Raw genomic sequence first — 72,089 nt, 5'->3', positions numbered from 1 at the left:
GTGCAGTGGCGCGATCTCAGCTCACTGCAGGTTCCACCTCCCGGGTTCACGCCATTATCCTGCATCAGTCTCCTGAGTAGCTGGGACTACAGGCGCCCACCACGCCCAGCTAATTTTTTTGATTTTAGTAGAGACAGGGTTTCACTATGTTAGCCAGGATGGTCTCGATCTCCTGACCTCGTGATCTGCCCACCTCGGCCTCCCAAAGTGCTGGAATTACAGGCATGAACCACCGTGCCCAGCCTAAAATTTATTTTTGAATCCACTATGAGGTTGAGTCAAACTTCACTTTATACCTACAGATGTTCAATTTTCCGGCATCATTTGTTGAGATATCTTTCCTCTATTGAATTGATTTGCACCTTTCCTAGAAATTCGTTGGGCCTATTGCACTGGTCTGTTTCCAGGTTCTCCATTCTGTTCCACTGACCTATGTTCTGTCCCTCTTCTGCTTCCATGCTGTTTGTTTTTTTTTTTTTTTTTTGAAACAGAGTCTTGCTCTGTTGCCCTGGCTGGAGTACAGTGGCTCACCATCTCGGCTCATGCAACCTCCATCCCCTGGGTTCAAGCGATTCTCCTGCCTCAGCCTCCTAAGTAGCTGGGACTATAGGTACATGCCACCATGCCTGGCTAATTTTTGTATTTTTAGTAGAGTTGGGGTTTCACCATGTTGGCCAGGCTGGTCTTAAACTCCTGACTCAAGTGATCCACCCGCCTCGGCCTCCCAAAGTGCTGGGATCACAGGTGTGAGCAACCGCGCCCGGCCATGCTGTCTTCATTACTATAGCTATATTAGAAGTCTTAATATCAGGTAGTATTTCTTCTCATTTAATTCTTCTTTCTCAAAATTATTTTAGCTATTCTAGTTCCTTTGCCTTTCTATATAAATTTTAGAATGTCTGTATCTACAAAAAATCTTGCCGGGATTTTGATAGGAACTGTGTTGGATCTATAGATCAATTTGAGAAAAACTGGCATCATGACTATATGGAGTCTTCCAATTCATGAGCACAGAAGATGTCTCCATTTATTCAGATCTTTGATTTATTTCATCGGTTTGTTGTGCTTTTCAGCATACAGAGCCTGTAGTGTCTTGGGTTGCACAAGATCCTGATAAGAGGATGAAAAGACACGCTACCAGCTGAGAAAGTATTTGCAGATCATGTATCTGACAATGACTTTATGTCTCTAATATATAAAGAATTTTCAAAACCTGACACTAAAACATAAAAACAAAGACAAAAAAACTAGCAATTCAAATGTAAAATGGGCAAAAGATATGAACAGATACCTCACCAAACAGGAGACACAGAGGGCACATTTGCATATGAAAAGATGTTCGACATCATTAATCACCCCGGCAATGAAGTTAAAACCACAATATTACTACACAATTACTAGAACAGCTAAAATAAAAACCAATGATGACACCAAATGCTGGTGAGGATGCCGAGAAACCGGATCTTTCATACTTTGCTGTTGGGAGCATGAAATAGCCCACCTGCTTGGAAACAATTTGATAGTTCGTAACACAGCAAAACGTGCACTTCTCATGCACCCTGGCCACCACATTATTGAGCATGTTTTTTTCTAGAGAAGGAAAGACTTAGGTTTACTAAAAATCCTGTACATGGGTGGTGACATCAGCCTCACTCATTATAGCCAACAACTCAAGTGTCCTTCTGTGGATGAGTGGTTAAACCAACTCTGTTACATCCCCACCACAGAACACTAGAGGATGAACCAGCAGCAACCTGGATAGACTTGAGGACATTATGCTTCCTGAAAAAAGTCAGTTTCAAAAGGTTACTAACTGTATGATTTTATTTCTACAACATTCTTGAAATGACAATACTATATATATATATAAATTTTTTTGGGGGGGTGGTGGATAGAGTCTCTGTCACCCACGCTAGAGTGCAGTGGCGCCATCTTGACTTGCCGCAGCCTCCGCCTCCCGGGTTTAAGCGATTCTTGCACCTTAGCCTCCCACCTAGCTGGGACTAAAGGCACGCGCCAACACATCGGCTAATTTTTGTATTTTTAGTAGAGATGGGGTTTTGCCACGTTGGCCAGGCTGGTCTCGAACTCGTGACCTCAAGTGATCCACCCACCTTGGCCTCCCAAAGTTCTGGGATTACAGGTGTGAGCCACCATACCCGGGCAAATTAAAATACTATAGAGATGAAAAACAGATTACTGGTTGCCAGGGGTTATGGGGCTGAGCAGAGACTAGTGTGAATACAAAGAAGGGGCCCAAGGGAGTTCCTCTGTGCTGATGGAATGTTCAGAATGGATTATGGTTGTAGTTAAGCCACAACCTACGCATGTACAAAAATTGCATAGCCTACACACACAAATGAAGATTATTTTTGAAGAAGGTGAAGACTGAATAAGGTCTAGTTACTAGCAATGCACCCATGTCAATTTCTAGGTTTTGATATTGTCCTGTAGATACGTAAGGCATCACCATCGCGAGCAGCTGGGTGAAAGCTGCCTGTATTGGAAAATGCCCCCATCTAGGGGCAAGTGTGCACAGCAATGAGGAGGATAAGGTACAGCCAACTGGCTGGAAAGGACAGGGTGAGAAACCCCTACAGGTGGTCTAGGGCTGCTGACATGGGGAGAACCATGAGGATGAGCTCCTGGGGGCAAGAAGGGAACCAAGGGCTTTGGGACAAAGAGGACAAGAGAAGGTGGTTAAAGGCTGGTGTGCATGAGAATTTCACTGAACCCACCAGAAGAAGGGAATTCAGTTAGAGGGACTTCTCAGGTTTGGTTTTGTTTTGTTTTGTTTTTGAGACAGAGTCTCGCCTCTATAGCCCAGGCTGGAGTGCAGTGTTGCAATCTCGGCTCATTTCAGCCTCTGCCTCCCAGGTTCAGGCGATCCTCCAGCCTCAGCCTTCAGAGTAGCTGGGACTACAGGTGCCCACCACCACACCCAGCTAATTTTTTTTCCTATTTTTAGTAGAGATGGGGTTTCACCATGTTGGCCTGACTGGTCTTCAACTCCTTAGCTCAAGTGATCTGCCCACCTCAGCCTCCCAAAGTACTGGGATTATAGGTGGGAGCCACTGTGCCCAGCCCAGAGGTAACCACTTTATTTTATTATTATTATTATTTTTGAGATGGAGTCTCGCTCTTGTCACCCAGGCTGGAGTGCAATGGTGTGATCTCGGCTCGCTGCCACCTCCATCTCCTGGGTTCAAGCAATTCTCTGCCTCAGCCTCCTGAGAAGCTGGGATTACAGCCTCCCACCACCATGCCCAGCTAATTTTTGTATTCTTAGTAGAGACGGGGTTTCACCATCTTGGCCAGGCTGGTCTTGAACTCCTGACCTTGTGATCCACACACCTTGGCCTCCCAAAGTGCTGGGATTACAGGTGTGAGTCACCACACCTAGCCCGGAGGTAACCACTTTAAACAAATTACTTTGAATTTTGTTTAGGTAGAATAAGGCACTCAAAAATAGCACTGTCCAATAGAACTATAATGTTAGGGTTATGTGTGGTGGCTCATGCCTATAATCCCAATACTTTGGGAGGCCGAGGTGGGCAGATCACTTGAGGTCAGGATTTTGAGACCAGCTGGCCAACATGGTGAAACCCTGTTTCTACTAAAATTACAAAAATTAGCTGTGCGTGTTGGTATATGCTTGTAATCCCAGCTACTTGGGAGGCTGAGGTAGAAGGATCACTTGAACCTGGGAGGTGGAGGTTGCAGTGAGCTGAGATCACATCACTGCACTCCAACCTGGGCAACAGAGTGAGATTCCATCTCAAAAAAAAAAAAAAAGAAAGAAATATAATGTTAGCCATGTGTGTAATTAAAAACGTTCTGGTAGCCACACTTAAAAAGGTAAGGAGAAAGGCATAAAATTAATTTTAACAATATATTTTGTTGAATTGAATATATTCAAAATAGTATCATTTCAACATGGAATCTATATATTCCATTATTACTGAGATTCCTTTTTTCCCATGCTCTGTCTCCTGCAGTCAGGTATGTATTTCACACCTGCAGCACATCCCATCCAAAGTGCTGGCCACGTCTCAAGCTCAAGGCCAAATATGCTGGTGGCTGCCGGGTTGGACAGCTCAGCTCTAGAACCTCACCTTCACGTCAGAAACCTTTCAAGGGGCTCCCCTCTTTGAAGAGAGAGAAGCTAACCATCGTCTCTCAATTTGTTAGCTTTCCCCTCTGCGTGGAGGTCGTTTTTCACTCACTCTGTAAATATTAAAATACCAAGCTTGCCACAGTTTCTCAGCTACTGACTCTATCTCAAAGAGAAAAACCATCAGGTCTTTTGAATCTCCCTACCCATGACTTCTCTTTGTCCAGCTGGAAACAGAAACACCTGCCCTGACGTTACTGTTCTGTCCAGCTCCTACGCCAGTTCAGCTCTTGGAGCACACCACGTGGTCCCACTGCCAGGCCTCTGCCTGTGCGGTTCCTTCCACCCGCAGCACCCTCCCCACCTGCCTTAGTCCATTCTGGCTGCTGTATCAAAACTACTATAAGCCAGGCGTGGTGGCTCACGCCTGCAATCCAAGCACTTTGGAAGGCCAAGGCAGGCAAATCACTTGAGGTCAGGACTTCGAGACCAGCCTGGGCAACACGGTGAAACCCTGTCTCTACTAAAATACAAAAATTAGCTGGGCATGGTGGTGGGCGCCTGTAATCCCAGCTACTCGGGAGGATGAGGTGGGAGAATCACTTCAACCTGCAAGGCAGAGGTTGTAGTGAGCAGAGATGCGCCACTGCACTCCAGCCTGGGTGACAGAGCAAGGCTCTGTCTCAAAACAATAACAACAACAACAAACCTACCATAGACTGACTGTTGACAAATCAACAACAGAAATTTAGTTCTCATAGTTCTGGATGCTGAGAGGTCCAAAGGTCCAAAACCAAGGCACTGGTGGACTCAGTGTTTGGAGAGGGCCTGCTTCCTGCTTCCTAGAACTGTTTTCTTGCTGGCAGGTGGGTGAGGGAGCTCCCTTACAAGCTCTCTTTTATAAGGGCACGAATTCCATCTATGAGGGTTCTGTCCTCATGACGTAGTCACCTCCCGAAGGCCACACCTCCAATACCATCATGGTTGAGATTAGGTTTCAACATGAATTTTTGGGAGACATAAACAGCCAGCCTATAGCACAACCTCAGGCCTAGATGTAGGTCTTTTTTCTTTTTTTTTTTTTTTTTTGAGACAGAGCCTCATTCTGTCGCCCAGGCTGGAGTGCAGTGGCATGATCTCAGCTCACTACAACCTCCACGTCCCAGGTTCAAGCAATTCTCCTGCCTCAGTCGCCTAAGTAGCTGGGATTACAGGCATGTGCCACCATGCCCAGCTAATTTTTGTACTTTTAATAGAGACAGGGTCTTGCTACGTTGCCCAGGCTGGTCTTGAAATCCTGGCCTCAAACGATCCAACCCCCTCAGCCTCCCAAAGTGCTGGGATTACAGGCGTGAGCCACTGTGCCTAGCCACAGTTAGGTTTTCAGACGGAACTTGGGTTCTACCAATCTGATGCCTTCACACTGGGTTTGAACTGAGAGTGGAAGAGAGTGGGGTGAGAGGCAGCAGCAGGCCAGGTCCACACTTTGTTGGGGCAGAATCTGAATGCAGAACAAATCTGGAGAGAGCAGCCAGGCTCTCAATATTGCCTTAAGGCTGGGTGCGGTGGCTCATGCCGATAATTCTAGCACTTTGCGGGGCTGAGGTGGGAGCATTGCTTGAGGCCAGGAGTTTGAGACCAATCTGGGCAACACAGCGAGATTCCATCTCTACAAAAAATGAAAAAATTATCTGGGTGTGGTGCTACACACCTGTAATCCTCGCTACTAGGAGGCTGAGGTGGAAGGATGGCTTGAACCCAGGAGTTTGAGGCTGCAGTGAGCTATAATTGCACCAATCCAGCCTTGGGTGACAGAGTGAGATCCTATCTCTTAAAACAAACAAACAAACAAAAAAACAGTCCGGGTGTGGTGGCTCACAGCCACAATCCCAGCACTTTGGGAGACCAAAGTAGGCAGATCACTTGAGTCCAGGAGTTCGAGACCAGCCCAGGTAACATAGTGAGAAACCCTGTCTCTATAGAAAGTACAAAAAATTAGCAGGGCATGGTGGTGCACCTGTAGTCTCAGCTATCTGGGAGGCTGAGGTGGGAAGATTACCTGGGCCTGGGAAGTGGAGGCTGCAATAAGCTGTGTTCACGCTACTGCACACCAGCCTGGGTGATAGAGTGAAACCCTGTCTCAGAAGAAAAAAAAGACATTTAAACAATAACACTAGATAATCAAATAGCAATTAATTATTTGTCTTATATTAATGATGGTGTTTATCCGGCACTGAATGTATAGAAAGGGTTTCTAAAATATCTCCCAATTAAAAATACTTTCAGGCCAGGTGTGGTGGCTCATGCCTGTAATTCCATCACTTTGGGAGGCTGAGGTGGGTGTATCGCTTGAGCCCAGGAGTTCAAGACCAGCCTTAGCAACATACTGAGACCCCCGTCTCTACAAAAAAATAAAATTAGACCGGTGCTGTGGCCATGCCTGTAGTCCCAGCTACTTGGGAAGCTGAGGTGGGAGGACAGCTTGAGCCCAGGTTGTAGAGGCTGCAGTGAGCAGAGGTCATGCCACTGCACTCCAGCCTGGGTGACAGTGAGACCCTGTTTCAAAAAAACAACAAAAATTTCAAAATAACTTTAATTAAATAATAGCTCTGACCTCAAGCCTTACCAATTTCATGTTGTTAGTGAGACTATTTTCCCCAACAAGGGAGGGGGATCAGAAGAGACGGTACAAACACGCTAATAATTAACCCAGGACTGCTTCTGGGAGACACACTAATAACCCAGAATAGCTCTGTTAGAGAATCACTTGTACCTTTCTTGCCCTTAGGGTTCCATTGTCCGTGATGAGCTGCATTCGTGCCTGTCTGTCCTCTGAATTCAGGTGAGCATGGAAAGATGAAGGCAGGGCCCTGACCAGCAGCTGAAATGGCAGCCGTGCAGTACACCTGAAGAGAAGTCCTCAGCTTTGACGTATTTCTCATGTAATTGGTATATTCTTTAGAAATGCTTCTACATAAGCATTTTTGCCTCAAATGGTGAAGCTCCAGAAGCCGTCGTTCTCTAACTTTTTAAAGCAGTAAGTGATGCTCCTCTGCTGCCCCCTCAAGGTTCTCAGTTTTCTCCAGAGAGAAGCTTATTTATTTATTTATTTATTTATTTATTTATTTTTGAGACAGAGTCTCGCTCTGTTGCCCAGGCTGGAATGCAGTGGTACCATCTCAGCTCACTGCAACCTCCAGTTCCCAGGGTTCAAGCAATTCACCTGCCTCAGCCTCCTGAGTAGCTGGGATTACAGGCGGATGGCACCACGCCCAGCTAATTTTTGTAGTTTTAGTAGAGATGGGGTTTCACCATGTTGGCCAGGCTGCTCTCAAACTTCTGGGCTCAAGTGATCTGCCCGCCTCAGCCTCCCGAAGTGCTGGGATTACAGGCATGAGCCACTGCGCCTGGCCAGAGAGACACATTTTTAAATAACCAAAAAGGCCATCCAAAACGCAATATGAAAACCATACATAAGCTGCTCAGAATGCAAACTATTGATAGTCTAAATTATGAAAATAACCCAGTAATAAGACTATCCACATACTGATTTTGTGGGGTGGCAATTTCCTGTCCTATGGCATAATTCAGGGATGATGAATCCTTAAAATATATAACAAAAAACACATTTTGCATGCATTTTCTGATAAAAAAGCAAAACTTTTAAAATATAATGTTATTAGGCTTTAAGATAATCACAGTATAAATCAGTCACCACAAATTCCATTTCATTACTTTACTGTGTACACCATCAACCTTTGTTAAATTTCTGTTCCAAGATAAAATAATTTCGTAGACACCGTAGACGTTAATTTTTAGAAATGGTGAAACTCTCCTTTTCTTAAGGGAATGGAGATGTGAGGTGCAAGGGCCAGGCAGGCCCGCTGCTGGCACAGCATGGCACAGGGCACCTGCCCGTGGTCCCCAGGCCTTCTGCACTCCTGCCCGCACTCAATTCCCTCAGCAACCACACCAAGGAGGTGTTCCCCCACTTCCCAATGAGCAAACTGAGGCAGAAAATGATGTTAAGTTCACTTTCCAAATCCAGAGATTTGAAAATATAGAGAATCTACATGCAATTCAAATTCAGGCTGGGGCCAGGCGCGGTGGCTCACGCCTATAATCTATAATCCTAGCACTCTGGGAGGCCGAGGTGGGCAGATAGCCTGAGCTCAGAAGTTCAAGACCAGCCTGGGCAACATGGTGAAACCCCGTCTCTACTAAAATATAAAAAATAAGCTGGGCGTGACGGCATGTGCTTGTAGTTCCAGCTACTCGGAAGGCTGAGGCAGGAGAATCACTTGAACCTGGAAGGCAGAGGTTGCAGTGAGCCAAGATTGTGTCACTGCACTCCAGCCTGGGTGACAGAGCAAGACTCCCTCTCAAAAATAAAAAAAAAGGAACAACAACAAAAGAAATGACTTTTAAGCGAGGCTGGGGTGAAGGAGAATAGTGGGGCAAATTTACCAAAAATCAATTTGCCAAAAGCCATGTTACTAAAAGATCGATTTGCCCACTATCCATGATCTGAATTTACCAAATGAACTGATTAACTAAAACTTGTTATAATGAATGCATTTCTTGAAAATATTAAATGAACATTTCCTTCTTGAATACATTGACTGTTTTCTTCTTACCAGTATGTTAAGGAATGTTTAACTTGTCAAAACCGAGGATCACAGAGTAAAAAATGTATTTTTCTTATTAATTTATTCATAAAAATATACACATCGCATACACTAAATAAATTGTTGTGTACATTTAGTATCTGTCAAGATTTAATCAGAAAAACAGAAACCATACTAGGTATTTCAAACAGGGATTTAATAGAGCAAACTGGTCATATAGATGTTAGAAGGAGGAGAGAGAGAGAGAGAAAAAAAAAAAAGAGACAACATATTCAGCCTTAAAAAGGAAGTTCTGACCCATCCTGTAACAGGATGAACCTTGAGGACATAATGCTGTGCGAAATAAGGCAGACACAAGGAGACAAATACTGTATGCTTCCACTTAACGTGAGGTATCTGGAGTAGGCAAACTCACAGAGACAAAGTAGAATGGGGGCTGCCAGGGGCCTGGGTGGAGCGGGGAGGTTACTGTTTAATGGGGAGAGTTGGCTGAGCCAGATCCTGCTTGCTGACTGAGCCTTGTTCATCCAATCCCACAGAATCATTGTATTTCTTTAAACTAAGTAGAACAAAACTTCTCAAAGATATATTTACATGGCTACCCTCTGCAAGAAAAAGGATTTCCTGAGCTTCCATCATCAGTACCATCTGCATGATTTTTGCCACAGCCTCAGAACAACTGTAACTGTTTACCTTAACATTAAAAATAAATCAACTCACTGACTTCTAGTTTTTGAAGTGTTTGAAAAGAAAATTTTAAATCATTACTACAAATGAAAAACTGGTATTTGCTTTGTTTTTGTTTTGGAGACAGTCTCACTCCGTCACCTAGGCTGGAGTGCAGTGGTACAATCATAGCTTACTATAGCCTGGAACTCCTGGGCTCAAGCAATCCTTCCACCTCAGCCTCCCAAAATGCTGGGACTACAGGGATGAGCCACCGAGCCTGACCCATTTGTCATAAATAGAAGGTGACCATAAAATAAATGTTAAAAACAGAACGTTATTAAATTTAAAAAAATATGATCGTTATAATTTACAAAAATGCACACTTGAAAATATGCTCCCCAATGAGAATAGAACTTCATAGGCTGAATTGTAGTAAACGAGACTTAGTCCAATGCCACTTAGTTTAAGATGAAATGAGGTTCTAATTCAGTATGGTGATGCTGTTTTTAACATTTTGATGATAACCAGCACCCGGCATACTAATTTATAGGTTGTCATTTATTGAAAAGGGCAAAGGGTATTTAACTTTCTTTTTTTTTTTTTGGTATTTTTTTTTTAGTAGAGACGGGGTTTCACCGTGTTAGCCAGGATGGTCTCGATCTCCTGACCTTGTGATCCACCCCCCTGGGCCTCCCAAAGTGCTGGGATTACAGGCGTGAGCCACCGCGCCCGGCCAACTTTCATCTTTAACAGGGTTAAATTTTGAGAATTCCCAGCAAAAATGATTTAACTTTTATTCTGAAAAGTCTCCTGAATATTTATAATCCTGGAGCGATAGATAAGAATTGATCATCTTTCCTTCTGGGTTTTTTTTTTTTTAAACCCTTTTCAGATAATATAGCTATGAGTGTTATAAATTTACTTACAGTAAGTTTCAAAAACTTCTTTTATTGTAGAGATATTTTAGAGGCAAAAAATACATGTAGTTAATCATTGTTGACTTTTTTTTTTTTGAGACGGAGTCTCGCTCTGTCGCCCAGGCTGGAGTGCAGCGGCGCGATCTCGGCTCACTGCAAGCTCCGCCTCTCGGGTTCATGCCATTCTCCTGCCTCAGTCTCCAGAGTAGCTGGGATTACAAGTGCCCGCCACCACGCCCGGCTAATTTTTTTGTATTTTTAGTAGAGATGAGGTTTCACTGTGTTAGCCAGGATGGTCCCGATCTCCTGACCTTGTGATCCGCCCACCTTGGCCTCCCAAAGTGCTGGGATTACAGGCGTGAGCCACCGCGCCCGGCCTCACTGTTGACTTATATAATGTTTGGTTAAAGAATTCAGGTTGGGTTACCAGGTGGGCAGGTGGTTTCTTAGAATAGTTCCTACCCATCAGAAAGACATGTAGGCATTTCATTCATTTGCTTCCAGAAGGAGGTTATGAATTACATTAAGCAAAAAGGTTCTGTCAGGATCAAGTTTCTGGACTTTTCCTTTATAAGAGGAAGAAGCTGGGTGGGGATGGCTGAGGAGTAAGAGAAGAGACTTTTCACTGAATAATAATGTTTTAAAAGTCTTGAATTTTGAACTATGTACAGGTGGCCTATTGGGTAAAAAAGTAAAACAATTGGAAAAAAAAAAAAAACCCACAAACCGGCAGGGTACAGTGGCTCACGCCTGTAATCCCAGCACTTTGGGAGGCCGAGGTGGGTGGATTGCCTGAGCTCAGGAGTTTGAAACCAGTCTTGGCAACATGACAAAACTCCATCCTTACTAAAAATACAAAAAATTAGCCAGGCGTGGTGGCGGGCGCCTGTAATCCCAGCTACTCAGGAGGCTGAGGCAGGAGAATCGCTTGAACCCGGGAGGCGGAGGTTGCAGTGAGCCGAGATGGTGCCACTGGTGCCACTGTACTCTAGCCCGGGCAACAAAGAAGACTCTGTCTCAAACAAAACAAAACAAAACAAAAACAAAAACAAAACCCACAAACCAACCAATTACCGCTCTCTAGAATTTGTCTTAAAATACTGATGTATAGGCTGGTACAGTGGCTCATGCCTGTAGTCCCAGGACTTCGGGAGGCTGAGGTGGGAGGATCTCTTGAGGCTAGCAGTTTGAAACCTGCCTGGGCAACAAAGTAACACACTGTCTCTACCAAAGTGTGTGTGTGTGTGTGTGTGTGTGTGTGTGTGTGTGTGTGTGTGTGTGTGACAGAGAGACAGAGAAAGAAAGAGAATACCCCTACAGTTTATAACATGAAAACAAAAGGAAGATGCATTCCTTCTCTAGACACCCCTACCAGTGGATTTGAGAAATCTTTTCTCATCTGTTCTCAAGTGATTACAATATTTCCTGCAAAATTTTCAGATGAGTTTAGACGTGGAAAGCTCAGATTTCCAGCAGGTTCTCAATCTTGGTTGGCTTTGAGAATGTTCGAATATTGGGGGCTGGTCCCTGGGATCTAAGCATAGCTGTCACTGTAGCCACTGCCAGTGCTGAGCAGGCACTGCCCTGAGCACGTCAGTTACATCCTTCCATTTAATTCTCACCAGCACCCTCCACCACACATGTAGCAGAGGAAACCAGAGGGACGCCCAGAAGACACTATTTACAAAGAATGCATTCTCTTCTGTATCACTCCCTCGCTGAAGGCAGTGCTGCTAGGACAGCATGTTTTCAAGGGAAACAGGCCTGAGGAAGGGGAAATGTTTTCCTGGTGCCATAAAGCGTAAGCAAGGATCAGGAAAACAGCACCTTACCTGAAGGCCGAGGCAGCAGCTCTGGAAGCAGCAGAAACCTGCGGGTGCAGTCTCCATCGGGCGGCAGTCTGTTGGGGAGTTTGGGCGGGAGAGGCTTCAAGTAATGAGTTGGATGACGGGGGATGGAATCAGCCCTGCTTCTGGGAATAGCCTCTTGGTGTTTCCCACTGCATGGGCGGATTGCTGGGGAAAGACAGCAGCTTTGGGCGAGTGGCCGTTCTGAAGGACAGCGAGGGCCCCTCACACACTGTGCCACTAAAGTAACTGGACAGATGATTGCAGCCCCAACAACACGGTCCCAAGACTCTTGAGGATCATATCCCTGGAGCAAAGGGCAATCCATTCTATGAAACAGACAGCTTTGGAGTATCCTCAGATCCTCCACAAGGCCTGTCTTGGGATCCTTTGTCATTGCCGCTCGGGCCAGTCATTGCACTAAAGACCTGACTGCAGTCATCGTCTCTGCCCATCACCAGTCTCCACATTAGTGTTGCTGTTTCGTATTTTCACTCTGCTTGAAATATCAGCTACAATGTGAGCCTCTGTCTTCTGGGTACTGACCATTTGTAGTAATGGCAGGCTTTTCCCGTGAGAACCAATTGAAGAACACTCAAGATAGTGACGGGCTATATTTTTCTTCAAACACAACTATCTTCTTTGACCCTTCAGCAATCAACTGTAGATTCTTTTTTAAATTAGAAAATGCAATAGGGTCCTAACTGCTTAAATATTTTCACTTTCAGCCGGGCACGGTGGCTCACGCCTGTAATCCCAGCACTTTGGGAGGCCGAGGCGGGCGGATCACGAGGTCAGCAGATCGAGACCATCCTGGCTAACACAGTGAAACCCGTCTCTACTAAAAAATGCAAAAAATTAGCTGGGCGTGGTGGCGGGCGCCTGTAGTCCCAGCTACTCGGGAGGCTAAGGCAGGAGAATGGCGTGAACCCGGGAGGCAGAGCTTGCAGTGAGCTGGTATCACGCCACTGCACTCCAGCCTGGGAGACAGAGCGAGACTCCGTCTCAAAAAAAAAAGAAAAAAAAAATTTTCACTTTCAATATTTCCTAATCAGAAGGGACTTTATTTTATTGGCTTTTTTTTTTTTTTTTTTTTTTTGAGACAGGGTCTCACTCTGTTACCCAAGCTGGAATGCAGTGATGCAATCATGGCTCACTGCAGCTTCAGCCTCCTAGGCTGAAGCTATCCTCCCACCTTAGCCTCCCAAGTAGCTGGGACTACACACCTGAACCACCATGCCTATTTTTTTGCATTTTTAGTAGAGATGGGGTTTCTCCATGTTGCCTAGGCTGGTCTTGAACTCCTGGGCTCAAACGATTCACCTACCTCAGCTTCCCAAAATGTTGCGATTACAGGTGTGAGCCCAGCCTCAATGGCTAAATTCTTTTTTTTTGTTTTGAGATGGGGTCTCGCTCTGTTGTCCAGGCTGGAGTGCAGTGGTGTGATCTTGGCTCACTGCAACCTCCGCCTCCCAGGTTCAAGAAATTCTCCTGCCTTGGCCTCCCGAGTAGCGGGACTACAGGTGCCTGCCACTGCACCTGGCTAATTTTTTTATTTTTAGTAGAGATGGGGTTTCACCATATTGGCCAGGCTGGTCTCAAACTCTTGACCTTGTGATCCACCCACCTTGGTCTCCCAATGTGCTGGGATTATAGGTGTTAGCCACTGTGCCGGCTGGCTAAATTCTTAAAACTAGATAAAACATGCCAGTTAATCCCTAAATCATAGAAGGTTTGAGAAAATTCAGGAGTGTGATTAAGCAGCAACAGCACACTTGGGACAGAAACAGACACACCAAAAAAGATCACACACCCCATTAGGAGAGTTCTAGGAAGGATGAAACAAGACAGTAACTGCTTTGGGGTTTGGGGCCAACTTTCTAAATGGCTACCGATAATCTGGCAGGTTCTTTCTTCATTGCCAACCCAATTGTCAGTTGACTGAAAGGGGACTATCTCACAGCAATACTGCCCCTAGGAAGGATCTGGGGTTGGGTGTAAGGCAGTTTGGGAGATCAAAACTTCCTTGTTTGCCTGTCTGGCTCCCTCACCGTCCAAAGTAGCACATACGGTGACCTGTCTGGTCACAAATGCCACACTCTGGGTCACCTCTGCAGCAGCCCAAGAACAACCAACTGCGAGTAGCAAGGCTGGAAAATGCATCACCTAGGGAGGGATTTCTCAATGACCAGGAGCATGTGTATTTTTATCTTTGGTGCAGTTTGCTATAATGCTGAAATTGAAGCAGCTCAACGCACATCCTATTTGCAATATTAAGTGAATTTACTTTGATTTCTTCATCAAAGGGTACACCCAGTGCACCCTTTACTTCTCCTTAATGATGTGCCCCCTGTAGCAGAGACCATGTGTTTTACTCAGCCCTTTATCATGCAAGCCTAACACAGTTTTGGTCACATAGCTTAACAAAAGTCAATCAAATTCTTGGTTAGCAAGTACTTCCATTTTCCATGGTTTGCATGTTTTATGACATAGGTAACTAATTTGAAAACTGTCAGAATCAAAATGGAGTCACTAGGCCAGACTCGGTGGCTCACCCTGTACTCCTAGCACTTTGGGAGGCCGAGGTGGGTGGATCACCTGAGGTTGGAAGTTCAAGATCAGCCTGGCCATCAGAGTGAAGCCCCATCTCTACTAAAAATACAAAAATCAGCCAGGCATGGCGGTACATGCCTGTAATCCCAGCTACTCAGGAGGCTGGGGCAGGAGAATCGCTTGAACCTGGGAGGTGGGGGTTGCAGTGAGCCAAGATCGTGCCATTGCACTCCGGGCTGGGTGACAGAGCAAGACTCCTCAAAAAAAAAAAAAAAAAAAAAAAAAAAAAGAAATCACTAATGTTAAGAACACCCAGACAAACAGCTGGAGAAGGTCATAAAGAGAGGGTTCTCATATTTGTATGCATGACAAATATCACAAAAATCATGACTTTGCACAAAGGCCATTGCAATCTCACAAAAAATACTTCTGCAAGCACACACATCCAGCTGTTTGTCAACCTTGGACTGACATCACCCTTGTTACTGACCTGTGCAGTCAGGGATAATTATCTCAAAACAATGATGTAATCCTCATTTCTTCCTTTATAAACCTTTCTCTTCTCGCCTGTAATCTCAGCACTTTGGGAAGCTGAAGCAGGAAGACTACTTAAGCCTAGGAGTTCAAGAGCAGTCTGGGTAACACAGGAACACTCTGTCATCACAAAAGTAAACAAAACCAAAAAAAACCCCACAAAGTTTTCTTCCTGAATATACTCATCACCTATGATGGCATGCACATTCCCATTGCAATGCTCTACTCCCAAATAAACATCTTTTCTTCTTAGGGATCCTCTTTTAGGTTGACACTAACAACAAGAAATGTTATCCAAATGTACTTCCATCTCTTCAGCATGTGTACTCATAATAGCAAATCTACAATGCTAGGCACTGCTCTAGGTGCTTATACATATATTAAGCCTTACAACAACCCTGTGTGGTAGCTGTTAACTTTGTTTTACATAAGAGATTAAGGAGCTCCCACAAGGGGCCACAGCCAGGCAGGAAGTGTGACCCAGGGGGCAAAGCCTTCCAGCTGTCTACTCCTGTACAATGGCCTCGACAGTGATCTCATCCTACATAGATGCCAGATCCATGTCAGCATGGGGGCAAAAGTCCCTGGTGACCTACAGTTCAGTGCACTGAACAAACCAGCTCTTGCAGCAAACTGTCTGAATGTCTTCTCCAAACAGGGACAGACTGCTGCTTTTTAGGGTGGAGCTCCAGATGAGGCAATGGGTGCCTTTAGGGCCATGTCTTATGCAGATCAGGCATCTTCAAACACCACAATCACAGTGTCAAGAAAGTAAAATAGTCCACACACACATTTATGGTACAACTTCACTGACTTTGCAAAGTTTCCCAGTATTTTTCACAACTTTCTAGGCTTCCTCCCAATGCCAAGGCTGATTAGAGAATTTGAAGAAAAAAAAAAAAAAGCTTGCAGCCGGGTGCCCTGGCTCACACCTGTAATCCCATCACTTTAGGGGGCTGAGGCAGGCAGATCACGAGGTCAAGAGACAGAGACCGTTTTCGCCGACATGGTGAAACCCTGTCTCTAAGAAAAATACAAAGATTAGCTGGACATGGTGGCTCACGCCTGTAGTCCCAGCTACTCAGGAAGCTGTGGCACGAGAATCACTTGAACCTGGGAGGTGGAGGTTGCAGTGATCGGAGATCGTGCCACTGCACTCCAGCCTGGCAACAGAGGGAGACTCCATCTCAAAAAAAAAAGTGCCTGAATTATCTGGAAGTATTAATAGAACTGAGGTGTAATTCTGATAGCCCATGCTTAATGTGCCTGGCTTCTAAATCCGTTTCAATCCTCTATAAGGTATGACTATTATTGTTCCCATTTTATAGAGAAGGAAACTAAGGCATACAGAGTTTAGGTAAGCTGAGTACATGGCAGACTGGGATTTTTTAACCGACGCAGTGATTTTATTCAGAGGTCAGCAGCTATGGCTAGCCTGTCTTGGTCAAGTTTCACTGGGATACAGCCAAACCCAATTGTTTACTATGGTCCACGGCTGCTTTCACACTGCAATGGCTATGCAATGGCTAAGTGGTTTGTGAGACCCTATGGCTCGCAAACACATACTGTTCAGTGATGAGCGCTAAAATATTTACTATCTCGAACTTAGAGAACACATTTGCCAACCTCTGGTCATAAGCACATAGCACCATGATCTTTTAAGGTGTACCTTAAGATCACAGGAGCAAGTTGTCGGGCTGATCCAAACTCTTACATTTTCTACCCATGTGTTACAAAACTTCTAAGGAAACAGGGGAACTAATTTCTGATTCATACCAAGTGGCACTATTCTGGTTTCCATTACAATCTGAATGCTAGTCAAGAGGACAGAAATGATAGATCAAGAGAAAATACACAATGAAAGATCCTGAATTATGAAATAACACATTTCAGAATTATACTCTGCTGCTTTAGTGGAATTTAGAAAAAAAATTTTGTAATGTTTTACCAAAAAATTATTGTACCACTTCTGGATTCATTTTGAGAAGTAATTTAGCTACAATTTATCTTTGAAATGTTTGTATTCATCCATTCAAATATAATAAATACATAGAAATAATCAACCCAAATGTTGTCTGGCATACACTGGAAGGATTACAGCTGTGTGGGGAAAAACGGTGCAAGTCTAGGGTAGGATGTTGTTAGAATTAACCCCTACTCCCCGGCATCACCCTTCAGAAGTTCCAAGTGCTGGAAGTAAATATCCAAGCTTCCTCCCAAGTGTGATGTGCATACATTGCGGGTCATTCATTTTCTTCTTCTAAAATAGTGGTACTCATACTTTTAGGGCTGAGAAAGAAAATCTGCTTAGGAATAGCAAACATGGCATGTTTTGGCTGTTAATCTGTGGCAAAGAAGGTTAAGAGAAGCAAAGTAATTTTCTTTTTTTTTTTTTTTTTAATTTTTATTTGAGATGGGAGTCTCACCCAGTTGCCCAGGCTGGAGTGCAGTGGCACAATCTTGGCTCACTGCACGCCTCCCAGGTTCAAGTGATTCTCCTGCCTCAGCCTACCGAGTACCTGGGATTACAGGCACCTGCCACCACACCAGGCTACTTTTTGTATTTTTAGTAGAGATGGGGTTTCACCATGTTGGCCAGGCTGGTCTCCAACTCCTGACCTCAGGTGATCCACCTGCCTTGGCCTCCCAAAGTGCTGGGATTACAGGTGTGAGCCACCGACCCCGGCCCGCAAGGTGATTTCTGTGCAACACAGAAAACTGATGCAACAATACTCCTAGGCAGAATGAAGCAATTAAGTAAAACATTTACCTAGCTCCTGAGCCTTTCAAGTTGCTTAAACAGGCACCCACTCAAAAGATTAGATTATAAAAATATAATGCTTGCAAGACTGTAAGTAAGCTCCCCCCTTTTTTATCATCAGACCAGGTGCACCAAGACCATTTATTTGGTTATGTCTTTACTGATGGTTCTGTCAAACTATAACTCCAGAATTATAAGGTTGCCTCTGATTACAGAAGTGTCAAATTAGCTTTAAGACAATTTTACTTTTCTTTAAAGATACAGCATTTTAAAAATACTCCAAATTGAGTTATGCGAAAGATTCTAACACTTGTGCGTGTAACTTGTTACAAAATTCCCAGAAAATCTAAGAGCCACACACATTTTTTTCCCTCCAGAAACAGCTTGCATTTATAAACAATATATATCACTTGCTGACAACAAGACCCCTAAATTTGGTACAAAAGCCAAGAAAAAAACTCCACGAATTTTCATCTTGCATAGACAGAATGAGGTATTAAAAATGCTTCTCCAGGTCCTTTCAAAGAATTGTTAGTTCATGGTACATCTTGCAGTTAGTTCTGAGCTCTGGATTTCAGAATCATGTCACACTAACAGCATTTACTACCAACCTTCCCTATTAACTTGATTCAACTACAATTACCTCTTTGCTTTTCTGCTTTTATCAAGGAGGATGTTGCCAGTCTGCATCGAACAAAGCACTTCTTTCAGAGCTCTTAGAACCTTGCTCTAAAGTCCATCTCAGGTGTTAGCGGTATCTGACAATACCACTAGTGTTTAAACTGGAAGGTAGGAAGTTCTTGCTCTCAAAGCACTTAGCACGGTGCCCAGCAAACACCAGCTTCTCCCAAACACATCCTCTGACCACACTGTCATCTCAACTCCTGCAGGTATGCCATGTTTTCAACATGTTTCTTTTCTCAAAGTGTAGTAATAAAGTGTAGTCATAATTTAAATTTAAAAAACCTACATTGCTCTAGCTGACTGGCATCAGTACATGAATTGGCTTTGCAGATGCTACATAAGAAAGCAGAAATGGGTTGTCTTGACACATTTTTTACTCCAATTCCCATCTTTTTCTCCCAAGGAATACAGGCTATAAAGCTCCAAATATTACCACACACATTACAAGAGCCCACAGGTATCCATCCACTGAAACCAAGGACTGCGCAGGTGAAGTCATTTAATATTTTGTTTTGCTAGATTCGGAAGCCTCCAGGCAATGGTGTTGTGCTGCAAACGGAAAATATATTTGAAGGGCATCTGCTAACAAGTAAACCATCTGTATGTAATCCATTCTATTTTCTATTCCATTTCAGATTTAGTTTTAATAAAGTAATACAAATCATTTAAAGAAAAAACCTTTAATTTAAAATTCTGATCTATGCATAAAATTCATTTTTATATCACGGTTAAATTTAGTACAAACTATAAAAATGTTAACACTGAAGTTTTCAACAGAAGTCTATTAAGATGCCTTAGAAAAATTAAACAACAGCAAGTCATTTACTGCTATGAGGTTAATACATAAAGAAACATTCACACATTTTACTGAAATTTTCAGCAAATAACTTTAGCCGTAATACTTATAAGTTCAAAAGTTGTGTGTGGCTCTACAGCAATTATAATTTGCAATGAAAACACTAAGCCAAATCTTTTTGAGCTAATCAGAACAATCCTAGCTACAAAATTGGCTGAAATTTGCAAACCTTAAAAAGAACACCAATTGTGAATGGAATAGGTATCATAACTTAGCTTACAGTGGAAGATGGTAAAAACTCAATGCTTAAGTCTGAATTGCACAAGGAAAATATTAGGGGAAAAAACACTCAGCTATTACTGATAGCTATTACTTTAAAAAAATATTAGATCATTCTTATAGTAAAAACATGAAATGAATTCAAGCCAGACAGTAGAGTTTTTACACAAGCCTCTTTTGTATTCAATGTTGTTTATTGAGGAGTGAATAAGAGACTACTGCCAGACATGCCAATGACACTTCACATTCAAGGGCTGGAAGCTGGAAAGCTTCCCGACTGAGTCACTGTATAAGCCTTCTGGGAAAAAGAACCAAAGTGACATCAAATATGCCATCTTCATGCTGCTTGTCTGTCATCAGTTTTTTTCAACTTTTAGGTCTAGTGGTTTGCTGGGTAGTAGGCTTCTTTCTACCCTACAGAAAGACTCACACTCCAATTAACAATGAACACTGAGTGCAGAGCAATCTGTGTGAACACACATCTACGCTGAGTAACTGTTCTTAAAGCTGTTTTTCCTTAAATTTCCTTATGTCTAACGAGAAAAATTAATTTGATTTCCCTTTCCCCTTCAGGTGGGTGGGTTATACCAATAGAAAAATACTCTTCAGTGCTACTGCAGGGCTTCCAGGAACTCCTTCACTGGTCTGGTAGAAATCCATGGAAACTCCATTCTGCAACACAGCGCTGCTCTTCCTGCTCATGGCTCTCCAGAATGGCCTACACACACCACTACCACTCTCTTTTGCTCAAAAACAAAACAAAGAAACCTAAACGAAAGGGTAAGCGTTTATTTGGAGTTAGTTTTCTGGTGGGTGACATTAAGGCCCTTCACGCAGAGTTCAGGAGCTCCTGAATGGCGGCCTGCTGCTCAGGACTGAGCTGTGCTATGCACTCAGTCCACAGTCCTCCAGAAGTCTAGGGAAAGAAACATGTTCACAGACTTAGACATGGCAAAATGCTCATTTGGAAGGATTTTAATCATCATCATACGTAGACTGTAATAATGCCAAAATACCTTCTTCCTAGGTAGTTTATTTTGATGAGTATCATTGCAAAAGCAAGCAATCTGTTCATTTTTTTTAAAGTTCATTTCATTTACAGTAAGGTTTCTTCATTTTTGCATTGATAAAGCTACACAAAGCAGGTAACATCTTAAAGTAACCCATATACCACATGAATATAGGAAGTAAAAATCATCTATAAAGTTTCTTGGCAGGTGCCAAGTTATTATTAAATCTCAGTTTTTTTTCTTCAGATAGGCAGAAAAACTACACGTAATAAGCTTGTGTTAAGCACCAACTGGTACGCTCAAAATGTCCTAAGATGAAGGTTTTAATTCTAATAAATAATAAGAACATATGAATGGATTACATTAAGTATAACCCATTTGAGGCTTACAAACAAGAGGCTATGATAATATAAAAATAAAATTCCCTTAGCTATTAGATTTCTAGTTTCTTCTCATAGAGGAATATAAAGACAAAAAGGCTTTATCTCCCCTTTCCCAATTCAACCAAATCAGCTTACCTGTACTTGGCGAACGACATTGGCCAGACGTTTGGCACAAGGATCTTCATGTTTAATTGCCTCGTGCATTTCTCCTTCCGCAATTATACTAAATATTTTGGGCAGATTGGTATTGTTTGGGCCAAGAACAATTGGATGATTACTGACAAACGAGAAGAAAACCTTAGTAAGTGAAATTTATAAGGAGAAATATGATTATGTGTTCACTAAGAAAACCAGCCATTCTTACATATGAACTCTTTAGTTTCTTCCTAAATAAGAAAAAAAAAAAAAAATACTGGACTCATCTCTCAGGACTGTTTTAAGGGCCAAACACAACAGAATGCTCCAAATACCTTATAAATAATTTGTGATGTCTTAAAAAAATGTATTGTATTACTAAGAATAAGTTTCTTAACACAAATTTTGCTACTACAAAATTGCTTCTAAAATAACTCTGAAGTTCAAAACAATTATATAAACATTTCAAGAATAAACTGGGAAATAAACTCAGGCAAGTTTAACAGGAAAAAACCTAACAGTGAATTTAAGAATTCTAGTCTTTGTCACTAAGAGAATTTCAGAGTAGTCGTTTTCAAGGGAGATGATCAAATAGCATGATTAAGACCTGGTCATTTCAGATGCAGGAGCAGGTCAGGAGCACGTAGTCTGCAGGATGGCTGTTACATTCCTTAATGATGTACTCAGTGGAAGACTCAAACCCATTTCTTATGTGAACCTGAACTTAAAACAAGCATGGAGAATATGCCTGTTGGCTTATTGCTACAAACTCCACTGGTTGTAGCCCTTAAATTTATTCATAACCTAAAAATAACAATCAATAGTGACAGAGCTTAGATCTGATTATATTTGGGGGGCACTTGAACTTAGAAAACAGACACTAAACAACATGCCCTTAGGCCAGGTTTGGTGGCTCATGCCTGTAATCCCAGCACTTTGGGAGGATATCTTGAGGCCAAGAGTTTGAGACCTGCCTGGGCAAAACAGTTAAGACCTTGTCACTACCAAAACAATTTAAAAATACAGAAATAAATAATTAAAGTGCCTCATCTGTTGAATCTAATTTCATAAAGAATAACTCAAAATTAGACCTTATTATAAGGGCAATGTTAACCGTGATATGGTTTCTTAATATGACTTATAAAGACAGCACTATTATAAACCTATCCAACTGAGGTCTGTGCAGAGATCATCGGTTAAACCTTAAAAGACTGATGTTAAGCAAGAAAAATCAGGAAGCACTGTGGAGGGGAAGGAAATAAGGTCACAGTCTGCTTTCTTACCTTTCAATCAGGTCACACAGATAATTGAAAGTCTGAACAGCTTCTTCTTTATCTTCATGTAGTGGAAGCCAAGACAACCAGTGTGGAAGGACCTCTTCAACATTTACACAGTCAGGCTTGAACTTCATGATTTTCCCTACTGCTGAGATGCAGTTCTCTGTAGCATTGACATTTTCTTTGGTCTTAGAATCCGCAGACTGAATAACTCTTACCAGCAGGGGAAGTGCTTCTAAAATAAGCATTTCAAAGAAGTTCAGCTAAAACCTCACATTTTCATGCAAATGAATATACATATTTTTGTTTTTGGTCCAGATATTGATTATGGTAAAGAAATGTTAAAATGTATGGGAAGTGTTGTCTTCTTGGCTATGTCATTACAGAATGGTAACAGGGGGGACTGCCACAGCATGGACAGGAGCACTAGTCCTCTACTAACTTAAAGACCCAGAGAGATTAGTGGCCTCCAGATTTATAGTACTCACCACATCACGAGAGGGTACTTCAGCTTTAAAAGCTGCTTAACTATATTCCCCAATAAGTTTTAAAAGTCCTATTCTGCCGGGCATGGTGGCTCATGCCTCTAATTCCAGCACTTTGGGAGGTTGAGGTGGGCTGGTCATGAGGTCAGGAGATCGAGACCATCCTGGCTAACACAGTGAAACCCCGTCTCTACTAAAAACAGAAAACATTAGCCAGCTGTGGTGGCAGGCGCCTGTGGTCCCAGCTACTCGGGAGGCTGAAGCAGGAGAACTGCTTGAACCCGGGAGGCAGAGGTTGCAGTGAGCCAAGATTGCGCCACTGCACTCCAGGCTGGATGACAGAGCAAGACTCCGTCTCAATTAAAAAAAAAAAAAAAAAAAAAAAAAAAAAATTCCTATTCTAAGGCAATTGTATATCACCAAAACGCAAAGAGAAATGCACCCCGTAAGGCTGGGGGCAGGGGATGCCTTTGATTCTATTTCTATGAGAATAAATCATATCTTTTTATCATCTAAAATCCTAAATGCTACAGATGAGATGTTTGAAAACAGACTACAGCAGAAATAGGCAAATAATGTTTGGGAGTGTGGTAAAGAGTAAAGCAGGGATACACAGAATGTCTGGTATGCACGTAACTGAATAAGCAAAGGTACCTGTACAAAAAGGGCGATAATTATCTCCACCATACTGTGCCATGACTCCCAGGCCATATGCAGCTGCTTGCCTGACTTCTGGGCTGTTGTCACATACATATTGGAGCATTGGTCTTAAGAAATATTCTGCATATTTAAATGAGGCTGGACTACAGTGTTCTATGACATCATCAAAGATGCATAATCCCCATTGTCTGTCTGGCCATGGTCTATGTGGACACTACAAAAGAAATTCTCTTTTAAGCTTCAAATACTGGTGTACATAAAGAATGTAAAGAAATATTCACTATAGACTATCTGCTTACATTGATATTCCTGATATAGGCAAAAGAAAAAAGAAAACATAGTAACAACCACTTCTTGTGACCAATGATATTCAATCAAATACACAGATTTAATAAAATTTAGGTTTCAAAGACATGTGTGATTTGTTACAGAACTCTACAATCTGACACTATCACACAGAAGAACTGACAGTGGCAGCATTCTATATAAATCTACTTTGTAAAAAAGACAATGGTAATGCTACATTAAAAAAATACAATAATAAAAGCTGCAAAGATCTTAACATATAGCATTTATTCAACAGGCTAAGTCATGTGTGCCTGAATCTTTTTAAAAATGTAATGCACTACTTAATAAAATGCAAAATTGAAAGCCAAAAAGAAAAATTCCAAACATCTAATGACAGCTGCTAATTTATAATATATTTTTAAAAAACCCAATACACGGCTGGGTGCGGTGGCTCACGCCTATAATCCCAGCACTTTGGGAGGCCGAGGCGGGCGGATCACAAGGTCAGGAGTTTGAGACCGGTCTGGCCGATACAATGAAACCCCGTCTCTACTAAAAACCCAACAAAAAAACACAACTAAAGATACAAAAAAAAACCCCCAAAAAACTGAATAGGCCATTATATGATGTGTTGATGTAGGCCCATAAATGGAAACACATGTATCTACTACTGTGATGGGGGGTATTAATAGTGCTGAGGCCATACATGCACGGGGGCACAGGCACGTGGGAAATCTCTGTACCTCCTGTTCAATTTGGTTGTAAATCTAAAACTGCTTTAAAATAGGAAGTCTAGAGGTAGGAGCAGTGGCTCATGCCTACAATCCTAGCACTTCGGGAGGCCAAGGCGGGTGGATCACGAGGTCAGGAGTTGGAGACCAGCCTGGTCAACATGGTGAAACCCCACCTCTACTAAAAATACAAAAAATTCGCTGGGCGTGGTGGCGTGCGCCTGTAATCCCAGCTACTCGGGAGGTGGAGGCAGGAGAATTGCTTGAACCCAGAAGTCGGAGGCTGCAGTGAGCCGAGATCGCGCCACTGCACTCCAGCCTGGGTGACAGAGCAAGACTCTATCTTGAGAAAAACAAATAAACAAAAGTCTATAAAACATTTTTTAAAACATCAAATATATGGGTGAGAGAACGTTAAAAAAAAAAAAAATATATATATATATATATATATATATAAAAGAGCCCATTATCCATAATCCATGATTGCTGGTAGTATATAACAAAGATAATTGAATTATCTATGGTCCACTAAAAAAGAAGTAACCATTCTGTTTCCTTTTATTAATTTAGGAGGGCATATATAATCTGAAATAATAAAAAAAAATCACTTGTATGTCTTTCAGATGTGTTAGAACTGAATTGGCCTATGGAAAACTAAGTTAGGAATCTTCAAGCATACAGTGAATGAGAAAATATCCAGGGTAATGCAGTCAACTTGATAAAATCAAAGATGTACAATGGAAACAATCATTTCTGAGACCCATTTTAACTTCAAGCATTAGATTTTATGCTGCAATGAAAACAATTCTAGGTTAACTATCCAAAACAACTACTAGGAAAGGTAACACTTACAATGAGGTTGACAATTAACGGAAGCAGCTGTTCAAACCATGGTAATACCTTTTCTTTGTAGCTACTGAATATTGAATGTAAAATATCTGACACTTTGGTCAGAATATAAACATCATTATCATCCTAAAAAAAAAAACACACACACACATACACACCCATATGGATTAAAAAGTATATTTTCTATTATCAATAGTAACATTTATAAAAACTTTAAAAAATGCAGAAAATCAATTTCTCATTCCTGTATTAAGGGTAAATCAAGAGCCTAGAGACTGAAGTCAAGGGTGGGTTATCATGTCTCTTACTAATCAAAGGCCAGTCTTACTTGGAAAGACAAAGGTGTGTGGCAAGAACTATTTACTGCAAAGATTTTCCTCAGAACATAATTAAAATAGATGGGTTGAAAAATTATCTCTAATTTCTACATTCTGAAATGAAGGTGTTTTTACTATTTTTACTTTGTTTTCAGCAGAATAATCCTCATTTCGGGGTGGATGGTGGGGAGAATAGGGTCTCGCTGTTAGTGGCAATTTGGGCCTACAGGCATGTGGGCACCTTCAGGAAGCTGGTACCACCTACATGGTAGCACTGGCCCACCAAGCGGCCACAGATGAGATGCTGGACTCTAAACACACAATGAAGTATGCTTGACAGTCCTAGGTGGTTTGATGACAGAACTAAGTAACCTGGTGAAAAAGGCCCCAGATGGTCAATAGTGTGACTATGGGCAATCATTTCACACGAGAATTTTAGGTTACTCATCTTTAAAACAGTGAAAGCACCACAAAATACAAATGGTTGTTGTGAGCAGTATGTAAATGAACTAGGAAAACCTCAAGGTGTTTTGCTGAGTGAGGTATTACAACAAAATGCACATAGCACCAAAAGACATATCAGTTTAATTTCAAATTACTCATTCATAAATTAAGAGGGGAAATATATCCAACTCCTCCGCTAAAGACTGATAATTACATCAGAATGACAAGTCACATAAATCAGAAACTGAGGCATTTACAAGTCTTTCAGATGCAAGTGGTCATGGAAGTAAGTTCCAAAGGGAAAAATTTACCTCATCTTGTAGTGACTCTTCGACCTGTTCATCATAGTCTTCATCTTGTCTTTTAACTAAAACACACCCAAATAAATGTTTTTAAATGATTACCAAAATGGTCAAGGATTGTATTCAGAAATAAAACCATGGAAAACTTACCTTGTCGTAATTCTTGATTTTTAAAATGTTCTTCAAGCTTTGCTTTCAATATACCTCCCAGTTCTTCAAAGTGTTCATTATTAAGGCATCCATCTCCCATTACTTCAATGCACTAATGAGGTTGAGAAAAGAAAACAATCCATAAGATTAGGGGTTTTGAGAGTCTAAAGTTAAACTCCACTAAGAATCATACGGAAAAATGAACACAGTTCAGTGTCCTGGAAGATTAGTTATTTACATATGCTTAGCTTGTATTTGTTAGAATGACAGCATTGTAGAGATTGGAGTTAGAAAAAACATTTTCTTTTAAACATTACTGAGCACACCTAGGTGCCAGGCATCATGCCAGGTACTGAGGATTCAAAGATGGCACACACACATGCATACACACACATCAGCTCCTAAGGAACACAACTGCTATATCCATACTTTGTACACACAATATACAAGAACACTGAAGGAAGGGTATTAGAGGTAGAAGAAATAATACAGGCAAAGGTATGGAAGCATGCTTTCTTCGGAAAAACAGAAGGAATTCTGAATTACAAGAGTGTAAATAGGGACACGTAAAGATGCTGAAAATTGTAAATCTTCAATGAAGATTGGCGCAAACTACAGTTGTGCAAAATGGGACACTGTATGAGAAAGGAAGTGACTCAATGAAGAGCAAGGCAGTGCTTGAGGAAAGCAGAACGAACTGAGAGCAAAAGAGAGATCTGGAGCAGACTAAGGGGGCTATTTCAACGGCATGAAAAAGAGATGCGGCAATGAAAAAAAAAACAGAGAGGAACTGAGGAAAGTAGAAAGAACAGAAACTAGAGATGATACCCAAGCTTCTGTAGCTGGATTATTAAGTACAAGACTAAAATACTATTCAGAATTTCTTCTCTTTTTCCAAAGAATGCATGCTTTCATGCCATTGTCTGTATCATTCCCTCTACCTATACTGCCCTTCCAAGGCAAATTTACCCTCTTTAAAAGAAACATAATAATACCAAAATATCGAAACAAAAAATTTAACATTTTTATTTTTAAAAAAATCATACACTACAGCATATGCAAATTTATTTAGCTGGCCTACACCTGTAATCCCAGCACTCTGGGAGGCCGAGGAGGATCACCTGAGACCAGGAGATCGAGACCAGCCTAGGGAATATCTACCAAAAATACAAAAAGTAGCAGGTGTGGTGGCACATGCCTGTAATCCCGACTACTTGGAAGGATGACGCATGAGAATTGCTTGAACCCAGGAGGTGAAGGTTGAAGTGAGCTGCGACTGTGCCACTGCACTCCAGCCTGGGTAACAAAGTAATACCCTGTCTCAAAAAAATTTTTTTTAAACTTTTAGCAAGACTAATAAATGAACATACTACCTTATACATATTTTTTAAGAGAAAAAGATTCACCTTTGCAAAAGAATGCATTATTTCTGAGAGGACGTCTGAATCTGGTTCTGTACCAATGGCCTTAATTAGAGCATCACACATAAAATGCCACATCTGTGTGAGATACTCAGGACCACGGACTCTTGCACACTCCAGGAGAAGAGGCATGGATTCTGCTGCTGCCACTCGAACACGTTTCATTGTTAAGGAACCTCAAAAGACTGTTTATTATTTCACTTTAATGTTAAAGGGTTCAATGCATTAATAGGAGTGCTAGGCAACTTCTGTTTATCTAAGATATCCAAGAGCTTGTGTTAAATATAAAGCATGTATGAAAATAGAAAAGACATACCTCCCATCTCCTCTGTCACCTATAGTAGTGGCAGGAATGAGTCCAGCAGCAGTGAAGGGCTGCCTACTGCTCAAATGTAAACCAAAATACAAAAATGACTATGAAAGGACCCATGACCATTAGCATGCTTCAACGTGTACCTACCTCAAAACCTTAGGTAGTATTTGTTTCTAATAAATGCAACTGAAGCATTTCCCTGAAAAAAACTACCGAGGACCTCTTCCTATGCTGGCCTTTTCAGTTTTCAATAAAGATTAAATTGTCTTTCCCTACCTAATCTCATTTACAAAATAAGGTCTTGATAACTTCCTCTTAAAAGCAATTTCGCTTTGTCCTCTGGCATCCTGGGAAGTGAGTCTTTGTTGGGTAAAAGCTGTCCTCTGTAAAGGACACCACTATAGGATATCGTAAGAGGAATGATGACAAAGGGGCTTTGGAGTCAGAGAGGTCGGGGTTTGTGTCTGGGCTCTAACATTCTCTTGTGTGTAAAGACATAAAAATGTACCAGAAAATATGATGACTAATACTATGTTAAGAAGGATATTGGAATGCAGATGTGGGTGGATCACCTGAGGTCAGGAGTTCAAGACCTGCCTGGCCAACGTGGTGAAAACCCGTCTCTACTAAAAACAAAAAACAAACAAACAAAAAAAACAAAAACCAAAAGTTAGCTGGGCATGGTAGCACATGTCTGTGATCCTAGCTACTCAGGAGGCTGAGGCAGAAGAATCACTTGAACTTGGGAGGTGGCGGTTGCAGTGAGCTGAGATCGTGCCACTGCACTCCAGCCTGGGCAACAGAGTGAGACTCTGTCGCAAAAGAGAATGCAGATGTACCAAGCAACATTTCCCCCTAAAGGTGCTATCCACATTGGAAATGGAGGATTCTCACTGCTACAGAAAGTCGACTATCTATCGCTGGTTCTCTAATCTATTAAGACAGGTCTTTGCCAGGCACAGGGGCTCACGCCTTTAATCCCGTAACTTTGTGGGGCCAAGGCAGGAGGATTGCTTGAGCCTAGGAGTTTGAGACCAGCCTGGGCAACATAGGGAGACCTTATCTCTACAAAATAATAATAATAAAAAAAATATAGCTGGGCACAGTGTTGTGCACGTAGGTCCCAGCTACTTGGGAGGTTGTGGTTTCAGTGAGTCCTGATCACGCCACTGCACTCCAGCCTAGGTGACAGAGTGAGACACCATCTTTTAAAATAAAAGTCTTATTTTCTTAACATTTACCAAAAGATATTTGGGGAAAGTAGCAACTATATATAATTGTAATCATTTGCTAATTATTTATCCTTAAATCCTTAAGTGGGCCACAGAAAGCTGACAAACAGAGGATAGGTGACATTTTCTTTTTCATGTTTTGGCACAAGTAGAAACAAAGGCACACGCAGAGGACAGAGTTTATCACCTCGAAGCACAGTTAGTGCAAATACAATCATGGTGATGTCTACTTCAGTGAACACTGTCTAATACTCCAAGAAACAACTTTACTAAATCTACACGTTTTGTATTCAAAGGTTGTAGGATATCATCGTGGAAATAAAACTTCAGTAAAGGGACCATCAGTTTGACAACCTGTTCGGTGTACTCCACAAAACCTTCCTTTAACTCCTTAGCATAGCAAACCTGTAACCAAAGTATTGGGAGGAAATAAAGATTCATGTTAGTTTCCAAGCATTAATATTAACAAACAGCAAAATCATTAAGGACCATAGGAGGTTGTACTTTCACTAGAACTACATTTAAAGCTGCATGTAGAACTGTCAAATTAGTCTTCCAACTAAAAAAGAGTATTAAAAGGGTCATGAAATGATTGTAGTATTGGTGAGTGACAAAAAGAGAAAAAAAAAAGGAAATTATTGTCATATATATTGTCTTTCCAAGCCTGGAATCATTCATATTCTATTCAGCAAGTTTTAGCCAATACATCGAACAAAATGTATCACTTATTAGAGGAAAAATCATTCTAAAAGATACATCACCCCTCCCCCAACCCATCAGTTAACTGTAGCATTTACTTTGTAAATGTGTAGCAAACAGGCTTCTGTTATTTCGTATTTTTAAAAAATCATGGCTGGGCGCAGTGGCTCATGCTTGTAATCCCAGCACTTTGGGAGGCCGAGGTGGGTAGATCACGAGTTCAGGAGTTCAAGACCAGCCTGGCCAACACAGTGAAACCCCATCCCTACTAAAAATAAAAAAATTAGCCACGCATGGTGGCGGCTGCCTGTAACGCCAGCTACTTGGGAGGCTGAGGCAGGAGAATCGCTTAAACCCAGGAGGTAGAAGTAGCACTGAGGTGGGATCGTGCCACTATACTCCAGCCTGGGTGACAGAGTTAGACGGATCGCGAAGTCAGGTGTTCGAGACCAGCCAGGCCAACGTGGTGAAAACCCACCTCTACTAAAGATACAAAAAATTAGCCAGGCGTGGTGGTGCACGCCTGTAATCCTAGCTACTCAGAAGGCTGAGGTAGGAGAATCGCTTGAACCCAGGAGGCAGAGGTTGCAGTGGGCTGAGGTCAAGCCATTGCACTCCAGCCTGAGCGACAGAGTAAGACTCCGTCTCAAAAAGCAAAAAGAAACCCCCAAAAACCTAATTGTTTCATTCTCTTCTACTACATCTAAAGATTACTTTAAGATGTTATTATTTGTATTTGCTCTCCAGTTGAGGGGAAAAAACTCACAAAAATCCAAAGTGTTTATAATTTATAGATACTAAGTATTGTAGATGACAATAAGAAATATACTTTTAAATGAATTAGAACATGTAATATAAATACAAAATAAAATTGAAAATTGAAGCAACTTTTATTTAGGTTTACTTAACTGCTAAATTTGTAATATACCATAATTTCTAAAATCTAACTTTAAAAATAAGTATTGGCCAGGTGCGGTGGCTCACGCCTGTAATCCCAGCACTTTGGGAGGCCGAGGCAGGTGGATCACCTGACGTCAGGAGTTCAAAACCAGCCTGGCCAAAATGGTGAAACCCCATCTCTACTAAAAATACAAAAAGAAGCCGGCTGTGGTGGCAGGCGCCTGTAATCCCAGCTACTCAGGAGGCTGAGGCAGGAGAATCACTTGAACGCTGGAGGTGGAGGTTGCAGTGAGTCGAGATCATGCCACTGCACTGCAGCCTGGGTGAAAGAGACTCCAACTCAAAAATAAATAAAATAAAATAAAATAAAATAAAGTATTATCCTTCACTTTAAAACGCATGCTTATAAAGAAAACCAGGAACTAAATACACATATGCACACCATAAGCACCATAAGGGATAACAACCGAACATTTTGATTTTCCTGCCGTATCTATTTTTTTACACAATTGAAATCATACCAGTTTTGTTTTACATTAAATAGCATGAACACACTTCTGTTAATTTGTTTAAAAAATATTCCATGGCCACCTACTATAGACTAAGAACAAAACAAACAAAAATCCTTCCCTCATGTAGCTTATATTCTAAACTCTTTGTAATGGCTGTATATTTATCATTTATCTTCCCGCTAACAGGAATTTGGGCTATTCGCTGTTTTTTGCTATTTAAAACAGCACTGATAATGAAAGGTTTATCCACACGATTTCTTTAAAATGGAAAGAAAACTTTGCTTTTTAAGGAATATATTCCTGGCTCTCCAAAGTAATTTCTTTAGCAGCTATTAAAAGCACTCATATAAAATGTATATAAATATAAGATGTAAAACAAAAGTTTAGTAAAAATAGTGCTCTCTTACCAACATCTGGCAAGCAGTTGATTTTTCTTCTAGTCCTGCAGTTTTAATACCAAAGCTTTGCTGATCTCCAAGGTTCACAAATTCCCAACCATCATCATCACTCATATTCTCCATGTCTTGGGCTATTAACGGAAAAGAAAACAAATGCGTATGACAAATAATAACAAAGAGAGAACTATTACAACCGATAGGTCCTTCTAAAGACACCTACTATCTAAAAGGGCTACTTCGGGCTTAATTGAAGCCGTCTTCATTAAAGGCCCCATAACCACTGGAAGGTACTGCTGAAATTCTTTTCCAAGGATTTTGCACATTCTGGCCCATGCTGAGATCATGTAAGAGATCTGGGGAAAAAATTTAAAATTAAAAAAATAGATTAAAAACCAATGGGTAAATGTGATAAAGAAAGTCATTTCCTTATTTCATAGAAATAATGTTTTATTGATATGTTTACAGTACTTAAGCAATAAGAGCATTTCTAAAGGTTATATACTTAAAAGGTTTAGAATCCATAATGAAATCCCTGTGAACTCACCCTACACTGGGATATGGACAGCAGGTGAGGCAAAAGACAAAGACCAGAACCTTGGGTATTTCTTTCTACTTTGAGTAAGTGATTATAGTTTTCTTTCTTAGCATCTGAATCACCTAAATGAAACTAATCACCTAAACAAAACCAAACATTTCGTCAACTCCCAGTCACAAATTTTTTGAAGACAGAAACGTATTTTATCTGACTCTGTATCCCTATTGCCTGCCACTCCATTCATTAAACATTTATTAAAACCCAAGAAACAAAACATCCTTTTCCCTTAGCTGTTATAATTTTCTCGTTAAGTGGTTGAGTATATTTAAAACACCTCTTCTCCTATTACTGTGTTTACACAGACTTCATCATCTGCAAATTACCTAGAGAATCTGGTTCCATTCACCATCCCTGCAACCGAGAAAGTGATTCTTATCCCGGTATCTGTCATCCACCTATCTATTTTATTTATTAAGCATGGATAGACACATGCCCCACCTCTTAATGATTTCATATGTAAAAGTCCACCCACTCTTCAGATAGGTACTGGGTGTTTCTCACATGCCAGGCATGAAAGTATAAGCTGGCCGATACAAAGGTGAGCAACATGCCTTGTCCTTACCACCCTCCCTACGGCTTACAGTCCCCTCAGCCTCCCTACTGTCAGCAGCCTGCTAAGTATCCCTCCTGCCTGTTATCTCTGTACATACAAACCACACATGCATATTTGTATGTCATTTTGCAAAGAAAGCGAACAACAACAAAACATGCTTTCTCTGCAAAATGATATGTTTTCCTATTTAAACTAATACAGTGTGGCTATGTAAAGTCAAAATTTAACTCAACAATTATTTACGGAGTGCCTTGTTATATGTCAGGCACTGGGAATACCATCAAGATTATGACAAACATTTATGATGTTACTGTAACACAGTGCTGGAACTGCCCACCATTGAGACTGAACAGATCAGGAAAATCTTGTAAAGGATGAGAACTGTGAGCAAGCATTAGCTGGACGTGTATACCTATGTGTGTATGTACATGTGTCAAGAGGCAGGGGTTCCTCCTAATGAAATGCCTTTGTCTGCTCATAGGCGGAGAGGCAAGCAATGTGTCCTGAGATTCTTGGGTTCTGTATTTTCTGCCAGGGGAGGGAGGTCATGCAGACTTCAAAGGGCTAGGAGACACCTCAATGGAGATGTCTATTACATGCTGGAGAAATGAAACTTCAATTCTGAAGATCTGAAAGTTGCAAGCATACAGAGGAAACCGGAAGCCATGTCTATGAGTGACACTGCTCCATGGGAGTGAGAAGATAAGAGAGCCTTGGACAGAACTCACCAACACCAAAACTCGAGAGTCAGAGAAAGCAAGAGCAACCTACAACAGACTAGAAGAAGTGGCTTGAGAAACAGAAGGAAAATCAGTGAAGAATGTCTCTGCTAGTAGGAGGTGACAGAATGTCAAGAAACCTATCACTCCTTTTGTTTTAAATATATTGAACCGTGTGCTGTCCACAACTCATTAGCAGATCAAGGCAAACGCATTAAGACCACTTACCTGAGGATCATCATCTTCCATGTCATTGAAGTCTGTCTGGGTCTTTAACAATAGCTGCATCACATCTGATGCATCCTGCATGAACTAGAGGAAAATATGTAGAGACACACTCGTTGCTACCGAATTTTGTTTCTTAATTAGCAAAGCGTTGCCAAAAAATCGACTACATTGCCCACATAGGTCATAACCTCCATAGATAAAACTATCATATTGAAAAATTCTCATCTATATTGTGACAGATTTAGTTCACTTTCTAGAAAAATATATTTTCCATTGAAGGGCAGTGGACTACAGTATAAAGGTACTTCTAATGGCATCAGGTGTTAGTCTATGGTTTAAGCATTTCAAGCAGTAAAACTGAATTCAAATTCAGAAAGAAAATTTTGGATTGTTTACAGAATTCACTACATAAAATTTTGTCTATGATTTTCACTTAACTCTCTGCAGTTCTGCTAATCTCCATTGTTTAGACAGGCAGCGTTTTAAAGAGACAAAAGCCAGATATATAGAGTATGGGACACACAAGTATTTTATTGGTATAAAACATACCAATGTTTTAGTGGTCAGTGTCTCACAGAAACCAGTTCCAAATATACATTAATACTGATGCTGGTGTTTTTTTTTTTTTTTTTTTTTTTTTTTTGAGCCGGAGTCTCGCTCTGTCCCGCTGGCTGGAGTGCAGTGGCGCAGTCTCGGCTCACTGCAAGCTCCGCCTCCCGGGTTCACGCCATTCTCCTGCCTCAGCCTCCCGAGTAGCTGGGACTACAGGCACCCGCCACCTTGCCCGGCTAATTTTTTGTATTTTTAGTAGAGACGGGGTTTCACCGTGGTCTCGATCTCCTGACCTTGTGATCCGCCCACCTCGGCCTCCCAAAGTGCTGGGATTACAGGCCTGAGCCACCGTGCCCGGCCTGATGCTGGTTTTGAAGAAGGCAAGACAGAGGTTCCCTGATAATTCTGTGGGTCAGAACATGAGGGTTCAATGACAGAGAAATTTCTTTTGCATTAGCTTGAACAACTCTGAGATGTTGGCTGAGAAACACATTGGCCAATGGTCCTTGGCAATTATTTTCTGAAGATCTATATGCATAGATGTCTCTCTTAGAGAACACTTGATGCATTTTAGATTAATAGGAAAGCAAGTGACATGTTTCCAAGCACACATTTAAAGGGAACTAACATGGATACTGATTTCCACACACCTCCCACGAGATACAGTGTGTGTGTGGCGGGGAAAGGAGGAGGCATCAAGAGCACAGCTGAGCTAAAAAGAAACCTTAGTATTAACAATGAAAAGACGAGCTGGGAGCGGTGGCTCACATTTGTGAGCTGATTGCTTGAGGTCAGGAGATCAAGGCTAGCCTGGCCAACATAGTGAAAGCCCACTTCTTCTAAAAACACAAAGATCAGCTGGGAGAGGTGGTACGTGCCTGTAATCCCAGCTACTTGGGAGGCTGACGCAGGAGAATTGCTTGAACCTGGGAGGCAGAGGTTGCAGTGAGCCAAGATCGTGCCACTGCACTCCAGCCTGGGTGATAAGAGAGAGACTTGGTCTCAAAAACAAAACAAAGCAAAAAACACCAAACCAAACAAACAATGAAAAGATGAAGGCAGGAATTAGTTTGTATATAAAACAGGAGCAATGTGAAAGGAGTAAGGAAAAAAAAACAAGCATCCAGAAAACCATTTATCAGAAGGAAAAAATCCCTCTAGTACTCTCAATGCCTCCACAGCCAAGTTATATACAGTAAATTCAACATAACAGAAATTACTTACTTTTTCCTTCCCAACAGCCAGACCAATGAGGCTAATGCATTCAATAGTTTTTCCTCTCAGAAGTCTCAGTTCTTTTTGAACCGCATTCTCAACGATGTGCTTCAGTGATGGCATAAATAAATCATAGTAGGGGACAAATTTTTCTTCTGCAGTATCTGCAACTGACGCAATGGATGTCACGACTTGTTCCAGAACTAACTTGGTGCCTTTCTGAATCAGCTAGAAGGAAGACACACAAATTATTACTTCAAAGGAAAACTGGAAAAAGTATTTATATTTACAATTACTACTCCCTTCAAGTTCTTGAATGCTTTTCTGAAACAGCAGAATGAGACCACCTCTCCAGAAGCAGAGACTGTAGGTTTTGGAGGAAATTTTTATAAAAAGAATTTATGTTGAACTATTTGAGTTTTTTTTCTGTCTTCTGTTAACACAATACCCCTTACTCATTTTTGTCTTGTCTCAAAGCACAGCTAATTCCTGAGTATAGATATGGACTCAAAATTTTTGTGTTCATCAACTTTAATGCCTACACTTCATACTCATTTTTTTCTTCACTGATTTCCTCTACTTATATTTTGTCCTGTCTTATTATGTCATAAAGAAAATTCCCTCTTTGGCCCCTTCCTTTATCTTCTAACCAGCCCCTCCCCAGAAGATCCCACCAAGGAAACTTGCTGCCTTCTCCTGCATCTGTCTTGCTGAAACAGATGAGATGACCTTTTTCTCTGCACCAAAGACCTGGTGTTCTCTGATCCAGCTAGTAACAAATGCTTACTACCTATCTGCTGCTGCGCCTGTCCTGTCACCAGCAGCAATATTTTAAAATAATTCTTCTGTAATCCCAGCACTTTGGGAGGCTGAGGAGGGCGGATCACTTGGGTCAGGAGTTCAAGACCAGCCTGGCCAACATGGTGAAACCCTGTCTCTAAAAAAACAAACAAACAAATAAATAAATAAACAAACAAACAAATAAAAATTAGCCAGGTGTGGTGGCACACCCCAGTAATCCCAGTTACTCGGGAAGCAGAGGCAGGAGAATTGCTTGAACCGGGGAGGCAGAGATTGCAGTGAGCCGAGATTGTGCCATTGCATCCCAGTTGGGCTGACTAGAGCAAGACTTCCATCTTAAAAAACAAAAACAAAAACAAAAAACAACAAAAAAAAGGAACCCAGGCATGGTGACTCACACCTGTAATCCCAGCACTTTGGGAGGCCCAGGCAGGTGGATGACTTGAGGTCAGGAGTTCAAGAATAGCCTGGCCAACATGGTGAAACCCTGTCTCCACTCAAAACACAAAAATTAGCCCGGTGTGGTGGTGCACGCCTGTAATCCCAGCTACTTGGGAGGCTGAGGCAGGAGAATCGCTTGAACCTGGGAGACAGAGGTTGCGGTGAGCAGAGATTGCATTACTGCACTCCAGCCTGGGCAAGACTCCATGTCAAAATAAATTAAAGAATAAAATACAATATTTATTGACTCATATGAATCTGACCCAGTTACTACTTCAGATTGTCATAATTCCCCCCATCAACTACACCCACACTCTCAGCAGAGTTCTTTACCTTGTGTTACACATTCAACCATGTCTTGAGGAAGTTATCTTACTTCCTGCTTCTGCATCTCAACCTCTGCTCCATGTTTAGTATGGACTGTGCTGCTGGCCTCAGAGGAATGTCTTTCCTCCTCCGCTAGGCTACTTTCTCTTCATACAACTCTTCCTCATGAACACTGTCCTCCTATCATCCCATCCCAACAACTCCTTCCACTTATCTTTAAAAACCCACATAGTGCCTCACTGCAGGAAGGAAGGGCAGGGGTACACAGGGCCTCTCACACCACAGCCACCCACCCAAACCTGTAAAGTCACGCTGGATCCATCCATTACTGATTTAACCAACCAACCTATCTGCCTTCAACTTGGTGTCCACCTTGGTCTGCCTTCAGGCACATGCATGTTTCCTTTATCATATTCTTAGTCTGCTGTCATCTGATAGTGAGCACTTGGGCCTTTGTTTTTAAGTCCTCTCTCTTTGGCTTCTGAGACATTGCATTTTTTGTTTGTCTTGCTCTCTGACCAATCACCAGTGCTATGCAAACTGTGGTTTGTTAACTATTTGCTACCAGTTCATATTAAGTATAGGAATTGAGGGCATTAGAAACTTTCACAGCAATTTGAGAGCAGGTTTATATCTTTTATTTTCTATGCCTTTCTATGCCTTCTATTCATTTCATTTTTATAACAGTAATCCATTTTCATTGCATTTGACAATAAACTGGGCTAAAATCCTTGCTTTTCACATCTACATCTCTCATGCACTGTGCTGGACTAACATCCTTCAATTGTTTTCAGGTTGCATCCCTTACTTCAGCTGTAACTATAATCATTTTTACTTGGATACTCAAAAATGATCTTGTTTCTACAACTTCTGTGTTTCTGTCACTCTGGCTAGAATAGTCAACATTTAAAAATTTATTCTCTTTTTAAATCTTTTTTTTTTTTTTCCGAAACACAATTTTGTTCTTGCTGCCCAGGTTGGAGTCAAGTGGTGCCACTTCAGCTCACTGCAAGCTCTGCTTCCCGTGTTCAAGTGATTCTCCTGTCTCAGCCTCCCGAGTAGCTGGAATTACAGGCGTGTTCCACCACACCGGGCTAATTTTGTATTTTTAGGAGAGATGGGATTTCACCATGCTGGCCAGGCTGGTCTCGAACTCCTGACCTCAGGTGATCCACCTGCCTCAGCCTCCCAAATTGCTGGGATTACAGGGGTGAGCCACCGTGCCTGGCCCTTTCATCTTTTAAAATTCAAACTGCCAGAAACAAACTGTTAATGCTTCCCATGAAATGTCTTTCAGAATCACCTCTTCCACTATTACTATCTAAGCTTCCTGGACAATGACAGTATGATGGTCTTGCCTTAAATCTTCTCCCTTTTTTGTGTATGCCTCACCCAATGCTACTACACTAATTTCTTACCATATGATGATTTCCTGCAGCATTTAAGAACACAGAATGGTTTTTCACACTTTACATAAATCAGAGTTCAAAAATTTCTCTGCCTTATTTTCAGGGTGATCCATATACTGATTTTACCTGACCTTTAGCTGTATCTTTCCCAATTTCAGTTATCAGCCCACAGTTTGGTCAAATCTGAATTTTCCTACTCATCACTCCACAACTCCGAACATCCTCCTTGGTTTTTTTACTTTATATTCTTTATGGTCAGGCTGCAAGTCCCTCTTTCTCCAGTTCTTACCCATCAAATCAACCCAAATTAATCTACAAAGAGAAGGCAGCCTACAGATCTTCAAACTTACCTCTTGAAGCTTAAGTACCATAATGGAATGCAGATGTTTCACCAAATTATCCAAGTATGGAATAAGTAGTGACTTGGGACAGTCTTCAGTGAAGTTAATGAGGGCAGCAGCTGCATGGGCCTGCACACGTTGATTGCCTTGGTCTTCCATGGTCTGCAGCAGAGCTGCAATCACCTGTGAAATGAAACCAAGTGGGCATATATGGTGAAATGTCCACCCCTCTTCCTAAAGTCTGATTTGAGTGTCTGAGGACTTGTTACTTACCTTCTCATGAAATTTCTTTTGGAAACCAGGTGCAAAATCTGTAGCCATCTGTCCCACGGCATTACAGGCTGCATACCTCACTCGTGGATGCTGGAAAACGTTCCCTTTCATTAGTAAAAGCAATAAGGTTTCCACCTGAAGCTACAACACTAATCATTTTCAATCAAATATTTACTGGTACTTACAGGATCCTGAAGAAAAAGTAAAACAAAATTTACTATCTCATTTAGAATTCCTTCCATTTGCTGGTGGCACCCTTCACCAATGGCAGATAAGGCCATCAATCCTGCATGCCGGTATTTCCAGTCAGCTACAGAAAAAAATTACAGATGGAATACCAATTAGACACTATAAACATGTCATGCTGGTAGAGGGAGATGTAAAAAAGTTCTTATTTGGGAAAGAGTAACAAAAGTTTTTTGGAAAGGGTATATGTATATATAATGTAATATAAAAACATCGATATATTTACTTTTTAGAAAAATGAACAGAAAAAGTGCCCAACTAGACTACTTGATTCTAAAAGTATGTATCAGGCCAGGCGCAGTGGCTCACACCTGTAATCCCAGCACTTTGGGAGGCTAAGGCAGGTGGATCACTTAAGGTCAGGAGTTCAAGACCAGCCTAGTCAACATGGTGAAACCTTGTCTCTACTAAATAATACAAAAATTAGCCAGGCGTGGTGGTGGCGGGCACCTGTAATCCCAGATACTCGGGAGGTGCAGGTTGCAGTGAGCCAAGACTGAGCCACTGCACTCCAATCTGGGTGACAGGGCGAGATTCCGTCTCAAAACAAAAACAAACAAACAAAAAAAATCCTGTATCAATGGTGTGACCTTCATATCTGCTTTTTAAATCTACTCTATAAAAATATTCACACAAGGTAAGCCAGAATTCCTGTAGAAGAGTGTTTACATTATTATTTGTAATCAATAAAAATAATTAGCATGGAATAGGGATTGTGGAATGTATGTGGCAATTAAAAAAAAAATGAGGTAGGCTGTTATGTGGTGATACGACAAACTGTTGAGCAAAAGCTTAAAAAATATGATGTGTCCATACAGTATATTCACTTTAAAAATCCCCTCCGTATATGCATAAATGAGGTCAGAGGAAAGTCTCAGAGAGCTGTTAACAATGGTTACCTGTGAATATGAATTTAAAACCTTGCAAGTTGGCCGGGCACAGTGGCTCATGCCTGTAATCCCAGTACTTTCGGAGGCTGAGACAGGCAGATCACTTAAGATCAGGAGTTCAAGATCAGCCTGGCCAACATACTGAAACCCCATCTCTACTAAAAATACAAAAATTAGGCCGGGTGCAGTGGCTCATGCCTGTAATCCCAGCATTTTGGGAGGCCGAGGTGGGCGGATCACTTGAGGTTAGGAGTTTGAGACCAGCCTGGCCAACATGGAGAAACTCCGCCTCCACTAAAAGTACAAAAATTAGCTGGGTGTGGTGGTATATGCCTGTAATCCCAGCTACTTGGGAGGCTGAGACAGGAGAATTGCTTGAAACTGGGAGGTGAACATTATAGCGAGCCAAGACTGCACCACTGCACTCCAGCCTGGTTGACAATGAGATTCTGTCTCAAAAAAAAAAAAAAAATTAGCTGGGCATGGTGGCATGTGCCTGTAGTCCTAGTTACTCAGGAGGCAAGGGCAGGAGAATCGCTTGAACCCAGCGGGTGGAGGCTGCAGTGAGCTGAGATCACATCACCCTGGGCAATAGAGTGAGACTCCACCAAAAACCAAACCAACCAACAAACTTCTAACTTAAAACTTCTGCATTTTAATTTAAGAAAAGAACACATTAATTTATAATTAAAAAAGACAAATGAAAATAAAACATATACAATAATCAACTTTGGGATTGATATATATTATAGCTACAAAGGTAACTGACCAAATAGTAGGGAAATATTCACAGAAATAAAAAAGGATGGCCGGGTATGGTAGCTCATGCCTATAATCCAAGCACTCTGGGAGGCTGAGGCAGGAGGACTGCTTGAGGCCAGGAGTTTGAGACCAGCCTGGGCAACACAGCAAAATCCCATGTCAACAACAGCAGCAGCAGCAACAGCAATAACAGCAACAGCTGCCCTCCAAGGCAGGTGGGCTTCCACCATCACCTCAGTCAGGGGCAAAAAAAGAAAGAAAGAGTTTCTTTTTTGATAACATTAGATAGAATTTCTTCTTTTAAAAATAAAAGATATCGGATGAAAGAAGATTATATGATTCAAACATTCTAATATTTCATAAAAATTCAAATAATGTCATTTTCAAATTCAAATCTAAATATTTTTGGCAAGGAAGTAAATCTGTACATTTTCTTTGGGACTGACAATTTCATGTCAATGAATTGGGTTAAATATGGATGGTAAAAAGACAAGATTAATTTTTTTTTTTTTGGACAGAGTCTTGCTCTGTCGCCCAGGCTGGAGTGCAGTGGCATGATCTTGGCTCACGGCAACCTCTGCCTCCTGGGCTCACGTCATTCTCCTGCCTCAGCCTCACAAGTAGCTGGGACTACAGGCGCCCGCCATCACGCCTGGCTAATTTTTTTGTTTTAGTAGAGACAGGGTTTCATCATGTTAGCCAGGATGGTCACGATCTCCTGACCTCGTGTTCCGCCTGCCTTGGCCTCCCAAAGTACTGGGATTACAGGTGTGAGCCACCATGCCTAGCCAAGATTAATTTTTAACAGTCTAAACATATCTTAGAATTTAAGCTTTAGAAAGGGCACAACTTCACTATTGTAGCATTTGAAGGACATAGCTTACGATTTTGAAGCATTTGCATAATGTGTTCCTTGATCATCGGCAGAACGAGCTTTCCACCAAGTCCACAAGCCATTCGGTCTAGAGCACTCTCGCCTGCAACTGCATTGCTAAACACATAAACAAAATTATGTATTCAATATATCTGAAATACAAAATAAATAGTAGACTCTACAGACATACATCTAATCATATTATTATTAAACTAAGACTGAGAAAGAATTCAAGCTGTCTTTAAATGTGGAACTGAAATTAGGGGTTTAAAAACCCTATAGCTTAGTAAAGAAGAAAAAGAGTAATTGCTTTTATCATGATCCACCATAGTTTAGAAAGTCATGTCTGAATCTTATTTTTCTTTTCTTTTCTTTTTTAAGACAGAGTCTCACTCTGTCGCCCAGGCTGAAGTGCAGTGGCGCGATCTCAGCTCACTGCAAACTCCGCCTCCTGGGTTCACACCATTCTCCTGCCTCAGCCTCCCGAGTAGCTGGGACTACAGGCGCCCGCCACCACGCCTGGCTAATTTTTTTGTAGTTTTAGCAGAGATGGGGTTTCACCATGTTAGCCAGGATGGTCTCGATCTCCCGACCTCGTGATCCACCCGCCTCAGCCTCCCAAAGTGCTGGGATTACAGGCATGAGCCACTGTGCCTGGCCTGAATCTTATTTTTCAAGACCACCCTCACCCCCTACTGGCTAAAAACTGTTCTCAGAAACAGCTTCTGACACTTTCAACACTCCAGTAAAAGCAGTGTTGAAAGAGCCTTGTGTATTTCATTTCCTAGAAATCGTCTTCAAACTTGTCAATGAACAGAACATAGAAAACCGAAAAGGGTGCAGAGAATGTATAATTTTCCCCACTGAGTTTATTCACCTTCAAAGGGGTGCAAACTGCACTGCCAGAAACTATGCATAGTTATGTAAACACAATTCTACTGTTTTCTCTGAAAGCTGAAGGGATGTGGGCATAAAAGCATTTGGACTTATCCTGGCTTAGAACTGGAAGATCAGTAGTGAATTTCACATGCATTATCTTCACTGTGTAAAGACAATACTATAAAAATGAAGCTATAAATTACCTTCAGAACAGGTTTTTAGACTTAAAAAATCTCCCCTTGAAAATATATTCATGCCCTGTTTACTCACAAATTAGAAAATCTTATTCACCTAGTCTAGAAAACAAAGTTTCTTAAACTGTATAAATTTAAGTGCCATTTACAGGGCAAATTAAAGGACAGGTAGCAGCACATTACAGTAACTGAACCAGAAAGGAAATTCGAGCTAGCCCTGGTCTTCTCTTCAGCCATTATCAGGTGACTTCCAGTGAAAGATTACTTTCATATACTTCAAAACAGTATTAAAGCCAGAAATCAGTCATTTTTAATAATGGGATTAAGTCTCAAAAAGGCACCATACATTCTAAAGACAAATGTCTTTAATTTTTTCTTTTATTAACCTAGTAGTTTATACTGACTCCAAGTCTTTTGGGCGAATAATTTCAGCTTTTTTTTTGCGACAGTGTCTCGCTCTGTGGCCCAGGCTGGGGTGCAATGACATGATCTCAGCTCACTGCAACCTCTGCCTCCCAGGTTCAAGAGATTCTCCTAGCTCAGCCTCCCGAGTAGCTGGGATTACAGGTGTTTGCCACCAGGCGCGGCTAATTTTTGTATTTTTAGTAGAGATGGGGTTTCAACATGTTGGTCAGGCTGGTCTCGAACTCCTGACCTCATGTGATCTGCCCGCCTCTGCCTACCAGAGTGCTGGGATTACAGGCGCGAGCCACCACACCCGGCCAATTTCAGCTTTTTTAAAGAAAAAGTGGTAGGATAATGCACTGGGAAGAATGAAAGAAATAGTAATTAACCCCAGTACATTAACTGGCTACATAACTTCAGACAAATCACTCAATCTTCAATCTCCCTTTCTGCATCTGTAATATACCTCTGGGACTACTAATAAAGTTGATTAAAGTAACAGAACTCTGAGGTGCTATGTTTCATATACATTCATTACTACTGCACAGTGAGTACAGATTTTGGTTGACTTTTCCTGTATTCATGGGACTTCCTAAGCTGAAATAAGTAAGTACAATAGTAATTCCAGTGTTACTGTCACCTGGTGTGACTTTTAATCTTTTCACCACTGGATCCTATCTATCCTGAAGTTAAACTACTTTTTACTAGGAAAATATGATGTGTATCGCAGGGAATTTTGTTGAAACAATTATTCTAAGGGAAGTCTTTGCCTATAAAAGCATTTATCACAAAAAAGCTTCTTTATACATGTCTTAAAAGATACTCAAACTAAAAAAAAAAAAAAAAAAAACAAAAAAAAACCTTGGAAATAATTTAGAGTAAGATAGTTAAAAACACAGCTACTTTATTTGCTGTTTTCATGTCATACTTTTTTAAAAAAACCTCCTTGTTTGTTGTTGTAGGTATCTTTCCATTCCTGATTACAAAATACAACTTTATGTATTAACTATTAAAGTGTTTTTATGAACTTTCAAGGAACATAAATTTTATTAATACGTTATATAGGAAAACTAAAGAAAATACTATCTATAAAATGTGACACAGCAATACATACAACAGCAAGGCAAAGTGCCCCATATTCCAGGCTTAAAAGTTTACCTTCAGGTTACAGGGTGCAATGGTGAAGAGATGGGCCTTGGAGCCCTAGGGCTCTCACTGCCACCCTGGACACTATGTTTGATTACCTGTCAAAATCATCATCTTCTAGTTCATCTGCATTTGCCCAGTCCTCATCTTCTTCCAAATCAACCATCATTGCTAACATCTGAGGAACTAAAGTAAACAATTATTTCACATCTGAAGACTGTGACTTTATTTTACCCATACCACTATTTATAAACAAGAATTTTAATATTTCACTTTGCCTCTAAGAGAGTAAGACAGAACAATTATTTGTCTGTGCCCCCAAAACCTGGTTTGTTAAATTTTAACCTTTTGTCATATTTGCTTTTATCTTTTCTTTAAAAAGTAACATTCATAAGTCAAACCCTCCTATGAAATCCCCAAATCCAATTACATTCTCCCCCGGCCACCAGAGGTAAGAAGCAACATCACAAAACAGATGTTTCACATTCCCCAATTGTTTTTTTCACACTTGAACTACAGATCTATATCTCTATACAAAATTACAGTACTATTTCAAGATTTGATTTTTTATATAATAAATGGTTTCATAATATATGCACCTTGGCAATTTGCTTTTTTCTCAACACATAAGCATTTCAATTTAATTAATAGCATTCCATTATATAAACATACTACCCACTGTCCAGCTGATAAACATTTTAGTTGTTTCCAATTTTTTTCCTCCTATAAAATTTGCTTTGATGAGATTATTACATCTTCTCTTTGACAAGCATGAGTCTAGGCACAAAATCGTTATTACTACCTTCAAATAGTACTAAAAAATTACCAAGCAAGGCCAGGCACGGTGGCTTATGCCTATAATCCCAGCACTTTGGGAGGCCGAGGCGGGCAGATCACAAGGTAAGGAGATCGAGACCATCCTGGCTAACATGGTAAAACCCCAAATACAAAAAAATTAGCCGGGCGTGGTGGCGGACGCCTGTAATCCCAGCTACTCGGGAGGCTGAGGCAGGAGAATGGCGTGAACCCGGGAGGTGGAGCTTGCCGTGAGCCAAGATCACATGAGCCACTGCACTCCAGCCTGGGCGACAGAGTGAGACTCCATCTCAAAAAAAAAAAAAAAAAAAAAAATAATAATAATAATAATAATTACCAAACAAGCTGTGTTCTGCACAGCTGTTGCAGAAACTATGTCAGGTTTCAGTGGAAGTCTGTATTATTTCACAAAAATGTGTGAAGTGCCCTGTGGCCGGAATAAGCGTCCTCTTGGTTCCACATCTTTCATCAACAATTGATATTGTCAAACTTTTGGACAACTTGTATTCCACAATTACACTGGTTTTTATTGAGACTTAGCAGGGTTCATTAGATATCTTAGATCCCTCTTTTACGAATTTCCTGGCTGAGCCTGCTGGTGCACACCTGTTATCCCAGCACTTTGGGAGGCTGAGGTGGGAGGATCCCTTGAGCCCAGGAGTTCAAGATCAGCCTGGGCAACACGGTAAAACCCTATCTCTACCAAAAAACAAAAATTAGCCAGGTGTGGTGGCATGTGCCTGTAGTCTCAGCTACCTGGGAGGCTGCAGTGAGCTGAGATCACGTCACTGCACTCTAGCCTGGGTGACAGAGCGAGACCCCATCTTAAACAAAAAAAGCAATGAATTTTCTCTTCTCAGCCTTTGTGTATTCTCTAGATAACAAAACTGTTGATTGTGTGCACTGTATTATTTTCTTCCAGTCTGTGGCTTTTCAGTTCATTTATGGTATATCTGATTGGTCAAAAAACTGTTTTAACATTTACAAATTTGGCAATGTTTACATCAATGGTTTGTGATTCAGTCTTAAAATGCTTCAGTCTTAAAATGCAGTCTTAATCTACTATTAAGCATTACTTATAAAATGTATCTGTAATATTTAGGTCTTATTTTAATTTTTTTAACTAGTCCTAGAGTGCAAGGTAATATTCAGGTCTTCAGTAGAACCCAAATTATTTTTTTAACAAGCTGTCTAGAGTTGAAATTTTTTCTCCATAGAAATAACCAGTTATATTCTCAACTCTTAAGTGGGAGCTGAGCTATGAGGATGCAAAGGCATAATAATGATACAATGGACTCTGGGGACTCAGGGGAAAGGTGGGGAGGGGAGTGAGGGATAAAAGACTAAACACTGGGTACAGCGTACACTGCTCCCGTCATGGATGCACCAAAATCACAAAAATCACCACTAAACCAAACACCACCTATTCCCCATAAACCCAATTAAAAAAAAAAAAAAAAAAAAAAAAAAAAAAAAAAAAAAAAAAGAATGAACCAGTTATTCCAGCAACTTTTTTTTTTTTGAGACAGGGTCTCACTCTGTCACCCAGGCTGGAGAGCAATGGTGTGAACTTGGCTCACCGCAGCTTTGACCTCTTGGGCTCCAGCAATCCTCCATCTCAGTCTCCTGAGTAGCTGGAATCACAGAAGTATGCCACCATGCCCGACTAATTTTTGTATTTTTGGCAGAGACAGGGTTTTGTCACGTTGCCCAGGATGGTCTCAAACTCAGGAGGACACGTAATTTGCCCACCTTGGCTTTCCAAAGTGCTGGGATTACAGGCCTGAGCCAGTATGTGGGGTCCTAAGAACTTTTGATCAATTATCTTTTTAAAAATGGCTTTGTTCCCATGTGAGTGGATCCTCTCCTGCACTCTATCCTTTGTTCCATCCAATCCATTGTCAACACCCGCATCATCAATGCATTCTAAATTCACAGAGTTGATAGGGCAAGATCTCCACTTTATTTGTCAAAATTGTCTTGGCTACTCCAGGCCCTATGTTCTTTCGGAAGAATTTCAGGATCATTCTACCATAACCCTAGATTAATTTGAGAACTGATACTTCGTTCTTCTATTAGTCTTTCAATATGTTATTCAACATTCTCCATATAAGTCTTACATACCTTTTGATTTATTCCCAGTTACTACAACTCATGCCTATAAAATTTTCTAAGTGATTACTACGTATAATGGAATACTTACAATAAAATGCTCTCATATCTAAGGATCTTGCTTAACCCTTTGATTAGCAGTTTATCTGTTTAGTCTTTAAATTTTTTGTAGACAATAACCTCATAGCCTACAAATAAGCAATATTTTTGTTTCTAATTCTTTTTTTTTGAGACAAGTTTCGCTCTTGCTGCCTAAGCTGAAGTGCAATGGTGCAATCTGGGATCACTGCAATCTCCACCTCCTGGATTGAAGCAATTCTCCTGCCTCAGACTCCTGAGTAGCTGGGATTACAGGTGTGCACCATCACACCTAGCTAATTTTTTGTGTTTTTAGTAGAAACGGGGTTTTAGCATGTTAGCCAGGCTGGTCTCGAACTCCTGACCTCAGGTGATCTGCCTGCCTCAGTCTCCCAAAGTCCTGGGATTACAGGCATGAGTCACCGCACCCGGCCATCGTTTCTAATTCTTATAACTTATTTTTATCTCTTAATGCATCAGCTGGGGCAGTCAGCACAACATGAACAGTGATAAAGGAGATATTTTTCTTGTTCCTGACTTTAATGGGAATGTTTCTGAAATTCCAACCACTACCTCAGTGTAAGACAAAAGGTAGGTACCATTACGAAATAAATCTGGTGATGTATTTACCCTCTAAATTAAGTGTTCAAGTATTCATTAGCTCATTAAGAAATGGCTAGGCCAGAAAACGATCAGGTTAGTTCTCAAGTCCTTATCCCAGCACAATGAAACTTTAAAGTAGTATTTCCATAGCACAATAGCCATTTAAGTTTCTGCTGCAATGAGGGTCTATAAAACAAAAGCAATGTAATATAGTGAACAGAGCCACGACTAGAGTGTTAGACCTTGTTGTAATCCTATCTTCACTGGTAACACACATTATTTTGGTTTGCAGTTCGCTACTGTATATCTATATATCCCTGCTGAGTTGTTTTTGACTGCATTAACTGTGCCCAATATTTAACATACAAATGATAGAGTCTGTCACGGTTCACTCTAGAAATGTTATTTTTAACATCAGATTTCAGGGTGCCTGCAGTCTTAAAGGCATAACCACAATGTGGGGGTCCACGCTTGCATGTATTGAGATGCATTTTCCCAAATTCATCTGATTCTAAAAGGATATTCATTATATTCTCAACAATCTGAGAAATTACACAACCCTCAGCAAATTTATCCAAAAATTTGGCCACATTACACATAAACTATCTGAAGACTGTTGACTTACTAGTCTGTGCAACAATATTGGTATGTTTTCTTAACATAGCAGCTGCAGTCTCAGAGAGGGTGACAATCACTTCAAGGGCAAGCTGGCGTTGCATATTGTTGAGGCTAGTGTCTCCACACAACTACAAAGAAGACATATTTGTATACATTTAATAGTTTAGATTAGTCCCTGCAAATAACAAACAGAACGTTTACTAATGTACTTAATTTACCTTTAGACTTAGCTGTAGAGTTGCTTCCAAGTGAGGACGCAAATACTTTGGAACAGTATCTGCAATCTCAACAAGGGATTTTAGGACAGAATCATCATTCTGGTAGCACGAGTCATTTACAGCCTAGAAAAGATGAAATAGAAAGTCTGTGTTGAAGATTCACTTTACGATGCCTCCTTAGCCAAAACATTCCTAAGATGCTGACAATAGAGAAATATTACTAAACTATTTTTCACTAAGTAATTTAGCAATCTATATTATGCAAATGTTCTACCTGCAGGCACATATATACCTTCCTTTCAATGGATGTTAACTAGAAACATACAAAACAGACTTACATTTAAGTCAAAATGAAAATCAGTGAAACTATAATAACCATTACAATACTTAAGGCTGCCAAGGAATTACTTTTTTATAACCAGGAGTCCCTTTCCTTTGTCCTTTTATTTTTTCAGCAATAAAGTCTTGCTCTGTCGCCCAGGCTGGAGTATGGTGGCACGATCACAGCTCACAGTACCCTCCAACTCTTGTGCCTCAGACTCCTGAGTAGCCAGGACCACATGTGTGGCCATGACACTCGGCTCTTCTGTCCTTTCTTATATCCATGTCCTAGTTGTTTTCATACACACAGTAAGTACTAGAACCTCTAAAGTGTCCAATATTACCCATTTTATTTATCTTGGATGTTAAGTCTGGTCACTGTGGTATTAAAGTATGCATTTTGTGTTTATCATTATCAACTTCAGAATAACAACTCTTAAAAGTTGTGGTAAACATTTTAACTTAGTCTAAATCCAGAGGAAGAAAACCGGGATTAGATTTCAAAAGTAACTAGAGATTTCAGATAATAAACTACTAAAGCAATAATATGTTATAGTTAATGTTCTGTCACGAAACTATCTTTTAATTGTGATAGCATGGGGAAAGAAGTTTCACTGAATCCTTTAAATAAACTTTTATCATGTGGAAACCTTCAATTTTAGCTCCTCTAAATCCTCTCTAACTCAGTGGTTCTCAAGGGGAATGGTTTTCCACCCAGGAAATATTTCCTGATGGTCACATGGTTGAGGATGGGCAAAGGCCATGGATACTAAATGTCCTGACCTGAGACACAAGCACAAGGGACTTACATGATCTTCTCATTATGCATTTCACATTTGTACAAACCCCAGACATTTATAAAAAGGAAAAACTCTTTATAGTGATCTGAACCTAGAGCCTAACTCACAAATACTGTTTTGTCTGGTTTCAACAACTGTTATCCCCCCGCAATGTAACTACTGTATCAATCAAGAATGGATACATACAGATGGAACATCCCAAATCCAAAATGCTCTGAAATCCTCAACTTTTTGAACACAGACACGTCACTCAAAGGAAATGCGCATTTGAGTATTTCGGATTTCTGACTTGAGATGCTCAACTGGTAAGTATAACACAAATACAGTGTTTCAAAATTTGAAAAAATTTTGAGATCCGAAACACTTCTATTCCCAAGTATTCTGAATAAGAGACACTCACTCTCTACATTGCTTTGTTCAGAACCTTACTATTTTAGGAAATCTTATCACCAATTCTAACGGGAACTGTGGTGTTTGACTTATCAATATCTTTGTTCTCAGTCCAGTTTTAGCTATTACATTTGTACAGATCACTTGGAAACCACCCAGTCTGTTATGTCTTTTAGTGTAGTCTTGTCTGACCATTCACATAAGGAAAAGCAAGCCATTTTATTATATGTTTTCTTTGTAGTTCTTTATATTTAGTTAAGGCCATATATATATTCTAAAAAATTGTGCACATATATGTTACATTACTTATGCATTTCATCTTTAGAAGAGTATTTGAAAAATTACTAAAAATTGTCATAAAAAAGGAGTTTGGAGTCTGAAGATTGGGAACCACTAACTTGTACATCTTTTAAATTTTATTTTAATTAATATAAATTTTTTTCCCTAGGAGCATAGACTCAAGTTGCCCTGAATATATACTCTATCTTGTCTAATCTTATTTTGCTTTCTGATTAAAGCAGAAAGTATCCTTAAAACATTAACATCCCTAATGATAATGTGAATTAACCATAAACTTACATTATAATACAAACTATTACACACCCTGTAGTTAAAAGTAGTTTCTCCTTATATAAAATGGACCTTAAATCTCACAGGTTATTTGACTGATTTAACGGAAATAATCTACATGACCATATATTCAATAATAAGCATATAACTGCTTACACCATTTACTTTACAGGAAAATTTTATAAGTATAAATATTTAAGAGACTAAAAATGTCTTTCAAAGGCAGTAACCATAAGCTCAATGGAGACTGAGATCTGCATGTTTTGTTCACTCTTGTATCCCTGGTGCCAGAACATAATAAGCAATATGAACTTATTGCTTATAAATATTCATATACAAATTCATAATAAGCAATATGAATTTATTGCATAAATGATTGAATGCATTAAAGAACCAAGTAAGGTATAATTATGATTTATTCTATACTGTTTTCATACCTGTAGAAATCCTGGTAGCAAGTCTGCAAAATGTTTGAACAGAGCAACATTATGCTCATTTGCAAGTATAAATGCAGCTGTAGCTCTAGCAGATAAAGTTCTAATCTAAAATGAAGAGGAAAAAATGTCAAGTATGAGAAATTTTTGATAAACACAAATTTAAGCTTTCTTACTCAAGATCAAATTATTCTTTATCAGTAAAACTGGTGTTTACATTTTAAAGTATAAAAGTAAAAACTTCCTAATATACTAATTTCTTTCACAAATTAGATTAAAATAGATGGCAATATTAATAGGATTGAAATTATTTACCGACGGGTGTTCCTGATCTTGCATACACTGAACTAACATCCGTTTGATGACGTCTAAATAGTGCTGCTGCTGGTTCCCAAAAATTCCAGGGAAGTTCCTAAAAGATAATCCAAACATTCTTTAAAAGCTACATTATATTAATATCTTGGTAAAGTATGAGCTAGAATCTCTAATGAACTGTTTGTTTACCTGACTCAGTACGCATTAATCCATAGGTTGAACATCATCTACTCATTTTCTAAGCAATCCTGTTTTTGGGTTAAGTGAATGAAAACATACTGGAGAAGTCTGGGCTGGGAGTAGAGGCTACTCAACAGCCCATTCCCAGCTACATGCTTTTATCCTTATTACTCTGTCTCAGTCGAAAGCTGACCTGGAGTGCAGGATGGGACAAGAGCAACCACAGGTTTTCAGATGAAAACTACAGTAACTATGCTCTCTGACCATCTGCATTCTCTAATCTGAATTACTGATATTAACAAAGATACATAAGACAACTAAAGTAGAAAATGATATAATGCCTAAAATGTGTATGCTCTTGATCACATTTTAGGTGTAGTAGAAAAATATAACACAGTAGGGCAAAGAATAATCACTTAATTCTAAAAGACTATTTGATTATAAATATACATGTTTGTCAAAATATTATAAAATTTGGCCACAGAAGATCCAGAAAACATAATGGGGATTCACCTGCATTCTCCTTCTCCTCTTCAAGACACCATTATTAATGTGGTTTTTGAAAAGCTACATTCAGTATTGTGTTAATCTCCAAATAAATGAGAGGAAACTGTTCAATAAAACTTTCAGAATCATAAAAGACAAAGGGAAAGCAAGCAAGCTGTAGAGAACCTTTGTGTACAAAAAAGATCACAACGTGAAATAAAAGGCCCTTTAAAAAAATTTTTGCTTCCAACACAAATACAAACAAAGCTTATGTAAAGGCATTATTTTCATTTTAAGTATAAAGTTAAATTAGGCTAAAATAATCAATTAAAAGGTGTTTAGGGCATTCATGAAATCAAATGTCTCAAAAAACTAGATGAATGTATATACCAGAAAATGTGAAGGGCAGCTTCCCGCAGTCCCACATTTTGAGAGCTGACCGAATCAAAAAGGAACTTCAAACCTTCGGGCCACTGGTTATTGCCATCTTCATCTAAAAGTAAAGAAATCCAGACATGAAGTGTGTAAGTCAGAACTTCAATATTCTAGGAGTAAATCCTTTCATTTCATAAGCCTCATTCAAAACATGGCGTAGCGAAAAATGTCACTTTTGCCATTTTTAAAAACTCCATAACATTCTGTCCTTTAGCCATAAAAATGGCATCATAATTGTGTTAAAAAGAAAAAACAAAAAACCAACAAACCAACAAACCAAACAATTCTGTATTTGGGTTAATCAGGTATCAGCAGAGGTTCTTTCTTTTGAGATGGAGTTTTGCTTTTACCCAGGCTGCAGTGCAATGGCGTGATCTTGGCTCACTGCAACCTCCACCTCCAGGGTTCAAGCGATTCTCCTACCTCAGCCTCCTGAGTAGCTGGGATTACAGGCACCTGACACCATGCCTGGCTAATTTTTATATTTTCAGTAGAGACGAGGTTTTGCCATGTTGGCCAGGCTGGTCTCAAACTCCTGACCTCGGGTGATCCAACTGCCTCTGCCTCCCAAAGTACTAGGATTACAGGCATGAGCCACTGCGACTGGCCCGCAGAGGTTATTTCTAAGGAGTGGAATTTGAAGAGAAGGCAGCACTTTCAACTGTACAAATATCTGATTGCTTGACTCCTTTATATATACCATTGTCATTAAAGAGTTGAAAAAGTAGGCAAAGCTAGTATTTGGTGGCAAGGTCTTGAAATCAAAGTAACGATTACTTTGGAACTTGAGAAGACATCAGGGTTAGAATCTCAGGACTCATACAGGGTGCTCACGCTTTGCAGTTTGGTGCAAATAGTGCCAGAGGATGTTATTAATATGTTTACTATTTAACAAGATTAGGAGATTTTAAATAATACTTTATAATAAAAATGAGTGACCACAAAAATCTACTGTGCCATTTATGAGACTATGGTTATATTGCTGCAAAGACCTTAAGAGTTACACAACTCACAGATGAATTACAGATGTTTTCTTTTTAAACTTCCCCATATTTGAACTCTTGTGAAATGACAAGTGTGCTGCTAAGCTGACATTAAATGTCTCTTCAACCTAAAGATGATACTTTGAGGGGAAATAAAATAGTAGCTTAAAAAAAAATCTATGAGAGCACTTTGAACACTTTGGAAAGGTTTGCATTGTTAAGTGTTTCTGAATAAGAAATGATGTCACCTATAAAAATTCATATCTACATACTTAAAACTGGAAAGTAGAGTTTTCTAAACAATTTAAAAATATTCAAAATTAGGGCCAGGTGCTATGGCTAATGCCTATAATCTCAGCACTTAGGGAGGCCAAGGTTGGCAGACCATTTGAGGTTAGGCATTCGAGACTAGCCTGACCAACAGGGTGAAACCCAGTTGGCACCATCTCTACTAAAAAAATACAAAAATTGCTGGGCGTATGGGAGGCTGAGGCAGGAGAATCACTTGAACTCGGGAGGTGGAGGTTGCAGTAAGCTGTGATCACACCACTGCACTCAAGCTGGGGCAACAGAGCAAAACTCTGTCTAAAAAAATTAATTTGAACTCATCTAAAATATAAAGAATTGACACATTCCCCATTAGTTTCTAAGAAATGGTTGATATAAGAAAGCATACCATCTGCTAGCTGAATTGAACAAGAACTTACTGCATTACTGGTTGATGAGATTTTAAAATTAGTGTCATAATGTACTAAGCTCAATCAATAATAATGTTCCATTTAACCTTGATCTTCATTTCAACTATTAAAAATGCCATCTAAACAAGCTGCGCTTACAATCACACTTATAAATGCCTGTCCAAAAAAAAAAAAAGAAAGTGGTGGCCACACTCTCTTCTACGAGCAGGAAGTACAAAGATGAGTGGGACAAAACCTGAGACACCATGGAAGCTGTCATGGCCCTGGAGAAGAACTTGAACCAGGAACCAGGCCCTTTTGGATCTTCATGCCCTGGGTTCTGCCTGCACAGATTCCCATCTCTGTGACTTCTTGGAGAGCCACTTCCTAGATGAGGAAGTGAAACTCATTAAGATGGGTGATCATGTGACCAACCTCCACAGGCTAGCTGGCTCCTAGGTTGAGCTGGGCAAGTGTCTCTTCGAAAGACTCATCATCAAACAACACTAAAAGCCCAGGAACCTCTGAGGGTCCCCCTCAAACTATCAGGGCTTCTGTCTGAGCCTCTCTCTCCAGCCACCACGCTGGAGACCTCTCCCAAGCCCTAGACCAAACGGAAATAAAGCTTTTTGCAGCAAGATAAAAAAGTAGCATGTTCAATTACATTATTATTATTTTTAGTTGGCCAAAAAGGATTTTTACCTTTAGTAAAATGCATTTTATGATGTTTGCTTTTTACCTCACTTAAAAAAATATTTTTTGGGCAATAAAAATGTACACAGTAGACTGGGCGCAGTGGCTCACACCTATAATCCTATCACTTTGGGAGGCTGAGATGGACAGATCATCTAAAGTCGGGAGTTCCAGACCAGCTTGACCAACATGGAGAAATCCTAAAAATACAAAAAAAAAATTAGCCAGGCGTGGTGGCACATGCCACCAGCTAATTCCAGCTACTCAGGAGGCTGAGGCAGAAAAATCACTCGAACCTGGGAGGCAGAGGTTGTGGTGAGCTAAGATCGCACCATTGCACTCCAGCCTGGGCAGTAAGAGTGAAACTCTGTCTCTAAAAAAAAAAAAAAAAAAAAAAAAAAAAGACATAGTATATGGCTGCATAACAGTATATGTATATATTTATCAGCATACATATACAACAGCAAAAGCACTGGAGTCACCAATTTTTAGTTCAACTGCCAAGTTTAATGTACAAAGTAGGTTATACCATTAATTAGCCTGTGCTTCTAAAACATTATAGATTTAGGAGGAAATATAACTGCCCATTTTCAAGCAAATTACAAAATTACTTTTCCACATGGATTTTTTTGTTTTTTTTTTTTGAGACAGAATCTTACTTTGTTGCCCAGGCTGGAGTGCAGTGGCATGCACGGCTTACTGCAGTCTCCAGCTTCTGGGGTGATCTCCCATCTCAGCCTCCCAAGTAACTGGGACAACAGGTGCACACCATCATGCCCACTAATTTTTTGTAGAGATGGGGTTTTGCCATGTTGCCCAGGCTCGTCTTGAACTGCTGGACCCAAGCGATGTGCCCACCTTGGCCTCCTAAAGTGCTGAGATTACAGACGTGAGCCACTGTGCCTAGCCTCACATGGGTACTTTGAATACCAATAGGTAAGTCCTATGACTGGATTTCACAAACATGTGTCTGTAATTTCTGGCTCTAAATGCAAAATCCACAAGCACACTCATTTTAAACAGAATAAATGCTACTCAGGTACTTATGAGTCTTACTCTAAAAGATTCCACTAAAAAAAAAAAAGGAAGGATATATCCATGTTTTTGGTAACATGAGTGCACCTGCATACACACCTATTAAATTCCTGGCCAGTTCTGCCGCAATATCACAAACTTTTTTCCTCATACTAGATTGTGTTTCCATCTGAATAATTATGAGTAGCTCACTCTTGATGGCAGTCTGAACATCAGAGGGAAGTGTTGGATAGACTTCATCAAATGCAGAGGACAAGAGACGTCTTAGGAGAACGGCGGCCATTTGTCTAGCCTATAAATAGATAACATTGTTAATAACTAGATTCACTCTGCCATTGATGTATTTCACTGCTGCATTTTTATATTTCAAAAGCGCCTTGCTAATTTTCTAAAGAAGTAAATATATAACTATTTCTAATTACATTATCTATTACATAGACTTATTTTCTTAGTGCCACAAAATAAGCCATTTGTATTCAAGGTGAGGAGAACTCCTAATCACATTACAATTCAATTAGGAACACATATCTTAGCAATGATAAACCTGTCTTTAATCCCTATTTTTAACACATTATTTGGGAGAAAAACAAAACTTAAATTGTAAATCCTATAATGAATGCTCTTTTCCTACCTCTCTGTCTGGTCTCATTCTAGAATATCAAGTGCCTTTCCCACCCAACCTTAGACTCCCAGCCTGACTTAACTTGTTACATAACTGCCCTTTGATTAACATCTTAGATAAAATGTTTCTTTCATGCAGACAAACATTACAAGTTCCCAATACCTAAAAAGTGCTAATCCATCTCAACATGTGTATTCTTGGATTTTCATTTTCAAATCTGTGTAATTAAGTTTGGCATTTTCTGTATAACATTTCTTGAGATTATCAAAAGAAAAGCTAAGACAAAAACCACACTCAAATTTTATCAAATCGAACCAATAAACTATTGGGAATACTGCACCTAATCTTTCCTGCTCTTGATTTCTCCAAGTTGATGTTACTCATTATCACTAAAATTACTTTGGGAATTTGACCAACAAAAAATGTTAAGCTATACAAATAAAATTGATAATTTTTTTTCCTCCACTACTTTTCACTGAGAAATCTTTTTATTGAAACATTTATGGTAGGTAGAAACTTTATAAATATTTAACATGTTCTAGAAATAATTCAAAGTGGTTACAATTCTTATAAAAGTGGTTAAAACTCACATGCAATTCTTCCCACACATATACCAAAAACTAAAGACATAATCAAGATGCTGTCACTAATTCACAATAATCATCTAATTCTTAAATCAAGATTTAAATAAGGCTTAATACAAGTTTTTAAAATTGAAATTCAATAATTTTCATTATTATTCTTGGCTTTAAATTCTGTTTACTAGCTAACTTGCACAAATCTTCAAGAATTAAAATAGTCATCTGTTTTTAGTGATAGAAGTCACCCTATATAGGGTTCTTCACACTTGACATCCATTTTGAGTTTCAGAAAAAAACATGCTACAAAAGCAAAAAAGCACCTCTTGTCATCTAGGAAAAAAAACCTGGGATACTTTCATATGGCTTTTAAAGTGATTGGGAGAACATGAAGTTGCGAGTCTAAACTGATTGACTATTCATCTGCTTAGAGAAAATTGATTGACTGGAAGAAGTCAGGTGAAACATAATGTAAAAGTTTGGCGTGACTTATTTCCATCAAGGATAAGCATTTTACATATAGTTTAACTGCTAGCAAAAAATTCTTACACTATGAACTCTAAATGTAATGTTTTGTAGGTAGAATAGTTTTCTAGACTTGGGTATTTTTATACCTTTTCCAAAGTAAACATATTCAATGGCATTCAATATTTATGAGGATATTAACTTATAATTGGGGGTGGGGGGAAGAAAATTAGCTACGAAATGCCTCAATCAGAAATATGAAACTATAAAATCCCAGAAAACAGCCTTGTTTTTACCATAGGGAAAAATAATCCTTAAAATGAAAACAAATTTGAATTTGGTATAGGAAGTAGGTAATTAGCTAAAAACCATGATTCTAATAAAATATTCTAGAAAATGTCTCCATTCCTAAGTATATCTTTAGTACATACACTTCATCTAGAGATGGTTATAAGCATAAATTTTTAAAGATTGGAAAAAAATGTTTTTTCAAAACATTGATAACACATCAAAACACTGAACTAATTTACTTCTTCAGAATAAATTGTTTCAAGGAAAGATTTTTAGCCGCAAAAAGCACTTCAATTAGGCTGGGTATGGTGGCTCATGTCTGTAATCCCAGCACTTTGGGAGGCTGACAGGGGTGGATCACTTGAGGTGAGGAGTTCGAGACCAGCCTGGCCAACATGGTGAAACCCCGTCTCTACTAAAAACACAAAAATTAACCAGACGTGGTGGCGCAGGCTTGTAATCTCAGTTACTACTCGGGAGGCTGAGGCAGGAGAACTGCTTGAACCCAGGAGGCAGAGGTTGCAGTGAGCCGAGATGGTGCCAGTGCACTCAAGCCTGGGCAACAGAGTGAAACTCAATCTCAAAATCAATCAATCAATCAATCAAATCAAATCACTTTAATTTAATAATTCTTATGCAATTTATAAAACCATTAACCTTCATCTACCCTAGACACATTATCTTATATGGAAAAAAGGCAATTATCATTAATACAAAGTACTTAAAAAATTACATTATAATTCCTAAGTAGCTTTTAGTAAATAATAAGTACAAAGTTCTAGTAAAGTCTATGTGGTAAATCACAATTCTCATTTCTACTACGATCATCATCTTATTTTCTAAGAATGTAATAGTCACAAATATTAAGATAGTACCTCTTCAGCAGCTGTCGTATTTCTGATGGCTTGTAAGAGGAATGTGATCTTTGACTGGCCTGGGATATTCTCATAGGTTTCCTGCGTGGGAAGAAAAAATGGTTAGGAAAGAATGTTAGAAAACTTCATGAGTAAATCAATGAAAGAAATGAAGAGTGGGAAGGATGTACGAGAAATTATTTAATCTAGGTCTGGTGTTAACACCTTCTGTGACGTGAAATACACTTCAGATATGTTAGGAAAGAGAAGATGTCCAAAGGGTTGTTATCAAGTTCCTTTCTACCTATATCTCTTAAATAAATGTCTCTAATGTGTGTGCATGTTTTCCCAACTAATGATCCCTGGTTAACAAAACTCAAGGTCTAAGAGGGCCAAAAAATTGCCAAATGTGACTTAAGCCATTGTGCTGCAAATATTAGTGCTTACTTAAAATCACCTTACATCACGAGAAACTGTTTTGTTAACATTTTTTAGACTGGATGATGTACAACTGGTTCAAATTACCACTACTAAGAACGACCAGACACACACCTGGAAATAAGTCAGAGAAACAAAGTGTTCAAATCCTTTATGCTACATTTTCTTCCAAGCAAGGATCATACTAAAACCATACTACATAGATAAATAAATGTGGTCAGGATCAATTTGGCCAGGAGGCTTTAATGTCTTTTGTAAATCTATTAGTAAGAGGTTTGTGACTCAGGACACTCTATCCTCTGTTAATAATGTAAAATCACAACAAATTGGTTAACAACAAAAAGTTGACACCAATTAAAAAACAGATGATCAGAATGGATTAAAAAACAAGAACCAGCTATATGCTGTCCAGAGAAGTGCAGATTCATATGCAAGAATTCTAATTCGTTCACTGTGGAAAAGAAATCAACTTAAGTACACTTGGAACTGCTTCCTCTAAGAAGCCTCCTAGTAAATAGATAATCCATTCTTATCCAGCAATTTAGAGTTAAGTCTTACGTGGGTAACATTAATTTCTTTAGAGCTCACCTGCTCTCATTGCTACCATATCTCTATATCTACGCGGCTTCTCTGGAACGAAGTGACAAGGGAGGAAAAACAAAGCTATTTTGAATCCATATCTACCTTAAACCTTTTACTAAGTATCCCATGGCATCCATGAGATATTAACAGATAAGGAAATAAAGGCTTATAAGTTAATGACTTGCCCAAGATCACAGACAATGAATAGCAGACAGAACTCTGGTCCTTTAAGGCCAACCATATTCAAAATCTCTCTGGTACTGAAAGCTGTTTCACTTCATTAAACAACCAGTTCTATTTATGCAGTGCTACACAGTTTTCAAACTTTTCAAACATATGTGTCTGGGGAAGAACAGATTTTGGGGGAAAGGAGAATTCAAGATTGTCTGATAACCTCAAGTTCCCATTCTAGTAAAAAGCACATAGGATCATAACAATGCTGAAAACTGTGCCAAAAAGTATTCACAGCTGAGAAGATGGTCTGAATTTATTTATCCAGAAGAGATAACTTATGTAAAGATATTCACAAGCTGAATGCAAAAATGGTTATGTACCTTTGTTTTCTTTTCTTTTTTTTTTTTTTTTGAGACGGAGTCTCGCTCTGTTGCCCAGGCTGGAGTGCAGTGGCCAGATCTCAGCTCACTGCAAGCTCCGCCTCCTGGGTTTATGCCATTCTCCTGCCTCAGCCTCCCGAGTAGCTGGGACTATAGGCACCCGCCACCTCGCCCGGCTAGTTTTTTTGTATTTTTTTAGTAGAGATGGGGTTTCACCGTGTTAGCCAGGATGGTCTCGATCTCCTGACCTCGTGATTCGCTCGTCTCGGCCTCCCAAAGTGCTGGGATTACAGGCTTGAGCCACCGCGCCCGGCCCTGGTTATGTACCTTTGAGACTTTTCACTTAATATTTACCTTATACCAGCAGTATAATGTTTTCATTTAAAAAGTATCTCACCATACAATAAAAAGCACCCAGCTTAGCCACTTATACACTGGTAATGTGAACAATGTTTAACACTTAAATTTCCAGTAGTCTAAATCAAGTTTTTGCAAAAACCTTTTTTTTTTTTTTTTTTTTTTTGAGATGGAGTCTCACTCTGTAGCCCAGGCTGGAGTGCAGTGGCGCGATTTTGGTTCACTGCAACCTCTGCTGTCCGGGTTCAAGCGATTCTCCTGCCTCAGTCTCCTGAGTAGGTGGGATTACAGGCACCTGCCACCGTGCCCGGCTAATTTGTTTGTATTTTTAGTAGAGACGGGGTTTCACCATCTTGGCCAGGCTGGTCTTGAACTCCTGACCTCGTGATCCACCCGCCTCGGCCTCCCAAAGCATTGGGATTACAGGCATGAGCCACTGTGCCCGGCCAAACACTTCTTTACTAGGCTATCACTCTCAGAAAACCTAATATAAATCCTGAAGCTACCTACTCTTGCCCAGGGGGAATTGTTGGTTTGACTATGTAGACTGTTGGTCTAACTCTAGTAGACTCAACATTGGGTCAAATATTAAACTCTACTCCATAATGAATTAGAAGCCAATGGTGGGAGAGTTTAGTATGAGTGACAGATGACTTCTGTTGAGAGAGGGTTCTCTCCATCTGCTATGTTCCATTGTGGTAATCCAAATACAGTATTACATCAATACCATCACAATGGTCAAGGATAACGGTTAAACAGTCTAAGTTCCACACAGACAGGAATGGTAACTCTTTATCTTTGTATCTGAGTACCTAGCACATCAGCATAAAAGAATTATAAAGACTGTTTCTAATACTATTCCTAGCACTAGTCCTTAGGTTCAATGAATGTTACCAGTGTTGTGGCAAACAAAATTTCAATTCTATCTGATTCCACCTTATACAATTTACACAATGTAAAGACTTCTCCTCTGCCTCTTCCCTGCCCATGAAGAAATGCTCATATGTACTCATCTCATTCCATAAATATTTATAGTGAGCCTACCTTGTATGAGGAAAAGTAAAAGAGGGGACACATGACTTTTATCTATTAACATCCTGGTTCCTCAACAATCAGGTATATTTTTCACTGTTATCCGCTGTCTATTGAAATCTCAACAATGGGCTGGGTGCGGTGGCTCATGCCTGTAATTTCAACACTTTGGGAGATGGGAGGATCACCTGAGGCCAGGAGTTCAAGACCAGCCTGGGTAACACAGCAAGACCCCGTCTCTACAAAAAACACTCAATGAAATTCTCTATTAGAATCAATGAGGAACAAATTCTGTATGGAGAACCTTAGTAAAAAAACAAAATCCATGCATATGATTAATAAATACTTAAGCTTATGTCGTATAAAAATGTCTAGTGATAAATACCATGAATACTCTGTACTACTTGTCAACTATTTATTCAATAGTTATTGTATTCTGAGACTTAGGGACATTCACATATGTTTCTTCAAATGAGAAACATTTTCTATAAAGTTAATATCCTTACAGGTTTTAAAAAATAGAAATAAACTATAAAGCCTATTGAATGGCATATACGATGAAAAAAGTTTTAACTTTTTAGAGTTTTTGACATCCCTTCAATGATATCAACCAAATATATAACCATATTTGAATACAAAAGTCACCTTAGTCAACAGTTTGGTATTTATGTGTCAACTAAGTATTTTTATTTTGAATGAGTAAATTACAAAGATATTTACCGAGCCCTGGCCAATTTTTCAGTTCACAGAAAATATTTCTATATTTGCTGTATCAGACTTAACGCTAATTTTATTTCATTTGATTCGTTATAAAACGCTTATTTCATTAGGCAAAAAAGAAAAGGGCATTACATGGCACCAGGGAACTTCTCTTAACATTATTTATTTGGGGGTCAAATTAGAAAATTCTGTATCACAGTAAGTACTGTGATACTTACTTTACATATTAATATATTCTCAGGATATACAAAGAAAGTAAAAACCTAGTATCTGAATGTTTTCACTAGGAATAAAGAGACTAAGAGAATAACAGTACTTATTTCCAATTATTCTTTATGAGAAAATGTGCTGAACGCTGATAACTATCCCCAATGTGATGTAAGTGATAAAAGATTTACAACAGGCACCAACTGGAATTCAAGCTAAACCAGACACTGGTATTTAGTTCAATAGAAGAGAGATTCCCCACTAGGCTTGACAATAGAGACTTAAGCAACTGGAGGGAAGAGGGAGAATTAAACTAGCTTACTAATTACAATGCTGTTCTGCTTTGTAACACATGGAAATTTCTATTATAGGTTGGGATTAAAAACTTATTTTGGCGAAAAATTATCTCAAGAGTTATCAGAAAGCATTAATTTTTTCTTTTTAAGCATCATCATCTCCCCAAGGCAAATTGATGCAATACATGCATATTACTTCTAGTAACAAATGCTACTTTTCAGTATTCTCCAAGTAAACCTGGGAAAGTATGCAAAGATAGGTATATATGTACTCCTGTGCATAGCACTATTTTTAAAAGAGCAGGTCACTGGAAACCACAATATCCATTTCATAGAAGGTTGCTTATATAAATATCTATCCATATGATGTATAATCTATAGCTGACCAAAAAACTCACTCACGAGGCAATGTGAAATATACTGAGTGAAAAATTCAAGTTGCAAAATAGTGTAAATAGTATTATAAGCCCATTCAAGTAAAAAATCAATGTGTATGTTAAAATTTCAGGGAAGACTCACAAGACACTTAAAAGTGGTCACCTTTGGGAAATGGGATAAGAACCTATTCACTGTTGGAATTTTTACCCTGAACATGTATTACATATATAAAATAAAGTGAATAGTTGAAAATTCCTCTTCATATTCCTCTTCATATAGAACAGAATTTTGGGTGTGTTTACTTCACTTAATATAAAACCTCTAAGTATAACCAGCACATCCACCATCTACTCAAAACAAGGATTAACACTTGTTTTAAAGACACCTGGAAAAGTCTTCAGGCCTGAGTTCAGAAGAGGACCTGTAGTCAATTTCATTGGCTATATGCAAAATTAACTTTTGCTCTTTAAAAATATCCGGCTGAACATCCTTCATTTAATCTTATAAAACTCTTCAATCGCATGGTTGCAAAAAAACCCATATATAACCCAGTTTAGCGGTCAGCTAAGAAACTGGAAAGTTTCTCCCTCCCCTGGAAATATCCCATAATAATCGTGGTCTCAACGCTGACGATGTAACATCAGTCTTTCAGTGAACCCGGTAAATGAGCTTACAGATGTATTTAAATTACTGTCACTTGAAGGTATCTCCACATTTTGGAGGCCAGAAACAAGAGGTGGTTTGAAAAAACAGATTACGGTTATATTTAATGAAGTTGAAGACTTAAACATATGGTACTGGCCCAGTTAAACAACGGAAGTCCCACTACATCCCATTTATCCCACGATTCTCTAGAGAGCAAAGAAAATTTGTCTGAAGGAAGAGCAGAGTAAGTGTATTACAAGCCCAGAGTAAGGTGGAAACTGCATAGAAAGAAACCCTAAAGGCAACTTCACAGAACTGGGGGTGGAAAGGGGTAGGGAAACCTGGCTTCTGATGTTAGGAACTAGAATGAGAAAGAACTAAATGAAAAAAGGCAGCAGCGACAAGGAAGGGCACACATTTAAAAAGAGAGGGACAGACGGTGTGGGAGATGAGCAGGGGGTAGAAGCAGGCGTGACGGGTAAGGTAGCAGCCAGGGTTTGGGAGCCCCACAGCGCTAGGCTGGGTGGAGACAGCAGCTGGAAAGGCGGTGGGGGCTCCCGCTGGGAGAAAGCGGGAAAGGGGCGAGCGGGGAGCTCGGAAAGGGGGTGGCCAGCGAAGTTGGGGTCCCGGGCCCGCCCTGCACCCCACACCTGGACTGGGGCAGCGCGTCGGGAGCGGCCGCACGTGGGTGCGAGCGGCCGCCGGGAGGTAACTGGTGCCGGGCGCCGCGGCAGCAATGGCCGGAAAAGCCCGGGGGCACGACCGGGAGCCGCGGGCCGCCTCACACGTGGGCTGTGCGGCCGCCGCCCGCCGGGCCCAGCCTGCGCGGCCGCCGCGGACCGGCCGAGGCCCGGCGCGGCCGGCGTCGGGAAAGGGTCGGCGCGCCGGCCAGGGCGCGGAGACGGGGGCGGTGAACTCGGTTACCTCTGCCTGTTTCCGGACCACATTGTCGGGGCTGAGCAGGTTTCCCAGGAGCAGGTAGAACTGTTGCTGCTCCGCCGCGGCCGCCGCCATTGCGCTAGGCGTGAGAGAGAAGGAGGGAGGGGAGACAGGAGCCGTGAGGCGCGCTCGCGGGCCGCGGGAGGGGCGGGGGCGGGCCCAGCGCGGTGACCGGCACCAGCGGCGGCGCGGGGCTGTCGGGGGGCCGGGCGGGAAGGGCGGGGCAAAGGGGAAAGGGGAGGACGGGGCGGGGCCTCGCGGCCTCTCACCCCGCCGCGGCCGCCGGCGCCGGCGCCTCACTGGCCCTGGGCGCGGGGGGCGGGGCCGAGGCCGCCTCCTCGGGGGCCGCGCTGATTGGCCACGCACCCTGCGGTGCCGTCACTGGCCGCGCGCCGTGGGCCGCCGGCTGTGCGCGGGTGGGGTCGGCTGGCGGCTACGCAGCCGGGCCAGGGCTGGGATCGGGGTCGTGGTCGGGGTCGAGGCCTGGGCTGGGGCCGGGGCTGCGTCGCGGGGACAGCGGGAGGAGCCGGCCGGCGGGCCTGGCCGCGGCGATGGGCCTGAGGCCTGGCCGGGAGGAGGGGCCAGCTCCTGAGCGCGGGAGATTTCGGCGCCGCGGGCTGGTCGGCCTCCTTCTCGCGGACCCCCGGCCCCTCCCCGCGGCCGCAGGAGCAGGCCCCACCCCTTCGGTCCTTCTCCCCCTGGGATCCAGCCCTTTACCCACATCTAGGAAGGCAGCAGCCCCTTTAGACCCACTTCCTAGGTACCTTCCACCTACGGACTCCTCTTGCTGTCAGACCCTCCGACCTCCCCCAGGACTATGGACTCAGGGCGCCCCTTCCTCCTGCCGCGCTCGCCAGTGACTCACGCCTGGGGCTTGCGCGGAAGAGGGGTTACTCAGCCCGGGGCTCTCCCGCCAGGCCGCCCGTCCCCAGCCCGCGGTCGTCTTCGGACGTCCACGTAGCAAACATGCCTCCACCCGAGGATCTGTGACTATTCCCTTGAATCCCTTGTTTAGGGATGCTGTTCTCGCAATGATTTGGGAACGTCAAGAGACACCTTTCTTCCTAAAGGAGCCCTGGTTTACAGGGCTGATATCTCAATCTCAGTCTAGGAACCCAGAGGCGTAATTTCAATTTCAGCATTCTAATGCGTAGGTAATACAAGCAATGTTCTTCAACTGCTGGGGCTGCCAAAGGCAGAGAGAGGGGTGTACATATCAAAGGGTACTTCTGTTGAGAACCTGTTGTATCCAATACATTGGCCTAAGGGTGTCAGTGGAAGCCTCGCTCTGTCGCCTAGGCTGGAGTTCAGTGGCACAATCTAGGTTCAGTGCAACCTCTGCCTCCCGGGTTCAAGCAATTCTCATGCCTCAGCCTCCCAAGTAGCTGGGATTACAGGCATGTGCCACCATGCCCAGCTAACTGTTTTGTATTTTTAGTAGAAACGGGATTTCACCATGTTGGCCCTGCTGGTCTCGAACTCCTGACCTCAGGGGATAACCCCCTCCATCCCCGCCTCGGCTTCCCAAAGTGCTAGGATTACAGGCATGAGCCACCGTGCCCAGCTACGAAAACAATTCATTTCTGCCCCAAAGGGATGCTGCATCTCTAGTGAGGAGGTTTCATATTGGGTGAGATGGAGAGTAGTTCTACACAGATGGCAGTACATAGTATTTAACTTAGGGAATTTAATTTCCTGTTGGCTATTCTGCTGCAGTTCTGCTCTTTGAAAGTCAAAGCATTTGCTCTTTGGTGAATGATTTTAAATCTTGGCCACTGTGTCCAGAATCTGGGCTGAACCCTGGGATCCACGTGCAATTGTGATGGCCAGCCAAGATTTTTTTCTAACGGATTCTAATTGATTCCTAGAGAAAATTCTCTTAGAAAGTTTTGGGCCATGACAATGATGGTTTTTTTACAGGAGGTCTGCAGACCTATCTTTGTTGAATTTCTGTTTCTTAGATGTGACAAGTTTTCATTCTCATGCCACGTTATTTCTTCTAGACAAACAACTATGCATATTACTTTGGGGCAGTTTTTTTTTTGTTTGTTTGATTTTGGGTTTTGTGTGTGTGTGTGTGTGTGTGTGTGTGTGTGTGTGTGTGTGTGTGTAGTTGGGGTGTCTGGATTCTGAGGAGGTTTCATCATCAGCCAAGATTATTAAGATTTTAAGGCTGGGCATGGTGGCTCATGCCTATAATCCCAGCACTCTGGGAGGCTGAGGTGGGCAGATCACCTGAGGTCAGGAGTTCGAGACAAGCCTAGCCAACATGTTGCAAGCACGTCTCTACCAAAAATACAAAAATTAGCCAGGTTGGTGGTGGGCGCCTGTAATCCCAGCTACTCGGGAGGCTGAGGCAGGAGAATTGCTTGAACCTGGGAGGCGGAGGTTACAGTGAACTGAGATTGCGCCATTCCACTCTAGCCTGGGTGACAGAGCAAGACTTCATCTCAAAAAAAAAAAAAAGAATTACAGACAAAAACAACTCATTCAAATGACTAGGTCAACAGCCAAATTTGATAAATTGCCTAGAGGCTTGCTTAGGGCATGGCCCGATCTCCAGTTACTTTTTAACACCTGTTGTGGTATGTGTTTTTATTGGCAATGAGTCTGTAGATTACATATATTTGCTTAATAGTTACTATATAATAGAAATTCCAATCAAGTTTGCAGATTTTTGTTACTATTATTATTATTGTTATTGTTATTATTTTGAGACAGAGTCTCGCTCTGTTGCCCAGGCTGGAGAGCAGTGGTGTGATCTTGGCTCACTGCAGCCTCCACCTCTTGGGCTCAAGCCCCTCCCATCTCAGCGCCTCCAAGTGGCTGGTCTGCAGGCACAAGCCACCACACCTGACTAATTTTTGTAGCTTTGGTAGAGATGGGGTTTCGCCCTGTTGCCCAGGCTGGTCTCAAACTCCTGAGCTCAGGTGATCCTCCTGCCTTGGCCTCCCAAAGTGCTAGGATTACAGGCCTCAGCCACCACACCCAGCCAGGAGCTTGTTTTTTTAATGAGGCAAAGCATAAACCTAAGATTATTCCAGGCAGGCTAAAAACAAAACAATTTTGTGTTAGTGGTGACATCAACTGCTAGAACACAAAATCACAGTCCAGCCCTATTTTAACATTTAAAATATCCAATTAAAAGGGAAGGAGAAGCATTTTAAGGTTAATGAATGAAGAGACCACCCACCCCCCTCCAAAAATGGGAGAAATTCCAGTAAACTTGGGGTAGATAGCAGATGTCCTGACAATGGAGACTGGTTCTGCAGCAGTATAGATTTATTTATTTCCCAAGGAGATCAAATGGTGGAAGGTAAAGAGCCTTGAACTTGAGTCTAGAGGATTTGTATCTTTAGTCTCTTACTAGCTGTGTAACCTCGAGTGCTTAATGTCACTAAGCCTCAATTTCTCATCTATAAAATGGGGATAATAAAAAGTATAATATTATTAATTATAAAAGTTCTTCTAGCATTAACCTATAATTGGAAGTAAAAATGCAAGGATAGAAAACTTTGAGTTTTGCTCACTCCGTATTTGCTGCCATTGCTTTGGCCACATTAAAATAAAAAAACAAAAAGAAAACTGCCCCAAAGTAATGTACTTAGTGGTTTATCTTGTGAATGGCCAGCTCCTTTCCCTTGAAGTTTATTGGACTTGACATTACTTCCGTTAAGTGCTAGAGGCAAATTTGCTTGGATCATTTGCAACCCCTTAAAACGAAGTCTCTCTCAACTGGTACGTGAAATCTAGGTAGTTTAGGATTTTTGCTGTTAGGAAGTACTGCGCAGCCTGGGTGTGACCTGTTTGTAATACTGCAGGAGACAAGGCTCCTTAACTAGAGGACATCAGAATCCTCTCCTGCTACTGCTCTTAGTTTTATGGGCTCCCATGTTGATGGGTATGTTCTGGAAATGGGAGAAAGTTGGAGAAGTTAGGCTTGTAAGACCTCTGTGACAGTTTTTCTCAACTGGGATAGAATTTGGTTTTGTCTGCCCTTTCTGGTTCGCAGAGTGCTGAATGCAAATAACATAAGATTCTCCCAAGTGAATTATCTAATTTTTTTTTAAGTTGCCTCGGGTCTCTATGACTCCTCATCTTGGTATTTGTAAGCTCTTATGCTTTTGATATCACAATTTATTATGAGGGTCAATTTAGATGATATAAATCAAAGTGTTATAATCTGTAACTACACCAATGTAAGCTGGTGGCATTATTATTTTTATTAATAATTAACCTGGTACAATGAAAAAGAATGCTGGCTTTGTTTTCTCATCTGTAAAATTGGAATAATAGTTCTTCATAGAAGTGTTTTGAAAGTTAGGACAATATATGTAAATTCACATAGTATGGTGTCTGCATAAGTAGATACTCAATAATTATCATCTTTTATTAGTAAGATGGATTTGGGAGTTAAATGTGACCTTAAGCAAGTAATTACTCTTTTTGTTTGTTTTTTTAGAGCTGGGGCCTTGCTATATTGCCCAGGACAGTCTTGAACTCCTGGGTTCAAGCGATCCTCCCACCTCGGCCTCCCAAAGTGCTGGGATTACAGGCTTGAGCCAGCATGCCTGGCCTTAAACAAGTAATGACTCTTAAAGTTGCATCTGGTGCATAGTCATGTGCATCCCATTTGTGTTTATATAAAATCTACTTGCATATTTTCTATTGGTCTCCCAATTGTGCAGAGTAAAATGGTCTATGGAATGGATTACTGATATTCAGTAGACACTTGGCTGATAAGATTTCTGACTCTAATATTGATGTTTTCTACTGCCTAGATAAGAGCCACAAAAAAATTGGGAACGATTGAAAAATTGTTTATTGAAAATATGCTGAACTATTCACATTTTTTTTCAACTGCTTTTTTATCAAAACTTTCAAGTTCCTGCTCTGAAGCAGTCTGTTACATACAGTCAGTGCACCCCAGCCAGGGGCAAGTGGGACCCTATCAGTCCTGAAGGACATTGTGCACAATAGGCCCTCAGTAAATTGTGGAATGGAACACAGGCCAGGGAAATTTTGACTTGATTGTCTTCTTTTGTGCCCTTTCTTAGTTTTATATTTGAGATTCAGTGGATATCTGCAGGTGGAGGGACTGATTTTAGGGAGGCTGGGAGCAGAGGCTCCAGAGCCGGCCAATGTGCAAGTTCCAATGATAGCTTCACAACCTACATGCTGTGTGATCTTGCCCAAGTTAACCTTCCTCAAGCCCAGTTTCCTCTTCTCTGAAGTGGGCGTAATAGAAGTATTTTTTACTACTGATTAAAATACCTGGCAGTAGTGCCGGGCACAGAGTAAATGCTTAATAAATAGTGGCTGTCATTGCTAATACAGATTGCAACCTCTAAAATTTGTAACTTTAATTTTGATTGGACATCTACCTGTTAGACTACTGCGTTTTTATATTTCCATTATATAAGTGATCATGTTACAGGAATGCATAATAATTGTGGTTAAGAAAAAGATCAGGTTTGATTTGATTATCACAGAGCATTTAAAGGCTCTTTCCGGCTTTCAGTGCTACAGTTGCAATGCCCATTATGGTATCCACTAGCCATTATGACTGTTGACCAATTGAAATATGGCGTATTCAAGCTGAGATATGCTTTTTTTTTTTTTTTTTTTTTTTTTTTTTTGAGATGGAGTCCCACTCTGTCGTCTAGGCTGCAGTGCAGTGGCACGATCTCGGCTCACTGCAACCTCTGCCTCCTGGGTTCAAACGATTCTCCTGCCTCAGCCTCCTAAGTAGCTGGGATTACAGGCGCCCGCCACCATGCCTGGCTAATTTTTTTTTTTCTTTTTTTTTAGTAGAGACGGGGGTTCACCATCTTGGCCAGCCTTGTCTCGAACTCCTGACTTCTCAGTCCACCCGCCTTAGCCTCCCAAAGTGCTGGGATTACAGGTGTGAGCCTCTGTGCCTGGCCTGAGATATACTTTAAGTGTAAAATACACAGTAAATTTCAAAGACTTAGTAGGAAATTAGGAATAACAATTTTATATTGGTCACATGTAGAAATGTTAATATATTGCGTTAAATAAAATATATTAGTTATATTTATTAATAAACGATTGTTAAATGTATTAATTTCATTTTTTTTTTTACTTGTTAAAATATGGCTACTAGAAACTTTAAAATTGCATATGTGATTTGTATTTGTGGCTAGTATTATATTTCGATTGGGCAGTGCTTTGCTAGAGAATAAAATAGCCAACTAGCTACACATAG

General features: G+C 40.7%; 1 protein-coding gene across 1 annotated transcript; it reads right to left on the bottom strand.

Moving 5' to 3' along the window:
* Positions 1-20,551: 20,551 nt before the first annotated feature.
* Positions 20,552-66,007, bottom strand: IPO5 (importin 5). Its single transcript, XM_007960721.3, has 26 exons — positions 65,846-66,007; positions 59,734-59,814; positions 57,002-57,194; positions 53,470-53,572; positions 52,414-52,510; positions 52,102-52,206; positions 49,584-49,706; positions 49,373-49,493; positions 45,237-45,324; positions 42,525-42,631; positions 39,928-40,052; positions 39,743-39,832; positions 39,479-39,652; positions 36,160-36,378; positions 34,384-34,467; positions 32,509-32,641; positions 32,298-32,419; positions 30,088-30,184; positions 28,220-28,392; positions 26,814-26,925; positions 26,673-26,728; positions 25,604-25,726; positions 23,727-23,946; positions 22,594-22,822; positions 21,311-21,452; positions 20,552-20,698 (listed from the first exon to the last, which is right to left on the bottom strand). The coding sequence occupies exons 1-26, from the start codon at positions 65,933-65,935 to the stop codon at positions 20,612-20,614; spliced, it is 3,294 nt and encodes a 1,097-aa protein (XP_007958912.1). The 5' UTR covers positions 65,936-66,007; the 3' UTR covers positions 20,552-20,611.
* Between the last annotated feature and the right edge of the window lie 6,082 nt (positions 66,008-72,089).

The sequence above is a fragment of the Chlorocebus sabaeus genome, chromosome 3 (assembly GCF_047675955.1).
Source record: "Chlorocebus sabaeus isolate Y175 chromosome 3, mChlSab1.0.hap1, whole genome shotgun sequence".
In the NCBI taxonomy this organism is placed as follows: domain Eukaryota; kingdom Metazoa; phylum Chordata; class Mammalia; order Primates; family Cercopithecidae; genus Chlorocebus; species Chlorocebus sabaeus.
The sequence above is the reverse complement of the archived record's forward strand: the minus strand, read 5'-3'. Positions and strand labels throughout refer to the sequence as shown.

What these genes read in the sequence shown, in the direction of transcription:
- IPO5 (XM_007960721.3), bottom strand. Translation starts at nt 65,935, where the DNA reads ATGGCGGCGGCCGCGGCGGAGCAGCAACAGTTCTACCTGCTCCTGGGA. An exon ending in TGCTACCAGGATTTCTACAG is followed by an intron (nt 49,707 to 52,101) that starts GTATGAAAACAG and finishes CATCTTTTCTAG; the next exon opens with GCTGTAAATGACTCGTGCTA. An exon ending in GAAGTTTTATTTCCACGATG is followed by an intron (nt 28,393 to 30,087) that starts ATATCCTACAAC and finishes TAACAATGAAAC; the next exon opens with GTGTTCGAGTGGCAGCAGCA.